General features: G+C 25.2%; 2 protein-coding genes across 4 annotated transcripts; one reads left to right on the top strand and one right to left on the bottom strand.

Moving 5' to 3' along the window:
• Positions 1-12,673: 12,673 nt before the first annotated feature.
• LOC145849635 (protein FAM219A-like) lies at positions 12,674-23,377 on the bottom strand. Of its 3 annotated transcripts, none has more exons than XM_082954627.1 (6): positions 23,261-23,377; positions 18,452-18,508; positions 17,534-17,577; positions 17,016-17,171; positions 14,795-14,878; positions 12,674-14,219 (listed from the first exon to the last, which is right to left on the bottom strand). In XM_082954627.1, exons 2-6 carry the CDS (start codon positions 18,467-18,469, stop codon positions 14,021-14,023), a joined length of 501 nt encoding a protein of 166 aa, XP_082810753.1. In that variant the 5' UTR covers positions 18,470-18,508; positions 23,261-23,377; the 3' UTR covers positions 12,674-14,020. The 3 variants fall into 3 exon arrangements, with proteins under 3 accessions (XP_082810753.1, XP_082810754.1, XP_082810752.1); XM_082954628.1 differs by lacking the exon at positions 23,261-23,377 and having other exon boundaries at positions 12,674-13,542; positions 13,999-14,219; positions 18,452-21,481; XM_082954626.1 differs by lacking the exon at positions 23,261-23,377 and having other exon boundaries at positions 18,452-21,481.
• A 21,334-nt stretch (positions 23,378-44,711) lies between these two features.
• Positions 44,712-48,327, top strand: LOC145829797 (uncharacterized). The gene is made up of 4 exons (XM_082937664.1): positions 44,712-44,827; positions 46,311-46,467; positions 46,657-46,757; positions 47,341-48,327. The coding sequence occupies exons 1-4, from the start codon at positions 44,755-44,757 to the stop codon at positions 47,490-47,492; spliced, it is 483 nt and encodes a 160-aa protein (XP_082793790.1). The 5' UTR covers positions 44,712-44,754; the 3' UTR covers positions 47,493-48,327.
• The last annotated feature ends 16,168 nt before the right edge of the window (positions 48,328-64,495 follow it).

Consider the following 64,495-nt stretch of genomic DNA (forward strand, 5'->3'; position numbering starts at 1 on the left):
ACCTAAAATAATAAAATTACAACGTGCTGTTAGTTGTGAGTAAGCAAGTTTACTAATTTCATGTTTTTATTTGAGTTTTTAGGCTTCCTAATTGGTTGATTTAGTTTTATAACACACATTTCCACAAGTAATTCAGCCAATTGCTTATAAAAGTCTGCCAATTCCTACAAAATTGAACTCTTTCTAATATTAGAAAAAAGTTTTACTTGTCAATAAAAATAGTCATAATTTGCTTACAATCTGATAAATCAAAACACTTTTTAGTAAAATTTGAATGTTAAAGTCTAAGCATAGTTTAATGGGATTTAAATAAAGCTAAGTTTTGAACAACTGTTAATTTAATTTAGATAAATCGTACTATGTTTTTAACTTTTTCAAACTACTGATTACAAGTAAGAGATACTATTTTTTTAAATACATAAAAGAGTATAGACAACTAAAGTTTTTCGTATAGACAAATTATCTATATTCAATTTAACCTCATTGTAAGAACTAATATTTAAAGATTACCAAAAACAAGGTTTATCAGACATTTAAACTCAAACTTTATCTTTGCAAGTTTTTTAGCTTGTATATTGATGTTGTGCCAGCAGCATTTTGTTTAATTTATCCAACAATAGCGAAAACAGGTCACATAAAAGACTTAAAGGTTTAAACATAAATCAATTACCAATAAACTCAAAAATTTTTTTGTTTGAAGAACTAAGTTTTAAACTACGGGTCTATAACTTTATCCGCACAACTTTTTCCGTTGTTTAATTGCCATGAAATTTTTAAATAACAACACAAAAAAAAGTTTATCAGTGTAGCTGCTTTTAATGCAAAATTTAACTAAAAGAATGCTTTTAGTCTAGTTGATAATTAACATTTTTTTTCCATTGAAACATTTTGCCATACTAAACGACAGCAACCATATTAATGTTTTTTAGTATGTTGTTTTTTTATATTACAAATAAAATAAAAACTTGGTTTGTTAACGCTTTTTAGTTAATTAATATTTTGTAAAGGACCTTATTGTTCCATTTTAACTTGAAAACACTCTGTTCTTGGGCCAGCTTTAAAGTAATAAGTAGCATGTTTACAAGTTTTACTACAAAAAATTTGAAATTGTGTAAGGTTAAAGTGTAATGTACAACCACACTAAAAACAATAACTAAATTTAGACTTAAATTAGAACTAAATGATACTTAAAGGTATTCTATCTAAACTACTTATAAAAACTAGGCATGACATTTGTTGGTTACATTTTATGTTAAAGAACATGTAAAACACCAAAAAATAAAGAACATCTTACTTAAGAAAATACTTAAAATTTGGTCAACTCTTTTACACAACAATTAAATCTTGCAGGAATATACTACAAAAATATATAATTAAATAAAGAAATAACTACTTGGAATTAAAGTTAACTATTATTAAATATTACTTAAAACAGAACTTTACAATAAACAACATAATAACAATTAAGTTCAGTTCTGGAACTACATCTGGAAGGTTTTGACTTGAACATCTCCACACACTCTATGTCAGGGGTCGGCAGCATTTATAGGTCACGGGCTAACTTTTCTAAAATAAAACTTGTGGGCCGCTTTTATTTTAAAATAAATTTATTAATCAACATAAGAATATTATTTTAAAGCAAAAGTGTGATAAAATAAGTAATAACAGGGCTCTAGCAATGAGTAGTAATTAAATTCACGGCCAATTGTAAAAGTTTACCAAAAAAACTTTTCTTTTTATTGTTTATAAAGAGTATGTTTTTAGCTGAAAAGTACCTCACTGGCAGCAGATTCTAGCTAGAAGAGCCGCAGTTTGCCGACCCCTGCTCTATGTGGCTTGTGTATCTCGATATATCTTAAAAATAAAAACTTGCTTCAGATCAACTTACTATCTGGTTGCCTGATTTTATAATACTTAATGTCAGTGGCAAGGCGCATTTTTTCACAGAGCAAAAGCTATGTGGAACAGACTACCTCAGGATATAGTATCTTGTGAGAGGGTAGAACAATTTCGTTTAAAGCTAAAAAGATTTGATTTAAATACGATAAATACCAGTAAAATTCACTAATTTTCCACTGTAAACAAAAGAAAAAAAATCGTTTCCCTACGCCTCCCCCTACAAACTATTAGTTTACTTATATATTTTGTAGTTATGAATTTTGTTTTATAAGCCATGATTTTAGACAAACTTCTTTACTGAGTGTACTAAGTAATATATAAGTTTGAATTTTTTGAATTGAATTTTCAATTTAGTTCATTTGTTTATCATATTGTGTTTAACTTTGTGTTTTCATTTAAATTATGTTTGTATATATATATAATTTATCTTAAAGTTTTGAAATAAGTTTATTTTCTTTTTCTCTTTTTGTGTGTCCTGTTTAAGTGGCTCAGGTTTTGATGCCTGAGTCCAACATTGCACAATAAACAATATAATAATAATAATAATGTACTACCAAATGAACAGCATTGAAACTGATACTCCATTACGATTGGTCGCTATAACGACCTGTCATCAGCTATCTTTGTCATTGAGCTTGTTGCTTTTAGTCAAGAGTGTGGGATTTACTTAGTGCAGCTAGTCAGTTGCTATACAGTCAACATACAACCAGAACTCAACTGAATTGAACAGTATGTTGGCTAGTTATCAAACATCAAACGAAACATTCGTAAAAAACAAGTGATTTGACTTACAATAAAATAATCAAAGTTATATGATCTTAAAGGCGCCAAAAATATATATTATATTAAAAAGTATAACTACAGTTTTAAATGCTAACTTTAAATTTTATTAGTAATTTCGGCAAACAATTTAACTTTTTATTAATTCTATGTGAATAAAACATTCAAGTCTATTAAAAGTTGTAAAGAAAAGAATATTTAAAAATTCTCTACAAGCTTGTTTTAAGCTCCAAAAAATAAAATAAAGCTGTATCATTTAAAAACTATACTTTGCATAGATAAAAAAAAATAAAATAAATCCTTACATTTATAGTGAATACAGCATAAAGTATAAGCAAATCAAACCAGTTTTATTTTACTAATCACTAGCTTTTCTCACTAATAAAATTTTAAGCTTCTTACTTAAGCTAAAAGTATGCTTAGTTTAAATTTTTTATAACTGTCACTCAGTCAAATGTACTTCAACTTAATATTTTTCAGTAACATAGTTTAGTTTTTATAAGTTTTAGTAAAAGAATTCTGTTTTATTTTGAATATAAAAATTTATACTTCATAAAAGAATCACTTTACCAGGAAGTAATTCTGTGTAATAACTTTGTTTAATTCATACAAAATATATCTTTAAGCAATTGTTTTAAAGATATTGCTTATGCTTCACTTTGAAAAAGCCTAGATTTATTAAAGATTGCATAAAACAGTTAAAATATTTTAATTTGGTAAAAAAGTACCTCCCGTTACATTAACAACGTTATCTTTTATAAGAGTATTATATTCGGTGTATGAAAAGCAATACAATTTTATACTTTTGGTTTGAAATTAAAAAATACATTTGTCAGATCAATAATCATATATCAAACGGTAACAAATAGATATATTCTTCTACAGTTTAAAGTAAATTTTATTAACGAGCAAAAATTAATACCTATTAAAAGTCTATGATGACACCCCAAAGTTTATAAATATACATAAAAGTGGAAACTATTACTCAAAAAATACTGAAAGTTGTAACATTTGATTTCGTATTTTCTTGATAAAAATTCAATAGTGACGTATTTGACACTAATTTTAATAAATTTTTTTTTTTTTTCCTGGGAATGGTATAGTTCACATACATAATGTCCTACTCAAACCGGCTGAAAGATTTAATTAAACGGCCAGTTTTGTTAGCTGCTGCTACCATTTCAATAAACGAAGGAAGAAGATCTTCAAATACTAAACCTAACTGTGGTGATAAATTGTTTTTATCAAACAATTTTCCAAACGATCTTAAGGTTAGTGTAAATCAAATTTTTATACATGAGACATTTTAAACTGAAAAAATTTACTCTTTATTAAGATGATCAAATTTCTATAACTAAAACTATTAATGATGCTGTTTATAAAAACTAATGTTTGGAAAAGTTAGTTTAATTTTACAAATCTGTAGTTATTGATTTTATAATCTTTTTTATATGTACAAAAAGTTTTGGATGTTATACTCAGTAGAATATTATTTTTTTAATTACGCAAAAAAGAACGATACTTTATTCAAGAAGACTAGTTTAGATTTAATCAAATAATTGTTTTTTTCTTTTAGAGACGACAGAAGTTGCAAAAAGACGTGACAAGCTATTTAAAAGAAGTTTCAGAAAAGGAATTTACTGGTATAACCTGTGCTGTTTCTGTATCTGGAAAGCTTAAATATGTCTATGGTTAGCTTTATTTGATTTACAAAAACTTTAATAAAATTTAATGAATTAAATCGATTAACCAGTTTTAAATAATAAACATTTGATTAAAGCCAAGTGAACTAGCTACTTAAAACTTATAATTTTAATTAATTTTATTTAATTTGTTACCGACACTTACTTTTTCTTAAAACTCTTTTTTTTTGCAGTTTTACATTATGATATTGAAACTTTTTAAGCTCCAGAATTATAAAGAGAGACTAAAATAAAGATCTCACACATAAAAACAAACACTATACTTTTGTACAGTTTTTAGAAGAAACTTTAACAAAATAAAAATTTAGGACTTATTAAAGTTTATTCTCAAAAATAAAATAAAATAAATTATATAGATTGCAATAAAATAAACTTCTAACATATAAGATATTTTATTTAAGAAAGTGGGATACAAGACTTCAATTTGGATACCAAAACAACTTCAGACGCTGTTGCGAACATCTCAAGCATTTCAAAAACCCTTATGGCATTTTTGATACAAAAGTTGAAGGTGTCTCACCCATGCTTGCATGATAACGATCTACTGAGCAAGTACATTCCATGCAATAAAAAATCAGTTGCAAAGAAAGTTTTCTTTGGTGTAAGTTTTACGTTTTTGAAATTTTAACAATTGATTAAGATAATATTATATCATGTATTTGTGTACATATTTTTAGAAAAAATAACTGTTTTAAGAAAAAGTATATAATTAAGTAAAGTATTAATTTAATAGTATGTGAACTTTGTTAACTTGGTAAATTTCAATACATAAGGAGTTATTGAAATAAAATCAAGTTTATCACAAAAATTTTTGTAACAATTCGAGATATTTGTCTCAAGAAATATGTCTATACTATTTAGTATTTAGTAATACTTTTTATTAACACTTGTTTAGATTAGCATAAAGTAATGTTATTTAGTATTTAGTAATATTTTTTAATAACACTTGTTTAGATTAGCATAAAGTGATGTTTTTATAAAGAAGTGTTATTTTTGAAAGATAACTGACTATGTAGGTTTTATCAAACGGTAAGTTTAATATTACTATCTTTTGATCATAGTGTAATTGTTATATAAATGATAAAATTTAATTACTTTATTTAAACATTAGTCCTAAATTACATAGAATTATGAAATTTAATAAAAAAATTTTATGACATTTTAAAACTGTTAAAAATTTAAAAGAAAAAGTACTGTAAAAAAACTAAAAGAAAGAACACTGTTTAAATTTCTTATTATTATATTTTCCAGTGAACTTGTTTCGCTAGGATCTTTATTTGCAAACGCTTAAATTTATACTTTAAATAGAAATTGTAAAACGTTAGTAATCAGTTAAGGAAATTATCATATTAAGCTTTTTTTTTAAGATAGAAATACATCAGAAGTCATTTAGAAATCATCACAAATTTAACCAATTATAAAAATTACTCAAAATAAAACATAACTCTACACTTTTCTTTTAAGTTTAACACTTAATTTAGTACTTAATTTCATAGGAACCAGAATACTACGATGTAAAAACAAAGCGGGAAGATAACGTAAGTTACAAAACTAATAACTTTCGAAATTTTAATTGCTACACTTTTATTTTTTTGCCGTTTAAATATTTCAGTACTACTTAAAAAAATTACAATTTTGTAACTTACCGAGCTAAAATGTATACTATTTTACAGCCAGAACATCCAGTAACTAACGTAAACTACACAGAAACTGATCACAGAGATTTGCCAGTTGATTTTCATGTAAGATGCATTTAGTTTATACATTTACTTCGCTGCCTAATACGTAGCTTTTGTACAAATAAAAACATAAAGAACTAGTTTTAAGCTTTAATTTCGTTTATTCTAAGATTTGTTACAACTTTGAAATATAGTAATAATTTAGATAAAATTTTAATTACTTATTTTCGCAATACATATTAACTTTTGTATATTAATACAACAGGGAATGGAAATGAACAATTCTTATCAAACGGTTTGTATATAGATACTAACTATAGCAATAAGTTTTCATACTTTATTTATATCATAAGTTGTACCATAGTAATACTTAAAGAACTTAAATATTTACTGGCGACGATTAATACCAAGTTGTTCGTGTACTTAACTAGTAGAATATGTTTTTAATATATTCATCACTTAAGTTTAAATATTATTTAGGAGGTTATAAAAAAAACATTGGAGGAAACGAGATATACTCACTCTGACTTAAAGGTTAGCAGCAACTATAACAAAATTATGTTTTTTATCTAAAAATCATTCTCATAAAGCTTGCTCTTATTTAAAAAGTATGAAACAAAATGTTTTGGTTGAAGAATAAAAAGAAAACCATATTTGATACAGTAAAACATTAAAACTGTAGCATTTTTCTTTGATTAGCCACAAAAAGTTTTTTTATAATTATTTTTATGATGTTTAAGAGCATTTACTTAATACATTAATAAAAAATAAAAATATATAAAAAGTATTTAAAAGTTTTGTCAAGAATGATTAGATTTTACTTTCCTACTAAATAATCAAAATAAAAAATAAAACACTTGAGCATTGGCTACAATTAGAAAAATAATTACATTTATATTAAAAGTACTAGTTTTTATACTTTAAAATATCTAAAAAAAAACTTTGCACAAAATTAAACAAATATTTTAGTTTTGTCCGACAATATTGGATTGCCTGAACCAAATGTCAGGATTTAGACCAGCCAGGACTTTCATGGAAAAGTTTCCCCAAAAACCTGAATCGATATCACCTGAATCAATTGTTGAAAAATATGTTTTACCTTACCCACTCGATTCTATTCCAGGTAATCCTTGATTATGACTGTTATCTAACAATTAGTGTTTTAAAAAGTATTAAGTTTGTATTTCTTTATATTTAATAACAAAAATTAAAGATTTTAACAAAATGTAGAATATCATACTCAATTGTATGACGGTAGTTTTTTAAATACTCTACTTTAAAAATTACTATTTTGGTAAACAGCTGTTACATGTTCAAAAAATTTTTTAAGCAATAATCACTTTTGCAATTTTTGTTAATTATAATGTTTTGTGGAATATCTTTATGTAATTTAGTTTTTAAATAGTACTTATATTTAGTTTAGTTTTTTTTAACTTTTATTGAGTAAATATTCTTTTTTTAAATCATAAACTTTTTTACGGTAAGTTAGAAAGTTATATTTATTCTGTGATATAAATTTAAATATGACGGTTATTCACTGATATCTCAGCTTTAAGAAGTGCAGTATTTAAATTTGTATATTATTTAAATGTATAATGGCTGCCAAACACTCAACATATTTGATAATCATAAAATGTTTGAGTAAAATAACTAAAAAAACCACACATAGGATAAGCAAAAATCTTGACTATTAAAAGATTACTTTATTTACTAAAACTAACTTTATTATTTTTTAAATACATAACGTGAAGCAATAATATAAGTTATACTTATAACTAATTAAAAAATATTTAGTTTTAATTAATTTGGTTTACCTACTTAGGATCGGTTTGGAAAGATGAAGATGTTAGTTACGAGTGTCTTGCACTTGTTGTTGAAAAAATAACTGGAAAGCCGTTTGTTGAGTGGATAGAAGAAGAACTCATCAAGTTGGGTCTTAATGACACTTTTGTACAGCGTCGCGATGAACTTTTTCTCAATAAATCGAGGTTATTTGTGTAAAAATATAGTACTTATTATGAAAAACTTAGATCATATGAAAGTGTATTTTAGAAATTGTTTATACAACAAGTTAAAAAAAAAATGTAACTTTATGTTGCATATATATATCTTATTTTTATTTGACTTTTGTTTTAAATTATAACCAAGTCTAATGAAGTGTTATCCTTTAAATCTAACAACTTTGTTGGTTGGGTTATGTTTATATATTTGTTTCATTAAAACCCAGAAATAAATATGAAGCTTTTGATATCATATTTAAAAAAGAATTGATTTTATCATTTAGGCAAAATTTTTATAAAACAGAGGTGCGCAAGTAAAGGAGTGTAAGGATGGCAACTCACAAGTACTAAATGCCACATACTGCAATTACGAAAGGAAAATAGGTTCATCAGCGCTGTGCACTACTGTTAAAGATTTGAACAAAATGTGGAATATTATACTCAATTGTATGACGGTAATTTTTGATTACTTTATTTATCTTGGTAAATACTTGTATAGTCATAAAAAAATAATTAAGCTGTTATGTTTGTATTTAAGTTATTATTAGCGTTTTGTGCAACCTATTTATACAACTTAATCTTTTAAATAAATAAAAAATGTTGCACGTGTTTTGTAATTGCAGTATAGTAATTAGTTATCGTTTATAACATTAACTTTTGACAATAAATTAGAAACTTACATTTAATTTGTAACAGAAATTAAAACTTTTAGTAAATATATTTGGAGTGTTTTAAGTAGGAGCTTTACTTAAAACCTTTTTTTTGTAAGTAATGTCAAAAATTTTTTTTTTATAATAACTTGAATCTTTATAGCTTAATAAAAAAATTGAAACATTTTTCAGGTTGACGATTCGAAATACCCACTGCCGGTACCTTGGAAAAAAGTAAGATAAAATAAAGATATAAAATAAAAAACATTTTTATTTTATACTTTGATATTTAACTAAAATATAGTTTGTGATTGAACTAGTAGTTTTTAAATATAATTTTATTTACTGTAGATATCTCTCAATTTGTTTTAGAATCTAAAAATGCAAAACAAGTAATTTATATTTATAAAAAAAAACTGTAAACAGCTTTATATAACCGAAAGGTTTTTTTGTACACCAGGTTCTGGAACCAAATATTTTGTGCGCTTTTTTTTTCGTTCAATAAACAATATGTTATTTTCATTTCAGCTATTACTTAAAATCAACTACATAAAGAATTGTAATGTTTTAAATTGTTTACTGCACGCTTAAAAAAAGCAAATCCGCATAGCACCGTTACAATGCATTACAAATGTACTAAAATTCGAACACGCCTAAATTACACTTTAGATTTTATTTTCTGTACTACGCTAGCATATTTTGTTTACTTTAAACCTGATATTTAAACAGGCCCAAGAACTGGGTGAACCTGTTGGGGCGGCTTGCGCACCTTTTGGTCTGTCGGGAAACAAACAGTTTCAAGAAATAAAAACTCAGTTGGGAGAAGTGGTGAGAGGAAGAGCAAGAGGAATGTGGATGGAAGACGTCAGATATCTCGAGGTTCGTTGTGACGTCATAGTTCTTTGGACTTTTCATATGTACAATAACGTAAAAAGAATGATATCATAAAAACATTTTTTGTTGTTTATGCTTTATGTTGTTCGCATTGTTTTTCGAAAATAAGTTAATTGAAGTGAAGTTAAGCATGAAAAAGTGTTGTACTAATCTTAAATGATCATATATTTATCAATTAGACTTTTTTACTTATCTTATGTATTTTTCGTTCAAAAACTTTTTTTTTTCTAGCTTTCTAAATAAAGCTTAGCTTTAATAATTTATAGTTTTGATAAGTAAATAGATACATGTATTCTAGAAAAAACACTATCTACTAAATCGATAAAGAAATATGTTTCGATGCTTAATTGGTTGACATCATTGAACCGTGAGACGATTTCTTTATTGTTTAAAAAATTATCATGCCTAGTAAAGTTTTTTTGAAGCAAATACCAACTGTTCTAAGATTGTTTCAAGTATTACATCGAAAATATTTAATTTTCAGGTTTTACCGAACTTTGAAGTCTAAAGATACTTTTTACTACATATTTTGAGCTATAAGATTAATTTGTGATAAAAACAAACTAACTCATCATAAAGCTTCATGTTATATTTGTAATACTAGTAAAAACAATTCAAAATGTTTAGTTTTGGTATAAAAAAATGACTGAAAGGTGTAAAATCAGATTCTTTGACATTAGTTTAAAATGTCTATTTCTTTATATTGTTCTAAAAAGTTATGGTAAATATAACAAGCAGTAAAAAATTGAAATAACAAAATACTTGAATTTTGTTAGATAACATTTTTCCACAATTTCTATGTTTTTTTTATATAAAATAATTAACAAATGCTAGAAAAGCAAACTACAAATCGTTTTAATATTCAAGTAAATTTTATAACTAATCCAATGCTTCATATTCCTGAAAGCTACTAGGTAACAAAATTTCAACAGACGGACTGCGGACCAGTTGTAGCAGTTTGGGAAAGTGGACACTCGATGGAGTCCTCGGTTATATGTCTATCCTTGTGTCGCGTGGACCAGAAAAATGATCGAATCACCACGGCCAAGTTCACTGCCCCAGAGAAAAACAACCAATCTAAAGTGACTGATGATCGGGTCACCACTGGAGATTACGAATTTTTTGATACTGATATGTCTAGTAGGTTGGTCTTTTTAGAGGTACTTAAGGTAATACTAATATTTTTTACTGTGCTGAGTTTTTTTAATCAAAAGTTGTAAAGTCTTAAAAATGTGCTTTAAACTTCATTAAAGCTATCTATAACATTTATTATTTTCAACGTTATGACGATGTAAATGTCTTATTTTTCAACAGAAGCTTTAATGACGATCTGAAAACAGTGACGGTTTCAATACTTTTGCCACAAAGAATGCCAGAGTCGGACTCGGAGAGAGACACCAAGTTGTACGAAATAGCAACACAAGTTGCTAATTTGGTATCTAGAGAGTATGGAATAACTACTTAGTCCGCAACAAGTTTAAAATAAAAACACAGTTTGATGCAATAAATTAAAACTATGAATGCTATTTATTTAAGTTTTGATTTTATTAAACGAAACTTTTCTAATAGATCTGTTTAATTTATTAGATGATTAACACGAACTGATATTTTAAAAATAACAGCCATACTTAAAACATATCTTCTAAGAATAAAAAATAAAGTAAAACTTCGAATGAAAAGGTGAAGCAGCAGCTAGAACATTTTATTTTTAATATTTTGATTATAAGGAATACTACACAGTGCTTACTCCCTTATCTGGCCAAGTTGGGCTAGCTTTTTGTTAATAAGGCCGGATAAGAACAAAATGACGTTTTTCTAATAATCTACCTCATATTGTTATCCATATTGTTCAATGCATGTAATAAAACGTATACTTATTATCTGTTGATTGAATTAACTATCTTTTACGAACTAAAGAAATAAAACAGACAAAAAATTAACGAAACAAAACTTTGTAAAATTTAAAATTAGCTTAACGAAAATAAATTTCGTCGTAAACAGTTTAACTAACATCGGAAGTCTTTCTGAAAAAGAAAGGTTTGTTTGACATAGCTTTCATGTTTCTTAGCATAAAACTGAATCACATAAGTTGTGAAAAACTTTCTGGTGAGCTTTCTGTTTTTTTTTTTGTTTCATCCGGCTTGTTGTGTACTAATGTTAAGGTATGTCCTGGCAACGTTCTTAAATACAACCCGGTTTCATCGCAACTAAAAATTTGATGTTTCGAGTAGCCCCGGTTTGGTATTCTTATACTTGTATAGCGTGAAAATATGAATTATAACGTCAAGTTTATTTTTTTCAAGAACTATCACGTTACTATAAACTACTTGCTTAGTTATTGAATTCAAACTAGAAAAATATTTATAGTAAAGCATTGATTTTAGCTAGACTAAATAAATTTACTTCTAAAATTAAACCAGCGGATAAGCAAGGAACCGTATAAGTGAGTACCGGATACCGGATAAGTGAGGAAGCATAATACTTACTCTATGATCATTATTTTTTTTTTCAAATAAAATGATTGTTATAAGTCTGTACGCATTTTTAAAAAGAGAGTTAATCAAAATATTGAAGTTATATTTTAAACGCTAAATACTTTTCTTAAAGTCCATGAAAATGTTATGGAAAATTTAAAAGTAAATAAAGAATGGATTCTATTATGAAGAAATAGTTTTTTTTTTGTATTTACTTTTAAAATGTTGATCAATATTTTAAACTGATCTTGTTAAAACACTTTAATAATATATTTTCTAAAATCAAATCATTTTTCAACTCGAGTGGAAAAATTTACAAAAAAATTATGACTTGGTTTCTGAAAAAACAGCTCTTAACTGATTTATAAATACAAACACTAACACAAACAACTTAAGTTTTTTAAAATATAGTTTATTTCACGATAAGAAATGTTTATCAATTCTTATGTTGGCAATTAAAACTAGTCCAAAAGAAATTTTTAATACACAAAACGGAAGAAATTAAAATAAAAAAATAACTAGTTTGAACATTTACTTGTAAAAAAAAACTGTATTGCAAATCTATAGTTTTTATATACATTATAATAAGTTCAAAAAGTTAAAAGTACTATAAAAGTAGCAACTAAAATTGACAAACCCTTTTAATAAAAAGTATGAGGTGTGATAAAAAATTGTTAAGTGTATAACGAAAAAAAAAAAGTTTAACAAAGTTTTTACCCATTTGAAAATCGACTTTAGACAGCATTAGCAAATGGCAAGAAAATAAAAATATTTAAAAAAAATATCAACTTTGTTATCAGAGATTTCAATCGGCAATTCCTTAGCCTACTGTTATAAGGGGTAACTATTTTACTAGATTTTAAATTGCATTGAAGAAAATATTACTTTATACTAGGTTGTAGCGGTTACATGAAAATTAAAACCCTGACAATTAAACTTCTTATAAAGTACTTTAGAAGGATATTTCTTAAATAGAACTAAAATTATAAAAAAACAGAGAGTCCATTTTTTAAAGTATTTGATTGTAATGAATAGTTTCAAAATAACTCAGAGTTTTCAAAATTTGAATCATCGTGCACCTAGTTGTAACAACTGGAAAATAACTTTAACTTTACTGCAATAAAACTAGTGAAACTTGAAGAAAGTAAAACGTAGATGTATAATTGATGTGATAGCAAAAAATGTCATGAAAATTACTACAAGCGCTTTTTTTTAAATAGTCGGGATACTTTTAAAAATATTTCATTTTAAGCCTCAATTTTAGCATGCTACATTACAATTTATGAAAGAAATTTGAAGAATAGCACAGAAAAACTTTACACGTCACAGCATTTAAAATGTCATGAAGTTAGTAAGGTATTGCAGATAAAAACCAATTTTGAAATTGCGTTGCCCAAAATTGACAGTACATTGCTCCAAAACGTTGTATATTTTATAGCATACAATTATAGAGCGTTAAATACCTACAATTTTAAAGATTAAAGTGAATTCTTTCAGTGAACACTTAAAATGATAATAATATTATTATGTAGAGGGTTAATCCAAGTCCAAAAACTTTATAATTACATAATAAAAAACTATTAAATAAAATATATCAATATAAATTTACAAGCTTGTATTTTAAAATAAGGTGTTAACAATTAAAAATGTGTTTTTATTGACTATTTTGTAATCTTCTTCTATCGGAAAGATTGTTTCAATATTTTGGCTTCTGAAGCAAAAAATTAAGAAATAGAAAATGTTTTTATGCACGAATTTTACTTGTAGACTTAGTATTCGAACAAAATAGAACATTTTTTTAAAAGTTTAAATTAGTACTGTTTTGTCATCGTTATAATTTACCCTTATAACATTATCAACAGTTTTGGATTTGTAATTATAAGGATTGGCCTTTTCATTAAATAGAACAGCCAATAAACCTAGCTGGACGTGTTTTTGAAGTTACATGATGTTGCATCGGACGTTGTACGCATTGCAACACCAACACGATGGCGTCCTGCTGAAATCCTGGGGCGGGATCAAATCTAAATCCTCGTCGTCCGAAATTTCGTCCAATCGAAAACCGTCTCGCTTCAGTTGTCGCGACAGTTCACCGCGAACTCTTTTCTCTGATTTGTTGAAGTTTTGATTAAAGTAGTCGCTGAAATAAAACAAACAATTATTAAGAATTAAGAAACAATCTTTTTTGAACAAAGATGAAAGATAAATGTAAATATTACACAAAAACCTATTGATGATTGAATTCCAAATGAAAAAAATTGGCTTCTAAAACTCCAAAAACATTGTTAAAAACAGATATTACGAGGTATACAGTATTATTTTTATTAAAGTCATAAATTGAATGATTAGAACTAGACGTTATTAAAAATCCAGGAAACTATATAACTACTTTAGAAAATTAAGGATACTCCTTGATTTTCAAAAATATATTTTTCCTTTTTTTTTAATCTCATAATTTTTAGCCAACCTGTTAATATCAAGGCTTCTACACCACAATATTTTAGTTTTTTAGTAGTGAACTAATAATCAATTAGTCTTTGGTTGTCAAATTAATATTGCAAAAATTAAAACGCTTTTACAAGTTGGAATTTAAGATTAATTTCTTTACAACGAGTCAGCAACAAAGTAAGTATTTTTACAATTTTTATTTTCCTGGATAAATTTAGCTTTTAGAAATCGTTTTAACAGTATTTAGTTTTTGATATATATAATAACCTGTCATCATCAGAAAGATTGAGCTCTACCAAAGCTGAATTTTCTAACTTTTGGTATCCCGACTTCGAATTAGGTATGTGTAATCTGAGTAAAATTATAAAAGGTTTTAAAAGTATTTCAAGATAAACTATAAAAATATTTAATTTCATTGAAGAATAAAGGTCTTAATCTATATAATGCTTTTACTAAACTACATAAGCGTGAATACTCAACTTTTGAAAGTAATGAACTACTAAAAAACGGATCAAGTTGTCATATTACATATCTTCAGAAAAACTGTTTTTTCATATAAATAACTGCCAACTAATTTATTTATATACGTAAACTTGATTATTTTCAAACTATAACTAGGTTTATCTTTGAATTAACAAATTTAAAAAAATTATAAGACAAATATTGCTCTAAATCTATCAAGTAAAAAATTAAAGAAAAAACGCGGTAAAACAATCACATTTAAACATTTAAAAAACTCATTTTTATTGAATTTGTCAGACTAAATTACAAGTTAATAAAATTATAAGATTAAAGAACTTTGATTTAATTTAAAGAAACAACTTTATTTTTAATTCAACAACTTCTTTATTACTAAGAACACTCACTGTGTATTTTAAACATTTTATTAATCAGGTTTGCCACTCTTTAAAGGAAAAAGCCACCTTGAGTTACACAAAACTAGCATGAGTTTATGATAAAAAATATTAGAAGCAACTATTTTTTTATATATTATGTTAACCAATTTTAAATGCCTAAAATTCTAAAATAAAAAGAAAACAAGATGAGATCTAAAAAAGAACGATTTTGAAAAAAAAAAGCTAGCCTTAAATTACGTGAAAAAAAATCAAAAAGTTAAAAACTAGTGTAAGATTTTAGAAATTTCAAACTTACCTTAATTTGTGGCAACCCTGGGTAACTTAAAATTTAAAAAGGTGAAACCAATAACTAACACTTTTAACAAACAAACATAACCTAAATGACAAAATTTAAATGACAAACAAACAAAAAATATTAGTATTTTTTGTTTAATTTTGAAAAAATTATTCTAGTTAACTACAATTCCTATGAGATTTTTTTAAATATTCTTACAATTTTGAAGTATTTATTATCTCAATAAAACGTATAAGAGAATATATGTTTTAAGTAATAGAGTCTATTTTTTATTTTTTAGTTTGCGCCTCCTATATAGAACCTACTGAACTCTCAAACTTCGATCACTTATATGTCAAAAGTAGTTTGAATTTTAACAAACTGTAAAAAGTAACTGATAAGTTAGTTGTCTATGTAAAACGTAAAACTAAAAACAGAAAGTAATTTAACCCCAAACTTGTATGAAAAATTAAAAACTAAATGTATATTATTAACTTAAATTTTATTTTTTTACTAAGCAAAGCTCTACAACTAAACAACTACTACATCTAAAATAGTCTTACCTTATTTTTCAGAATCTTTTTGTTAGATAACTACAACAAAAGAAAAAATAAATTAATGATAAATTTAAAAATGCAAGTAAAAAAAAAATTATACATTTTAAAACTAACACATTTAATATACATAAAATTAAATAATAAAAAAAGGAGGTTGTTTGACCTGGCACACCAATTTACATAACTTTTTACAATGAATCTTTTTAACAACTTTTTTTTTTTACAATTAATTATAAAAATCATAAGAAATACAACAAACTATTATGTAAATTAGTAAAATAAAAAACAAGGGAATTTTTTTTACGAAATGTACAAACTTTTACAAGACTGAAATTTTTCATATGCTATTTTTGTATTTATTACAATTTATAAACAATGGAACAAACTGTAAGAAAATAAAATCTAATCTTTTTATGTTACTATCAAAAAAAAAATTTGATTGATGAAACAATAAATCTCAGAACAAAAAATTGGTTGATAACAACATGTTTTTGTTTAAAAAAATTGCTATCAGATTTTACAAGTATTAAAATTTCTCTACTACTTGAAACTCGACTATAATAGAATATTAAACTTGATATGAAATGTTAATTATTCTCTGTAGTACAAGAAAAACTTTTTTACGTAAATACCAATAGAATATTTGAATAAAGATTTATGTAAATAAAAATTTAGCCGATTTTATGATAAGGTATCAATACACGAAACTACTTTTTCAAAAAATTATCTTATTTTATTATAAACTTCTAATAGTTTATTAAATACTGTTGTTGGTCCAACTTTAAACAAGTAATAATAACCTAGCAGCAGCTAAAAGACTCGTAGTTCTCTTAGGCGGTGTGGAGATAGCTGTTTGGGAAGAGCTGCTTTTTAAGTTGATCTTTTCATGACCTGAAGAACTTCTCATCTTGTCTCGTTGTCTTTTGAGCTTTACCTCCAAACTTGAGGGAGTATATCTACAAAAAAGTTCTTTAAGAAATTTTGAAAACATTATCTTTAAAAAACAATTCAAATAACTTTTTTTTGTAAATGTAAATAATAGTAATCTAAAGTGTGACAACAAAATATCAACTTAAAATCAAATAAAAAAGAATATATACAAATTGATGATTTTAAACAATTTAATATAATATCAAAAATTAAATATAAAATTACAATCTGTAAACATAAAACGATAAACATTAATGTAAACAAACTTTAGTATATATCCTTTAACAACTATTAAACACAGAAAGTTACATTTCTAGATATAAAAGGGACAATATAAAAACTATAGTAGTTAAAAATTTGTTAAAGCTTTTTTTTTTCATAGACCAACCTTGCAGTTAGCGGCTGTTTTTCACCTTTTTCATCGACTTCATTCTAAAAATAAAAGGATCGGAATATTTGTAATTACTTTACTAAATGACAACTATATGATTCTAGTTAATAACTAAACAATTACAGTTCTCAACTTCATAGAAGAATAGTATTTATTTTGAGAATATATTGAAATTAATATACATAAAACATAAAGACTTAATATCTAGAAGAAAAATGATCAATTTTAAGAAAAGGTTCATATAAGCCTAATCCATAAAACTTAAAAAAAAAAAAATTTCTCAAAAGTCAAAGGATTTAAAAAAAATAAGTTTTTACCTCCTGAAAGGCCTGCAATTATTTTAAAACAACTTTTTATTTGAATATTTTTCCACTATTTTGTTGATAAGCATTTTTAAACTCAATGTAGTCACTTTTACAGAAAATATATTCAAATATTTACTTAATAATCTATTGTGTAAAGAATTCTTCAATTACTCATTAACTATGCGCATACTTTTAAGAATTAACATACAGTTCATTTTTATCTTAAACTTCCTTTAATAACAGCTTATTAGTTGATATTAATGTTTTTTTAATAGATTTTATGTTTAGCTTTATAGAACAAAGTTGTACTTCAAGTCTTCTCACTATAGTAAACATCTTTCTGTGTAAAGATTTATATCTCTGAAAACATCTGCTTTTATTCAAATAAAAACTTAGGAAAAATCAAAAAAGACTAAGTTTTTAAAAAATTTAAAAATAGCCAAGCCTGAGTACGTGGCAATTTTATAGTTATCAATTTATAATAACTAAAAAAAAAAAGAGCTCCACTGATATTAATCTGTATTTTTTTAATGATCAACTTATAAGAAAACTGATTAGTTTTAATTAGTAAACTATAAGTTTTGAATTATATATTTTTTTTAAGACACACCTTGAATTTTTCACTCATGTTCACCTGTTTTGTAGTTGTTCACTGGTAGTAATAAATCTGTAATTTTTTTATTGTAACTAATTTAGTCCTAAAATTATCATTTAAAGTAAGATTACTCCTTGTGTTATAAAACGCAATACTACATCAACTTTTAAAATTATTTATGATATGTGAAAAAAAAGTTAATTACAACAAAAATTTTTTGGGATTACTCTAATAGTATCAGTATTCAATAGTATTTATATTTATGATGTTACACTTCTTTTACTTGCTATTTACAGGGTGGTCACTGATTTTTCAGAAATTTCTTCCAGGGTTTTGAAAGTTACATGTTTTTGGGTATATTTTTAGTTTAAAATCAAGTTCAAGGTAAAACATTGTAGTAAACAGTATCACAACATTATAAAGATACTGTAAACAGGGTTGCCAAATGTTTTTGGAAAATTTTCTCCAGGTTTTCAAAATTTCCTTTTAAAGTACACATTTTTGGGTCAATTTTTAGTTCAAAGTTAAGTTTAAGGTAAGAAAATGTGTTAAATAGTATAAAGAATTGAAAAGAAATTGTAAAGCTACTTTAAATGTGTTTTTGATAAAAAAAAATTTGATGATAACAAAAAAAAAATTATTTACATCATAGATTTTTGTGTCAAATTGAAATTTTACTGAACATTTTAAAATTCTTAAAAACTCAAGATTTTTTAAGTGATTTTTGTTCAAAATTCCAAGTTTTTTTCAAAATTTCTCAAATTCCAGGGTTTTAAGCCTAAATTGTCAAATTCAAGGTTTATCCAGGTTTTCACGTTTTTTATCAACCCTGTAGAAAAGCTACTTAATAGTGTTTTTAATTTTTTCAAACTTTAATAAAGACAAAAAAAATTTATCAATATGATATAATTTTAGAATCAAATCAAATATTTCTTACTTTACATATAAAATTGTTTAAAACTCCAGTTATTTTCCGAACTTTTTAAAATTCAGTTTTTTTAGCCTAAATTGTCAAGTTCCAGGTTTTTCCAGGATTCCAGGTTAAGTTGCAACCCTGTATTTAATATTTACTCATTAGTTGATGTAGATAAAATCAACCTAGTTTCAATAAACAAAATAAACACTATTTGTTTAATGTATTTCTAAGGATGTATATACACTAGGGTGCTTATAAAAATGGTGACCTTTGTGTTATCAGCTAGAAAAGTTTTTACATTTGGCAAATACCACAAAAACACCCCGTGTAAAACTAAAGATGATTTGAAGAAATTTTGATGCTAGCATACTTTGATTTTATGAAAACTACCCCAATGTAAATTTTGTGGGACTGTAAAATGCAAACTCGGAGTTTTTAGATGGAATGTTATTTTACAAGTCATAAAAGCACATTGTGCACAATTTAAAGAAAGTTTCATGAAGACACCTCTTGATTCAAAATAATGGAATTCAAGAAAACTTACAAAAAGTGCTACAAAATACATAAAACCAAGAAGTGCCTCCATAAAACTTTCTTTAAATTGTTAAACTCAAAGGTTGCCGCTTTTACAAGCATCCTTATGTACCCACAGCCATTTTAAATGCATATCTTCAAGAAATAAAGTAATAAAATAAAATTAAAGTTGTAAATTTTAGTGTATGCATTAATCTATTTCAATAACTTTAAATATTATATTTATCCTAATATTAACTTTGGAGAAAAAAAAATTAAAATTAAAGAAATTTTTGCAATATAAAATTTGTGCCTGCCTATACACTTTTTGATTATCTTTTAAAAAAGCCCTTGGGCTATTAGATCACAAGCCCTCAATAGACTGAAACCTTTTGGTTTTTTTTAATTTTATAGTTGCATCCGAAGAAGCTTGCAAATTTTATTTACAAACAAGCACACTATATATCTTGCCAAGTAGACAATGTATTAATCATTGCATGGCAGTTAGACATGGCTGACGCCACTGATCATACCAGCAAACTGTAGTTTTCAGTTAACATATTATAAATTGCTTGTAGATTGATGAATAAAAGCTTCTTAGGTTGCAACTGACTAACAAGTTTCAACTAAAACAAAACCTGGGTATCAAACTAACATTGGCTTGTAGTTTGATTATCCAAGTGGTATGTGTTGTTTATGAACAACAAAAAAAGTATTTAAAAAGTATGTCTAATAACCTGGTGTACAAAATAAAATGTTGGTTATCCAGTGGTACACCACAATATGATAAAAACTGCCAGGTTTTTCGGTTGTGACTGACTGATGAGTCCTAATAAGGATGTAACTGGTCTTAGTCTACCAAAGGCTTGTGGTCTGAATATCAAATTGGCATGATCAACCCTTTGTAAAACTTGAGTTTGTATCACAGCAAACAAAAGTCCAGACTTTTGCCGATGTTTTTGTTGACCATTTCTATTGTAGGACTTTCTTTTAAGTAGAAATACTTTTTATTAAAAACTTTTTTTATTATAGTCATAAAATGTTTAAATAAACCACAACTGTGTAAGCAGAAAGAGTTTGACTATAAGGTTTTCTTATTTGTTTTAAAGTTTCTTTAGTTAATTTGTTTAAAATTTTCCTCGGTTATTTTATTTACTTAAGTGTCTTTGTTTGTGTTAAACATTTTGTTTCGTTTTGTAATTTAGAATGTTTGTTTTTTGCGTTAATTACTATTTTACGTTAATTCATTGGTTTTTTACACCAATCTAATTTTTTAAGTAGTTTTCTAAAGTCATTGTTTTTACTTGAAAAGCGTTTGTTCTATTTCAAATATCTTCAGTAAGTTTCTGAAGAGTTTCAGTGAAAATATATTATAACTTTTGTGGTAAAACATTGATTGTTATTTTATTTAGGTAAAAAGTATAGTAGACTTATGTTTTTAATGTTAAAAAAGGTTTATTCTAAGTCAACAGTGCATCTATGTGATAGTTTGCTACATTGTCAATGTAAATTAAACAAGGTTATGCTTTTGAATGAATTTCTGAACTATTTATGTCACTATCTAAATTCTTAAATTCAGTTTTAAAATATTAACAATGCAACCGAAAAACCAAAAAAAAAAGTTTACTTAAGTTAGAAAATCAGCTTTATAGCACTAATAAAACCATTGATAAGTCAATTTAGTAAACACTCAATATAAAACCGCATAGAGAATATTTTTTATAGTGTGTTTTTATTATACTTAAAAACATAAATTGTAATCTTTTTTCTGAGCTTTTAAAGTTTAAAATGTAGTGTTAAGAAATTTTGTGGAGTTTTGATGAAAATTTTGACGTTTTTTTAAACTCCTTTGATTGATGAAACTTAAATTTGTTTTTTCTAAAGGTCTTATCTACGTGTGAAAATAATTCTATGGCCATTGGACTATTTTTGACTTATCCTATACAATGCATTTTTAGTTATACATAAAACTCATGTACTTTAATGTTTAAAAAATTTAAGGCCATTGGGTTTTACATATTTTTTTATATAAAAATTAAGATGGGCATAATATTTGAAAGTTAAAAGTCTATACTAAAAGATGCTTTTTCTATAATAAAAAAAATTATTTAATTTTTGAGATATAACTAGTTCTAACTTGTGAAAAACATCCAATATAACTGTATGGAACAAAAAAATTTAAAGAAAAATTTTCTCAGAATTTTAAAAAGGCATTAGAAATCTATTAACTACTTAAATTTTTCATCTGTAATTTAGTTCAAACTTTTTGGAAATACTATTTTATTATCATAAACAATTTGTGAGAAACAGATTTTAGAGAAAGTAAAACTTAATTAATTTTATGACCAAAAGTGAAAAAAAAAATCTTTATTTTTTAAATTTATCATGCAGGCATAGTTGCAAGAAATCACTGCTGAGATCTAACCGAGCAGGCTAAAGTGCATATGCACTGAAGCAACTGTTTGTGGGTAAATTCCTCAAAATTGAAGTAGTGATTTTGTGCAACTATGCCGGCCTGATGAGTTCTAATAGGACAAAACCAGTCGTAGGTTGTCAGGGATACTATTGTTGATGGTTGTGTGGTAAAGTTAATTGTTAATTATTAGTTATTGATAAGCAATGAAAGATTTATATTGAATACTTTAAAAAGTAGTTATATTTTATTTTAATAAAGTAAAAACATCAGTCTCATACTCTGCTATTTTAAACTTGATTATGACTTAATGTTTTATTTAATAATTAAAAATACATAGTAATACTGTAAGATAGTAATGAAGCATTAAATCTTATAGATCTGAAAAATTGGAGCCCATTAAAAATCAAAATAATTGTTTTTTTTTTTATGAAAAAAAGACTTATAATGTTTTGCTGGTTTGAATACTTCAAACAGAGTCAAACTTTTTTGAATTTTGACTCTGTAGAGCTGTTAAATTTTTTTATTGGTAGTAGCAAAACATTGTTAGTCAGTAAAGTATTTGTGTATAAAACAGTTGTTTTAGTTATTTAATAAACAAATTTGCGTGACCAAGGACTTAAAGAGTTCTACTGATAGCTTTAGAAACTCTTGAACATTACAAGATAAAAATTCAATGCCTCAACACATATACAAACTAAAAGAAAATAATTAAAGCCTAACTTACTTATTGTTACAAATAATATTTAAAAATGTGAATGCTCACAAAAAATAATTATGGTTAGTTGTATTTTAAGTGGACACAATCAGACTGGACAAAGCACTCTAATACAAACATTTTTTTATAAAAACAGTTAAAACTTGGCAGACATGTTGTAATATGTACATTGTATAGTACATTTATGACAAGTTAGTTTTTTATATTATAATTAACTTAGACCAAATGAACTTTACCTTAAAAAACACCTATACAGTAACCTACCCCTTTACAATTTGGCTATTTCTGAAGTAAGCACTGCTGGTTGGGCATGTACTTTTTAGCTGGTAAATGCTATGTTCAAAATGTTTTTTGTTTTACTACTTAGAATTTTAAAATCAAACCTAAAAGTAATAATACAAAAGTATTATATTTGAAATTAATTATACTGAATGAAATCCAAATATATTAAAACTAAAGGAACAAGAAAAAAGTTATGAACCTACAAATTGTATATCAAATCCAATACTAAAAACAAATGTATTACAGAATATTTATTTGACAAAAGTAACAAACAGTGCAATTAATATTTTCATACATTATGATTTAAAAAAAAAACTAATAAACGTAAAAACATCTAATAAAAATTTAGACAATGAATAATGAACAATGCAATTGCCACTTACATGACCCATAATTGAAACATAGTTGTATAAAAAAGCAATATTAAAGAAAATTAAAAAAAAACACTGCAATTGACATTTACGTACTCTATTGAAGCAGCAATGTAAAAAGCCTTTAAAAAAGCAATATTAATAAACTTGAACATGTGGTTTAGTTTAGGTAATCAAAAATCAAAATTTTTAAGGTTGTTCGCTTGGGGGGCCTGGCAGCCCCCACAGAACAGATACTGATTTTAAGTCAATTGCAATCATCTTAATATACTCTTACTTACAATATTAGACAATATTAGAATATAAAATATTAGAATATCAATATATGATGAATATGAATATAAGGAATATGAATACTATTAACGGATGTCAATAATTGAACAAAGAAAAAAAAGCGCTTAAATATTTGGTCCAAGGACCTGGTGTACGAAAAAACCTTTCGGTTATAAAGTCATACACCAGGATACAGTTTAAAGTCATGTCCAGGACAATAACAAATAAATAACAATAACAAATAATAATATGAATATTTAATAGAATCTAATAATTATATATAATTATATATAAATACAGAAAACTTAAACTATCACTAACATATTAATTAAATCACTAATACATTATAAACAACTATGAAATTACTAAATCTTATTATTAAACAAATTAGAAATATAAACTTGCAATTAATGAAAATCAAAAGAGAATAACAGCATTTACAAGTTCATAGCAGTTCATACACCAAGTTCTCTGAAGCCCTATCATATTACTCTCCAGACATATCCTGTCTTCAAAAACAACTAAACTTCTCTATTATTACTTCATATGTTTTTTAAGCTTCTTAGATTCATTAGAACTATTTTGTACTTTTAGGAAAAATAGCCTAACATTACAAGGTACACACTGTTGGTTGGGTACACATTCTTGAGCTGTGTTCAAAGCGCGTACCTAAGCAGCAGGTTACCGCATTTGCTTTTTCCTATTTTTTTCATCAAAGTATAATCCATTATCCAAAGCACTCTAACACAAACAATTCCTTTAAAAACAATACAATTCATTTGAATTTAATACTAAATGTACATTTATAAACCTTTTTTTTGCAGATTCACACAATTGTATCAAAAAATTTACAACTGCCTGAATTAAACCTTAAAAAACACCGGAGATTGTCCAGTGAAAAAACAACTATATAATTACAATTGGTCATTTTTTTTTTTTTTCATTTAATTTAACTTTTTTGTGTTACTATCACTGTTACTCCTAACCCTTACCCTCGGTTAGTATCTTCTTTTTTTCTTTTTTTAATTTGTTATCATTATTTTATTTTTTAAATATTTTTTTTACTCTCACTGTTACCCCTAACCCTTGGTCGGTCGCTTTTGTTTTATTAATTAATTTTTATTTATACTTATATTTTTTTTAGTTAATTAAAAAAAAAATTCATATAAATTTTTATTAGTTATATTTTAATTTAAACACCTAGGATGATGTCGCACCAATATCAAACTGAAACTATATTGTATTCAACGTTTTTTTTATTAAAATTTTGAACTAAAAATTTAAATTTTACAAATATATAAATAAGTTCTAACTTATTCATCATAAACTAATAAAACTTTAACTTTTAATTGCTTAATTTTACACTATAAAGCAATTATAATATTACAACAATTTATATACAGGGTTGCCACTCGTTTTTTCAATTTTTTTTTTGAGGTTTTTCAAATTTATTCCAGGATTTTTTTATTTATATGATAGATTTTGTGAGTCAAATTTAAATTTTACTACTGAACATGTGAAAATTGTTAAAATTCCAAGTTTTTCCAGGTTTTTTTGCCTAAATTTACAAATTCCAGGTTTTTCCAGGATTCCAGGTAAAGTGTCCCTGTAGAAAGATCCGTTGGTGGAAAATTAACGTTTCCTGACACTGAAGTAAAGCAAGTATCAAACCAACTACACACAAAAATGTACAGAAATGCAACAGACACAGGTCTAATAATGCAATACACTAGTATGTGTCCAAAATCTTGGAAACTTGGTTTAATAAACTTTTATCTAATCAGAGCTCTAAATATATGCTCAAATTTTACAGCTTTTAAAGAAGAACTTACAAAAATTAAAAACTTATTGCTTAAGAATCAGTATTCAAAAAACCTTATAGAGTACAAAAACAACAAATTCCTTAAAGTTTATAGAATCAACAACACAATATTTAAACAAAATGAAAATATTAAAACAAAAAATGTAAAGAAAACAGAAATTGAAAACTGCTCTTATTTTACAACAGTTTACGTAGGTAGTTGTTCAATAAGATTCCAAAAACAAATAGCATCCATATTTCAAAAACACAACATTGTTATTAAACTTGACTACACCAGCAAAAAATTTTCTGACTACTTCAGCAACAAAAGTAAATGCTTAAGCTTATTTGACGCACATGTTATTTACAAATACACCTGCTCTGCAGAAGCATCCTACATTGGAGAAACATCACGGCAAATCTTCCGACAAATTACAGACCACTGCAGTACAGATAAAAACAGCGCAATACTTGAACATATTTTTAATTGCACACACTGTCAAAATTCTGACATAGTTTATGACTTTAAAGTTTTAAAGCAATTTAAACAAAGCAAACTCTACAGCCAGGAACAATATTGATTGAGGAAGAGTGTCCTAAGTTAAATGGAAACTCAAAATTACTAACAATTTATTAATTTACATATGTTTACTTTAGTATTACTTGCTAAATCTCTTAAGTTTGTAGTTATTTGAATTTATTCATACATCATAATTTAAACTTATTTTTTAAACTATTTACTTACTAACCAAAATTTTTTCAAATTCATTTAACATTTATCACTTGAAAATGAAACTAGTATAGTTTTGAGAAGCTTTGTGAAATAAAATATAAAATAAAATGTGTAATTTGTCAATAATAATTGCAAATAGTTTATAAAAGCGTTTAAAAACCTTCCTATAATAGAACTTTTATTATGCATTGCATAATATACAGCACTTATATTATTTGGTAATTTCCTAGGATGATGTTGCACCAATATCAAAGTGAAAATATTTTACACTTTCATTTTTACACTTTTTAAAAAAGACAAGTATAAAACTGAAATATATACGATTACTCAAATTTGGATATAAAACTTTTTTTAATATTTTTTATTATTTATTTTTAAATTTTTATTATCACTGTCAACTCTAACCCTTACCCCTGATTGGTAGCTTTTTTTTTGTTTTATAATTAGTTTATCTATTAGTTTTCTTTTTTATTTTTTGTTAGTTTTCTGTTTATTATAAATGCTACCCCTAACACTTATTCTCAATTTATAGTTTTATTTTTATTTTTTATCAATTTACCTTACAGTTTTATTTTTATAAATAATATCAATTAGTAATTTTTTTATCTTTGCTATCAATCACTGTTACCCCTAACCCTTGATCGGTAGCTTTTTTTGATAATCAAAAATTTATTTTATTTACTTTAAGGTCTCTATGTTTAAGGTATAGTTTAGATTTAGAGTTTTTCAACTTCATACTTGTCTTATCAGAGTGTAAAAATGGTAAGTGTCAAATATTTTTGCTTTGATATTGGTGCGACATCATCCTAGGAAATTACTTATTATTTTATAAAAAAAAAAGATTTTTTGTACTAATCAGGAAAAATGATTATCCGGACATGTTTACAGAAATATATTTTTTGTTTTTTATTTTTTTTTTATGGTAAAAAAACATCAGTCTCAAACTCTACCCCTTGCAACGATAAACGTTTTCTGGGGAAAAGTGAGTGTGTTACATCATATGTAATTTTACCTGCCCCATTAATATTTAACTTTAACTATCCAAAAATAAAATAAACAAAAAACTATCTTTTAAACAAATAAAAAGCCCTTGGTGACACGCCATTTGGAGAACACTCACAAGGCTAAAATCTCAACACTAAAAACCACAAAGTGTGGGAAAATCATGAAGCTCAAATCCCCAAGTAAGTGTTCACCGGCGCTACAACAAAAAAATCACACCAACAATCCAATCATGTGATCACCGCCACCAAAGTGAACTCACAATCAGCTGTTGAGCAATTGCATAAAACTAGTATTATAATGAATACATTAGCATTAAATAACTATCTTAAAGCTTGATAATTAACTAATTTACTGAAATGGTACTCAGAAAAAAAATCTAAAAATTAAGCTAAATTAGAAAAAAAATAAAAATAAATAAATAAAAATTAAACAAAAACTATTAAGAAAAATGTAGTTTCTGAAACTTGTATTGGTGGAATTAATTTTAGTCTAATAAAAGTAAGAAAAAAAATATATATATTTATGCAATAATAATTAATATATACAGCTAACAAATAAATATAACAAAAATATAATAAAAACTGGATAGTAGCAAAAAAAAAAAAAAAAAAAAACAATCACGCATAACCATACAATACCCACCAACAGACCAAAACCAGCCAATCATGATCAGAGTAGACACAAACAAAATTGACCGTACATATAATAAGAGAAACAGATAAAAATAACAACCAAAAGCAATTAATCAAAATCTGCATGCAACACAAAATATTCAACCACAGCACTCTAAACCTACTCAGTATACTGGCTCAACAAGAATTTTTTGTAACTATATTTAAACTGATCTTTTTTTAGGTTTTTAAAAATTTCTGGAACACTAGACCACAACTTAGGGCCCAAATACTTGAAGGAGTTTAGGCCAAGTTGTGTTCTAGGTCTTTCAATAACAAAATTATTATTTTTTGAATGTCTTGTATAGTGTGTATGAACCATACTTACTGGAGTAAAACAATTGTGGTCAACCTCAAATCCTCTCAAAGTATTCAGCATCAACTTACAAACTTGCAAATTAAACACCTCATTAAATTTCAGTATACCAGTTTTTAAAAACAATGAATTTGTAGGAGTCAGTGCAGGTACGCGACAAACATATCTTACAATTCTTTTTTGCATACAAACAATTGGTTTCAAATGACAACTAGCAGCACCACCCCAAACAGATATACAATACAGGATATGAGGATAAAACAAACTATAATACACCATTTTCAAAGTACTCGTATCCAAATAATATCTTAATTTTGACATCATAAAACAACTTCTTGAAAGCTTAGACTTAAGGTACTTTAAATGTGCCTTCCAATTTAAATTATCGTCTAATACCACACCTAAGTATTTAATATTTTCACTCTGCTCAATCACAAAACCATTTACCTTAACACTGAATTCATTCTTTTTTGCAGTTCTATTAAACAGCAAAAACTTAGTCTTTGAATAATTAATAAACAATCTATTTTTACACAGCCATTCATCAATTTTCTTCAACTCCATATTTATAACAACATTAACATGGTCAATATCACAATGTTGATAACTCAGACAAGCATCGTCTGCAAACAATCTCAATTTAATATTTGTAGCTGAAAATATGTCATTATGTATACAAGAAACAACAATGGACCAAAACAAGAACCCTGAGGTATCCCAACATTCAAAATTTCACGCTCAGAAACAACATTATTTACAACAGTAGACAGACTTCTATCTTTTAAATAACTTTCAATAAGATTTAACATTGAGCATTTTATATTATAACATTTAAGTTTTGATATTAGAATTTTATGGTTAACAGTGTTAAAAGCTTTAGCAAGATCCAAAAAAACAGAACAATTTACCTTTTTTTTTTCACCAGCCTCAATTAGTTCCTCAACAATCTGATTTACTGCTAACTCAGTCGTACTATTTTTTCTAAACCCATATTGTTTGCAGTGCAGTAAATTATTTGACAGAAAATAACCACTCAGTCTCTCACACACCAATGACTCAAAAATTTTAGAAAATGGAGACAAAAGAGAAATAGGTCTATAATTATTTACATTGTTTTTTTTACCATTTTTATAAATCGGCACTACCTCAGCATGTTTAAGAGAATTAGGAAACACACCATACTCAACACAACTATTATACAACATAGAAAGATAGAGAGAAATTATTTTTGCACTAAGCTTCACAAAACGAATACTAGGGACATCAGAACGCACACTCTTGTTAGGGTTCATTGTTTTAATATAATTTTCAATTTCGCTCGCTGATATATTCTTAAAAACAAAACCATTTTTTACAGAACCTATTGAAAACTTATCATAATCACAAGCAACATGTGTTCTTTTTTTTATTAAATCATCAGCAATTGACACAAAATTTTTATTCATAACATTACCAATTTTTTTTGGTTCAACAACAACATTACCATGCACATCAAGCACACCATTGATTTTTGAATGAGAGATAGGTTTAGTAGCAACAATATTGTTAATTATTTTCCACAACTTTTTACTGTTTGTTTTGTTTTTGTTTACAACCTGTTTAAAGTAAAGTATTTTAGATCTTTCAATAACTCGATTCAGAATATTTCTATATTTTTTGAATGTAATTGAAAATTTTTTTGTTTTATCTTTGATGGCAGACTTAAACATTAGATTTTTCTTTTTAATTGAAACAATAATCCCCTTTGAAATCCAAGGTTTAGCTTTTAGTTTTTGATCTTTTTTATTTAAAATTTTAATTGGTGCATGATAAAACACTGTGCTACCAAACACACTCTCAAACTCATTCCAACACTCATTTATATCCTCACCTTTTGTAATACTCATTTTCAATTTACCCAAGTTCCTTCTAAGATCATTTAAAAAAACTCCAACATCAAACTTACTGAAATCTTGAACTGATTTTTGATAACACAATTCATTTTTATTCATTAAACATTTAATTTCACAAACAACAGGCATATGGTCAGATATATCATAATCTACAACATTAACATTTAGCTTCTCACGCCCAAAACTAGAATAAACATGGTCAATCAAAGAACTAGAGGAGCAATCAGAAGAAAGTCTAGTTGGGGAATCAACAAATTGTTTAGCACCAGCACTAGAAACACAATTCAAATAGTCACAAGTACGCTGATCTCTACTAAATAAGTTTATATTTACATCACCACCAATTATAAAATCTCTTTTCTTTTCATTTAATATATCTAAAACTTTAACAAAATTTTCTTTAAAAGTATTAAATGTAGAGCTTGGGTGTCTGTACACATTACCAAGTATAAGATGTTTATTGTTTCCAAGTTTAATAGAGATCCACAAATCATCTACATCACACTGTTTAAATGATATACCTTCTACAACCTCATAAGAGTGACAAGCTCTTACAAAAAATGCAACACCACCAGATTGATTACTATTAGACAGTTTATTTACAAAATCATACCCATGCAGTTTACCCATAAAAGGTCCCAGACTAGTCAACCAAGTTTCACAAACACAGATTATATCAGGTAGATTTTTCACTAAATTCAAAAATTCCTCAATTTTATGTAGATTTGCATTTATGCTTCTAATATTCATGTATACAACACTAATTGTATTTTCTTTTCCAAAATTCACACAATTTAAGTCTAAATATTGGTCATCTTTTCTACTAATATTCATCTTAATAGGTTTATAAAAGCAATCATAGTCAAGATCATCAACATTCTGAAATGGAAAAACAGATTTTTCACATAGATCACAATAAAATCTAAAACTATTGCTTTTAAATTGGTACAGAACATTTTTACTAGTTGTACATTTAAAATGACATTTTCTATTACATAAAAAACAAGTTAAACAATTTTCTGAGTCTTTACAAGCTAAACTACATCTATAACAAACAGACATGTTCAAATCACAATCTTTACAAAAAAAAGGTAAATCATTTTTACATATCTTATTAAGACTCTTGTTTGGTATACTGACACATTTGCAATGCATCCATTTAAAACAACCTTCACAATACACACATTTATCTTTAGAAGAAAATCTTTTAATACAATTTTTACAAAAGTCTTCACTCCCAACAATGTCAAACTTAAAATTATTTGTACAATTTTTACAATAAAATAAATCACTGTTATAAGAATAGAAGTTAAAATTAAGCTTAGATAGCCCAGAACAATTTAAATGTATCCATCTTCTACACCCATCACAATATATGGATTCAAAATTTGGAGGTTTAAAATCATTTTTACAAACTTTACAAATCTCAACAAAAGCAGTTTTAACTAATTTTGTCTTATATGAGCTCATTTAAAGTACTAAGTAAAATCTCAACAAAAACTTTAAAAAAAAATAATAAATAAATAAATACCTAAATATATTAATATTTAGAATTAAGTGATAATTAACAATCACTTTTAGAATATTTTTTTAACTCTTCTACACAATGAACTACCAGAGCCTTGCTTGTTTCCTTCTCTCTCATCAAAACCACCCCACCAGACGACCAAGAGAACTTCCAGCCATTAGCCTTTTGGAACCTTCTTGTATGGTAAAGAAGGTCCCGACTAAATTGTGATAAGTTCTCGTTGATGTAAATCTTCTCAATATTTTTACATATTGAGTTAAGATTAGCATTTGCCAACTTTTTCTTCTCTTTCATGATCTTGACCTTCTGCTCATAAAATCTAAACTTAACTAAAATTGGATTAAATGCTTTCTTCTTCTAAATATTGCCTAACATGTCCAGATAAGTGAATAAGCACTGTACATACATACACAATTGTACAAAATATATCAAAGTAAATTAATAGTCTGTTTGGGGAAAGTAGGAAATAAATCTAGTTAATATTACAAGTAGAAAAATGGAGAAATCAGTAGTGAATTTAGATGAAATATATAAAACTTTTATTTATTTATTTTTATCTCTTGTTTTTGTGGAAAGTTTCTGAATTTTACTGATGTTTAGACTATTCAAATTAAATCTTTTTAGTCTTAAGCAAAAATGTTCCACCCTCTCACACAATACCACATTCTGTGGTAACTTGTTCCACATAGTCTTTGCTCTGTGAAATATTAACCTTGCCACTGACTGTTGTTAAAATTGAGTTAACATTTTATTTTTCTATTATTTCATCTTAATTGATATATTATGAGAAAAACTGAATAGTTCAACTTTTTTTTTTATTATATAAAAAAACATCAGTCTCAAACTCTACCCCTTGCAGATAAAGTTTTCTGGGGGATTCTTTTTTTGATAAAATCAAGAAGCCCCTCAATGAAACTTTCTTTATACTTAAATTTCACACAATAAGTTCTTGGGGTAATTGATACAGAAAGAACTATTTCTAACTAAAAAGTTTAAGGTCAAATTCTTAGGGTCTTATCTAGTTTACATTAGGTATGTTTACAGAAAAATCAATGATTGGTATCTATGTTTCTACAAATCATCTACAAAAAATCAAAGTGTTTTTGTGAAATTTCCCAAAAATAAAACTATTTCCAGTTAATTAAATTTTTTATACAAAAACTTAAAGCAAACGTTTTTTTACCATTGTTTTAAGATTAAAAAAAATTGATAGAATCTTTACCTTAGTAGCAGGTAGTTAGATACAATATTTATCATGTCATAAACAATAAAAATTTGATTTTTTTTAGCTTAAAATGTCATGCTCGAGGAGTTATGTGGCGATTTTATAGCCTTACCTGGAAACTATGATATTTATGGTTAAAAACTAAACAAGAAAATAAGTTACAAAATTGCACTAAAAACAAAACGGAGTAAACTAGTTATGAAAAAAAAAACGTTATACATTTAACTAAAGATATAAATTAATAATTAAATCTAATAAAAAACAAAAACAACAATTAAAAACAAATTCTGGCATACATATACAACTGAAACAAAAGATATAGACTATTTTATTTCAAATCTAAAAACTAGCAGTTTAAAAGACTCCCCAAATAAATTTAATTTTGAAATATTAAAAAACATTCACACACGACTTGATGCAGAAATTTACATAATTATAAAAAACTTAAAATAGATCCAACTAAAAAATATTCAAATCTTGTTTACTATATAATTAGCTTAAAATTAATTAAACAAATTTAAACCTAACTAAACTATAAAAAAATAACACTTTAAGTTCTGTTCTGAAGTTACCTGCAAAAAACGTAGCAAATAACCAAAACAATCTTGAGCAGAAGATAGTCAGTTATCAATTATCATTGATCAGGTATTGAGGTGCTTTTAAGTTTAAAATGCTTTTAAGTTATGCGCTGAGTTTACATTTAATAACATCTGGCTTAATTTAAGTACTTCAATTGAAATATAATAAAATCAAATTAATATAATAAAATCAAATGAAAAGATAAATGTACTTTATCATTAAAACATAAACGAGACAGTTGTTAAGATTATAAAAGATTTACAAAATAAGTCCTACATCAGTAAAAATATTTATCATAAATGGGTTATCAAATTTAATAAAACTCAACAAACTTGTTTTTTTAAATGTTATTATGTTTATTTGTTAACTTATACTTGCCCTTATGTTACTAATTATTAAAACTGTTGAGATTAATAATTTCACTTTTTATATCACATTATATTTTCACTCGTTCAACTTTTATGTCTTTATTTTTATTTTTTTTAGTATTTGTTGTAATTATTTCAATTAATCCCAATCTTATTAAATACAAATATATTATTACTAAGATATATAAATACACGGCTAAGTTCTAAGCCAGGGATCGGCAAGCTGCGGCCTGCGGGCCAAATGCAGCCCTCAAAGTCAAAATCTGCGGCCCGTGAACTCTTATTCGTTCACAAATATTTTTTTAAAACAATAAAAATTAAAGATTTGTGATAAAAACTTTCAGTTAGGCTCTTAATTTTATAAATACTCTTTATTAGTGCTCTAATATTGCTTAAATTATCATACTTTTGATCTAAAATAATATTTTTATACTGATTACTAGAACTTTTTTTAAATAAATACGGTCTTCAAAGGTTTTATTCTAATTAGTGCGGCCCGCGAGTTTTCTAGGAAAGTTGGCCCGCGAGTTACATAAAGCTGCCGTGCCGACCCCTATTTTAAGCTTTAATATTGTAACCAAAAAACTTTAAACTTAAAATAAATATACCTAAACAAAAAATAAAACAAAATTCTGGAAAACAAAAAATCTAATTATATAAAAAAAAAGATTGTTTATTCATCAAATTTCAAGTTCAACTAATTTAAAATATGTTTAGTTGCAAATTCTTGCGAATAAATAAAAAAGTATGTTGATCTGTGAAAACTTTTATTTTGTAAATTTTAAACATATCTTAAACAGGTTCATAAAACTTTGTAGATACTTTTAAAACTTATAACAGTCAAAACATATGTTCTTGGAGATTTCAATCTGCCAAACATAAATTGGAAAATTCCTAGTACAAACTTTAAAAAATCTCATGAATTTTTTCTTGATTTCTGCACAGATAATTTTTTAACTCAAGTAGTTGAAAAACCAACTCAATAAAATGTCAACATACTCGATCTATTAATTTGCAACCATTTTGATTCAGATAAAATAACATATTTATTAGCTAATTTCTCATTAACAACCACGTGTGACCACAACTAGATCTAATTTAACATTAAAACTGAAAATAAATAAAAATACCTAATTCTTAATTAGTTTCATATATTTTTTTAAAGGCTGATTTTAAAAATATTTAAAAATGCCAAGTTCTAACCATCAATAAAAATAAACCCTTCTCTATTAACCTTTTATTTAATATAACTAAAATACCAGCAGTAAAATTATTTAAAGACTTAGGAATATATATATCTGAAAATCTAAATTGGAACGAACATGTAAATTATTTATATAAAATTTCTCAAAATTCATCTTATCAAATACTTAAAAGTTTTGAGACCAGTTCTGCTAGTATTCTTATCAAATTATTCAAAATCTACGTTCGCCCTAACTTGAATACAATACCCTAATATGGTCCCCTTATTTTAACAAAGACATTATTAAAATTGAGTCTGTGCAGAGATGTTTTACCCGTTTTGTTTGTAATAGATGCGACATTTAAAATACCAAATTCAAAGATAGATTGGTAAAGCTCGGATTGGAGTCTCTAGAATATAGAAGATGGCAGTTTGATTTGAAAACACTTTTTAAGATTATTAATGGTAAATATAAAGAATTTTTCAATCAGTTTTTTGTTTTTTCTCAGACCAATTATAACTTGAGAGGAAATGATAAAAAAATAAAATGCAAATATAATTTTAGTAACAGTCAGTGGCAAAATTCATTTTGCTGCAGAACAATAAATATGTGGAATAAATTACCGTAGGGTGTGGTTTCGTGTGGGAGGGTGCAACACTTTCGATTAATACTAAAAAAAAAATAATATAAACATCAGTAAAATACAGTGATTATCGATTAAAAATTCATTAAAAAGTTGGTTTGAAGTAATTTTTTTTTACTTATTGTAAAGTATTAGTATCACTAAGAATAATTTTTCTTCCCTACGCCTTCCTCCTACAGATTATAAATTGTTATATGTAATTTTAGTAAGTGTGTAATCTTTTATAGTCAATACATAAGTTTATATATAAAAATTTACTTTGTTTTGTTTTTTGTGCATACTAAGTTATATTTGATCAACAGGACTATTTGTTTGTAATTTTTTACTATGTTATTTATAGTTTTTAATTTTCATTAAATGTAATTTGTTTGTTTCTTTTTTCGTGTATACTGTTTAAGCGGCTCAAGTTTCGTTCCGAGTCTATCTTCGCACAATAAACTCCGATAATAGTAAAAATAATGAAAAAATAAAAAGTATACTGTATTCTGGGAACGGGTCAAAATTGCACGAAGACAAATTTGCACGAGGATACAAAATTGCCCGAAGACAACTTTGCACAGAGGCTTGTTTTTGCACCAGAGTATAAAAAACCAAAACAAAAATATATAACTAAAAAAACAAAAAAATCAAATAAAATATAGATTAATAAAAAAACTAAATGAAAAAAAAGTTACCAACCCTTTAGGGGTAACAGTGAAAGTAAAATAAAAATGAAAAATAACTAATAAAAATTATGATTTAGAGAAAAAAATATTTTATTTAAGTTTTGTATTTTTGGACTAACTTTTCAATTTTTAATTTGATATTCATTGGTTTTTTATTTTACCAAGTCCAAATATTGACTCTAAATTATACGCGGTTAGAGCAAAAATTTTTCAAAAAAGAGTTCGATAACATTATAACTTTTCAAGACAAGTTAACTGCTGACAATAAAAGCAATACAATTTTTTTTATTTCATCTGGAATTCAACTTACAAAATTTATACCATATTTTAAACTTAGTTTAAATTCAAATTTTTAAGATTACTCCTTGCTAAAGTAGTTTAAAAAAAGAATAAAAATTAGTATAATTAGTTTTAGCCTATCATTTTAAATATTTTATTTTAGTTTGTTCAAGTATGAATAGTTTAAAAGTTACATCGATTTTCATTAAAAAAAACGCTCACTAGAACAAGAATCAGTACATACATCTTACAACAAATAACTTCTAAGTTGTACGGTAGATTGAGCTTGTAAGACATAAATTTGTTATAATAAAAATGTATAACAGTATTTACACACGAATCTTGGTAAAAATTATGTAACTAATTAGTAGTTTATTTTATTTATTGCTTAAAACTGTATTTACACACGATACGGGTAAAACAATTATACTTTAAACTATTTTTAGACTTAAATTTAATTTTTTGTTAAAATACGAACATGCACTAAAAGTGTTAGATAAAGTCATACAAGTTTAAGCATACAAGTTTAAGCAAATTTTTAAGCCGTTAACTAATACATTAAAAAAATTCAAGAGTACCAAAATTACTATACTGTTAAACTAGCTAAAAATAAGTAAAACTATCAAACTGTTGCTTTACTTTACCAAAATAAAAAAATTCAATAAGAAAAGTTTTTTAAAGACTCTACATATTTGTAAAATTAAACTTCAATGTCAAAAATCCTAGTTCGTGCCTGTTTTTGTGCATTTGTGTATTTTAAATACACATGTATTTTGACTTTAAACCAAGTCAAAGTCATCTTTAAATTGATTTAAATATAAATAAATAAAAAATAAAATTTTTATGTTTTTTTTAATTTTTGAAATATTTTACTTATAAATATATTTCAATTAGCATTAAACATTTTTCAAATTTGGTTTTAGGATAAGTTTGTTTTGATTTTTAAACATTTTATACTAAATTTAAGTTTTTGTATATTAAATTGAACTAGGTTTTAGGTTTTTTTTAAGGTTTAAGAAATTTAAAATAAATTTAGTTAAACTTATTTTAGATATAGTTTTATGGAACGGGTCAAATATGCACGAAGACACTTTTGCACAGAGGGTCCAAAAAACACAAAGAGACACTTTTAAACGAAGTCACTTTTGCACGAAGGGTCACATTTTCACGAGGAGTCACTTTTGCACTGTAATTTTGCATAAAAGGTCATTTAAGCACGATAGTAAAATAAAAATAAAATATATTTAAAATTAAGGAAAAAACAAATTACCGACTGTGGGTAAGCGTTAGGGGTAACGGGATAGGGTCAAATATGCACGAAGACATTTTTGCACGAAGACTTTTTTACACGAAGGGAAATTTTTGCACAAAGAGTAACTTTTGCACGGAGGGGCACTTTTGTATGAAGATTCATTTTTGCACGAGAGTAAAAAAATAATATTAAAAGTAAAAAACAAACATGAAAAACAAAAAAAAGATAAACTATTTCAAAAAAGAAAAAAAGTTTTACCGACCGAGGGTAAGGGTTAGGGATAACAGTGATAGTAAAATAAATAAATAGATAAGAAAAAATAAGAAATAATTAAAAAAAGTAGAACAATAAACTATCATGAAAAAAAAAACTAATAAAAAAAAAGAAAAAAAAAAGCTTACCGACCGAGGGTAAGGGTTAGGGGTAACAATGATAAAAAAAAAACAAAAAAGAAAACCTAATAAAAAATGTTAATAAAAAAAAATTGAAAAAATTATAAAAATAAGTTACAAAAAGACAAAAGTAAAAAAAGCACTTTGGGTAAGGGTTAGGGGTAATAGTGACAGTAATAAAAACAATTAATTAAATTTAAAAAATAGTATTTTTTTTTAACTGTGCAAATTTGATCCTTAGTGCAAAAATATCTTTGTGCAAAAGTGATCTTCGTATAAAAATGTCCCTTCGTGCAAAAGTGTCCCTTCGTGCATATTAGACTCCTAACAGTGGTAGTAAAAATAAAATAGATAGAATATAAATTTAATAAAAATAAAATAAAATTTCAACTCGTGCAAAATTGTCTTCGTGCAAATGTATCCTTTCGTGCAAAAGTGTCTCTTCGTGCATATTCGACACCTACCCATAGTTTTATATTTATAAAGTTTTAAACTGTTCAAAAAAATCATATGTATAAAAGTGACGACTTGTCCAAAAGTGACGTCATGCGAAAGTGAATACCAGTTCAAAAGTGACACTTTGTGCAAAATTGAAACCCGTATAAAAATAACGGCGTGCAAAAACAAAAAAGATTCTCGTAAAAATAACGAACAACTTGGGTGGGAATTAATCGAGTGGGAACTAATCGGGTGGGAACTGATCGGATGGAATTTGATTCAGGTGGGAATCGATTCGGGTAAGATTTGATCGTGTAGGATTTGATTCGGGTGGGAATCGTAACAGGTGGAAATTGATCGAGTGGGAAATGATTTGGGTTGGAATTGATTGGGTGGGAATCGAGCGGGTGGGAATTGTGCGCGAGTCAGAAATGTTAGTAAACCCATTTTTTGTTATAAAAAAAGTTTATTAATTTAAGGGTTGTATTTTTGTTTTTGTTTTTTAAATTGAATTATACTTTATCTTTGAAGTTAAAACGTATTTGATATTAAAAATAATTTTATCAAAATAAGAATAATTAAGTTAAATAGGTGAATAAGTGCTGTATAGAACAACAATCGACAAATATTTTTTTTACATAACTCGTCGTTTTTTTGCGTGTCTAGTAAACCTAATATAACCTTAAAAAGCTAAATTTTAAATATTTACTTGAAAAAAATCTAAAACAAATTTATTTATTTAAAAATGAGAAATACAATTAATAATAACCCTGTAACAAAAAGTTGTTGTTTAAAATAATATACATTTAAAATAAAACGTAATAATAAATTCAAAATCTATTAAATAAAACTTAACCATAACTTCTTTGCTAAAATAATTAATAAATTTAAATTGTCCAATACTGTAAACTTTATTAGCAGAATATTTATCGATATTTATAAAACTTGAAAACTTTTAAGTTATTTAAAACTACATTTATTATTCAACATTTAAGTATCTTAATATAGAAGTATCTTAATTTTTACATAATGTTTATCGACCCTTATAACATTTAAAAAAATTTAAGTTATCTAAAATAACTTTTATTATATAACATTTTTAGTAAGATGTAGAAATATTTTAACTTTTACATAATATTTTTTCAAGCTTGAGAAAACAGAAATGTTAGTTTTGTAATTGAAATATATAGAATACAGTAAAGAAATCGAAGCTCAAAATTATGTAAATGCGCCTGAATAACATAACTATATAACTCAGTAAGATTAGTAGCTTTACATTATTTTTAGGAAGAAATATTTAGTTTTTTTACAGTAATTTTTTGTTAGTGTTTATCTTGTAAAAAAGTTCTATTTGCTTGCTTTTTAATATGAAGCTCGAAAACTTATCTTTCTTAAAAGCGTAAGCTATAAATAAAACATAGAAATTATCAATTTTAATGAATATTCGTATATTTCTAGATATATAGTTTTTTAGTTTAAAACTATATTAACAAAATCTATGCATTTATGGAACTATAAACAGTCAGTGAAGAGTCTTATTGGAAATAATAGAATTTAATCTTATAGTCAAATTAAGTGTTCACATGCAGAATACAATATGAGTTTTTTACTTCTTTATATACCGTTATTCAATCAAACTATTTTTGATTATGTTATAATTATAGCTTTGCTAGTGCATGTACTGTATTTCGTTTATTTGTATGCTGTTATTAATTTGGTTTATTCTCTTTAATAAAAACTTTTTGAAAAAAGTTTTATAGAAGTATAAATCACTAGTTAAGTAACTTTTGTAAAATATTTTTATTGCAAACTAACAAAGTGCTTATAGTAACAAAAACAAAAGAGTAAAGCTCAATTTTAAATTTTTGTCTACGTAAATCATTTTTTATAAACTTTACCTAGATAATTAGCATACATGAAATTTAATAAGTAAAAATTTAAACTATTTATTTGAGTTATTAAAAACAATATAGTTATTATAAAAAGCAAAATGTATAGCATGAAAAGAATTTAGGATGATTTTAGCTGAATTCTCAGAGTTTTTAAATTTAAGAAATTTGTTAAATATAAAAACTAGTTATATTTTTCATGTATTGGATATAATTTATTAAGTGAAAGAAAAAGGGCCAACATATTTATCTTCCAAAAATGTTACACTACGATGAGTTTCCAATACTGATGTTTAGAAACAAAAAAATCACGTTACATAAGATTTAAAAGCTACACGCTTATTACTTCTGTATTTAGTTATTTTTAGTAGTTCAGAGAAAGAAGTTGTACAAAAAAGTAAATGGTATTGAATTAATTAAAGTAAAGACTATGTAAACGAAATTGATTTATTTGAAAGTTATTTACATAGCATAACTTATTTATATTATACCAACTTATTATAAAATAGCTAAAGCACAGTTACTACCATTTTACTTAAAAAAAATTGTAAACATAATTAAGACTTAATTAAAAATAAAGAAAGTAAACTTTTAAATTTTAGAAAAAAACTTTAGCAATTATTTAATTTGACAGAAATTCACAGTTTAAATGTTCACTTTTATTTTGTTCTATTATTACCGATTTTGTAATTCGCTCATAAGTTTTAATGTTTGAAATGTAATTTAATAACTACAAAAAGTTGGCTTTTTTTATAGAGATATTTCAATGCATTTTTAGTATTATAAATTTTATTTTTGTTGAAGATAATTTTTTTTGGTGTACTTTTAAATGAAAGTTTAATTAATATTTTTATATGTTGAAAATTTTATGTAAATCTAAATGATAATAATTAAGTACAGTTTATTACACTAGATTTTATTAAAGTTCAGTTTTTCATTTACAAGATAACTTACGAATAAAAAAACTAAACAAAAAACCAAGGTACAAAACAATTTATACTAGTTTAATTTTCGTGTAAAATAATGTTATCATCGTGATTAATCTAAGTTGAATAATACTTATCTATTTATATGTATAAATATATAAGTGTTTAGATTTCATAAAAGTTTACTTTAGAATAAGATATTTTCAAGAACATAATCACTTAAAATGTTAAAAATAGTACTTAATTTTCTTTTTATAAAATAGAACATATATATAAACAACAAACACGATAAGAATATGATGTTACATAATAATATAATAATTTTATTTTCCTTAATAATTAGTTTTTAAATTATAAGAAAAAGTAATTTTTTTTTATTTTGATATGTTTACCAACAGTATGATATACTAGTTAATTTGTTGAAAACAAATATCTGTTAAAAATATTAAAATAAAACAAATATTTTAGGTTTCATTCTACTTATCTGCTAGAAAATGATAATTTATTACATTTTAAAGAAAAATATTAACTTTTCATACTTTTAGACCGGTCATTTTTATATTTATTAAATACGGTTAGACAAAATGATCTAGTCTAGAATAATATAATTGCATTGGAATCTATAAATGAAATATTTTTTTGTAATTTTATTCTTAACCAGACTTCAGTCTACTATTAAAATATCAATTTTAAGTATAAAAAGTTATTATTAACGAAAGGGTTGTGTTTAATTTTTTTGTTTGTTTTGATTCAACGATATTTATTCTTTAAAGATGAAATATGTCTGATGTAAAAAAAAAAAACCTAAAAATAATTTGTTTAAATAGGTGACTAAGTGATATATAACACGACGACCGGTAATTTTATATCATTTGACCACAACTATATACGTCGGTTTATTTTTAGTGTCCAATATAACTAGTGGAACTAATAGAACAATTAAATTTGTTTGTTAGAACAAATTACAAACACAAAATTGTTCATTGTATAAGTTTAAACTACACAAATAATAACCAAGAAACAAGAAGTTTATACTAACTTTAATATACTTTTGAATAAAATATCAAAAGATATTCAAAAACTAAAACAATAATAATGATAACTCTTTTGCTATAATAATAAATGTTTTTAGTTTATAGAAAACAGTAAATGTTTTTTAAGCAAAATATAAATTAACCCTTTTAAAAATTCAAGACGTTTAAGTTATCTAAAGTCATTTTTGTTACGTAATATTAAAACTAGGTAAAACGTATACTTTCAATTTTATGTAACATTGTTTCAAGCTTGAGGGAAACGTAAAACTTTTGCTTCGTTATTATAGTAAACACAGTAAAGAAGTTGACGCTCAAACATATGGTAAACTACTTGCGTGATTAACGCATATAAGGAAAATTTTAAATTTAATAAATTAATATCTATAAATTATTTTTAGGAATAAATATGCAGTTTTATTAGACTCATTTCTATTAGTTTTTTTTTGTGAAAAACTTCTATTTGCAAGTTTTTAAACAAAAACTTAAAAACAATTTTTTTCTATTAGCGTTAGCTATAGAATATTGTAAAAAATATTAATTCAAATTAAGGGTTTATACTTCGATAAAGAAGGGCTACATACCAGCATGCTTTTTTTTATTGTTAAAAATAGTAGTTGTACTTTAGTGTCAAAACTTTTCAAACTTTAAGGTGATTTTACTAAGGACTTGTAGAAATTTTATATGAATAAAAAGAATCATATAAAGGCTAATATTAGTGTTTAAAGAACTGTGAACAAAGTACATGTTTACTACCGAAAATGTTTTTTTGATTGTTTTTGGCTTAAAAAATGAACTAAATTCTAATTGATATATTGCAGTTAAGACTTTTTCTGAGAAGTTTTAATAACTAGATTAGTAATTCGACCACAGTTTATTATTAATCTACAATATGTTTAGATTATTTAACTCAAACAAGTTATATAAAACAAATTTAAATTTATAGACTTTAATATTTTAATTAAAAGAAAGACTAAACTAATCAAAAAAGTTGTACACTAAAGTTAAAAATACAAAAAAGTGACAATAAGAGCTATAAATGTTAATTACTTTCACTGATTTATTTTTAGTTATAACTTAATATAATAAAAATTGAACCAAAGTTAAAGTAATAATAAATAAAACTCCTTCAACTGCAAAAATATCTCAAAAATGTTTTCGATTAATATAATATTTTTGTGAGTAAAGTTATGTTCTTTTCTTTTTTGCTTCTGTCAATAAATACATTGAATTTAACCAATTTTTAGATATAGTCTTAAAATGAGAAAATATTTTTTTACACGTGATGCTCATAGGTTTTAAACTTAGTATAGTTTCACATTTAAATACTTTTGGTTTAAATTAACATCTATTTTCTTTAAAACGAGTTTTAGCTTTAAAAAACTTGATTATTTTAATATAAACTACAAACCTTTTAGTTTGGTATTTTTAGTTTTTATGTTTATTGAAAATTCAAGTTTGTAAATTGCTTTTATAAAACAGTACTTTATAATTCTTAAAAAAAATCATTTTAGCTGCTTTTTAATTTGATTTTAAAATAAGATTCAGTTTACCAATAAAATAAGTTTAGAAAAATTGTTTAAATAAATAAAGGATAACAGAAGCAAAACATTTTTTAATATAAATAACGAGACTTGTTTATAAAAATAAAATAAAAACTTCGTGTATTTTGAAGTTTTTTACTAGGATAATTTTGAATAAATTTAAACTTACACGAAATAAAAACAAGTTAAGCTACTTTTTAAAAACTAATTGTGATTTTTCATAGTTAAGCAAATATGCATAGTATTTTACGTTTTTAAGTATTTTTAACTTGTTTTACTGTGCTAACTTAAGTTGAGTTTTAAAAAGGGATAAATAAGAATAGTTGATTTAAGTAGATATAGCTGTACATTATATAAAAAGTTGTTTGAAAATTTTAATTAGGAAACAAAAGATAAGACATACTTTACAAACTACTGATTGCAGGAAACCACTTAATATTCATAATTATTATAAACTGTTTAAGAACAACGATGAATATGAACTCAGTTGTACCATTTCTGTTGTTAATTTCAACTTTTTGCTCGAATAAATTTTGTTTTGCAGGTAAGTTATGTTAAACAAACTTTGTTTTTTATCTCTAATGCAAACTACTAGCTTTTTTGTGGAAGATATTTATACGTCATCTAAAAAATATATTATATAAATCTGTATCCGATTTCTATAAAAAAAATTAAAAAATTTAAAACATAAAAATTTAGTAAAAGTAGTTATAAAAAACAAATCATTGTAACTTTTTGTAGATAGATAAAACTACGTGATATAGTTCTGCTGAGCAATTTATTTTATTCTAAGAAAAATTTCGCAAAAAAAACACCTTATTTGAAACTTTAAAGTAAGCGTCAATTTTTTTGTTTAATAAAGTTTAGTTTAATATTAACACGAAACAAATAGAAATATGTTTAATTCAAAAACGGAACTAAATTATAGTTTGCTGGTCAAGACAACTATTCACACTAATTATCTATTAAAATTAGTTCACTGCTGTTTGAAAGGTTATAGATAAACTTTGATAGTGTATAAAATATAAAATGAAACAATAAAAGTCTAACTTCTAAAAAACAAACTTAAAAAATCCAATTAAAATTTAGTAAGAATATAAAAACTATCTAATTACTTTTTTGACTCCCAGTTGTTAAACTTTACCCTAGTCTTAGATTTTTTGAATAATAAAGTTCCAAAGCTAGTCAAGCAAACCAGTTGCAGTTTTATGTTCGCTAAAAAGATGTTTTTGGCATTAATTTGAGCAGTTATAAATACTATATTTTTCATTTTTAGCTCATTATAATTTTGATTAAGTTTGGGTATGCAACTTGATGACCTAGAGGTCTTTTTGCGTATCTAGGTCATTGAACCAAAAAAATTTTGCGCTATTTTTTTTTTGTTCAATAAACTAACTAACTAACTATATCAATAAAAATTATTCGATGAATTTAAAATTCAATTTACTTTCTTTAGATCTTAGTTTAAACCCATGTTATATAATTCTCTATCAACTGCTAAAAATTAGTTTTTAAGTTTATAATTGTAAATCAATTTTGTATTATGTATATTCTGTATTAAATAAATCAATTTAAATTGCCTACTAACGAAAAAAAAACAGATAAGATTTCAAATAAATAAAAATCCACAAAACTAATTAAACTTTGTTTTAATTTAACAAAATTTAAATCACTACTTTAAACTGTTTTGGACAAGACATTAAACTGTATCCGTGGAGTATGACTCGATAACCGATAATTTTTTTATACACCAGGTTCTTGAACCAGACTTTTTGAGCGCTTTTTTTTCGTTTAATAAACAATAATTTCAAACAGTAATAATTAGTGTTTAACTTTTTGTACTGGACAAGACGTATCCAAGTGGTGTACGACACAAGTTAACCAAAAGGTTCTTTGTACTTCAGGATCTTTGTAAACTATTTTGAGCGCTTTTTATGTAAGACGATTAGTTCATTGTGCAAGTACGAACTTAGATAACTTTCAACAATAGAAAGCCTTAAAACTAATGTTTATACCTTATTTTAAAGCAAACTCGGAAGTGCACAACACAAAACAAGCAAATATAACAAAGAATACACTTTTTTGTGGTTCAAAATTGTGCGAAAAATCCTCAGAAGTCTGTTGTGAATCGAGTTATGGCAGCAATTCGCCCTCTTACTGCTGTGATGCTAGCGGACACTACATGTTAGTTTTATCTGTAAAATAAATAGTACCTTAAATGGAACATTTTATTTTACTTTTATTTTACAAAACTAAAGCTTATATTAATAGAAGTAGAAGCTAATCTACTTCGTTTTCACTTCAAACAATAAATATATACTTTTTTTAATTATAGCTATTAACTATGAAAACAAATTTTATTTTTAATCACAGAGTTGTGAAAGTAGTTGGTGCAGCGGTCGGTGCATTTTTCTTAGTTATGATTGGTGCAGCAGTAGTAAAATGGTTAGATGAAGCTTGTAACACAAGCACGAGTTAGTTTTGTTAGCTTGAAACATTTTACCAGTATTAAGTCTTTTGTTTTCAATTATCAAAAAAATTCTTATATACGGAAAAAAGTCATGGTCGTGAATAATTAAACGTTTGAGTTAGCTAAATATAACAAAAATTATTCTTTTTATATGTTTGTACGCACAAATTCAAAACATCAAAAAAAAGTATTTGTAGTAAATGTAAATATGTTTGTTTTTTAAGATGCATACAGATTTAAGAATTTTTATTGCTTTTAGAAAAAGATAACTAAAGTTGTACTTTTAAGGTTATCAAACCATAAATTAATTTTACACCCTTGATAGCTTTCTTAATGTTTACTTCTTAATAGTCAAGTTTAGAACGATAACTGATTGAAAAATAAAATGTCCCATAAAAACATATGCAAGACAATGTAATTATCACGCTAATACAAGTAAAAAAATATTACTTGTGGAGTACACATGTTTTAGAAAACGTTTCAAAAAAGTCATTAACAAAAACATTTTTGATTAGTTTCAAATCATCAAATGTTTTATTTGTTACCTTGACATTTGTCCTTTTCATACTGTACAGTTTTAATAACAGGAGAAGATCAAGTCAAAGACGAACCTCCGCCGTTTCACATTGCACTGACGATGAAATTAAAAAGCGAACCGGTGCCTCCTCCGAATTATTATGACGTCACAGATTTACAAAAGATTGAAGAAAAATCTCCTCCACAACTTCAAGAAGTTTAGAGTTGCCTCGTTAAACCAGAGTTGTTGAATAAAAGAAAAACGTAGCTCTTTATACCTGAAAAAGATTGTAAACAAGAATTTTATCAGGAAGCACTGATAAATGATCTAATTTGTCTAGGTAAACAAATTTGGTTTGTACAAGAAAAAAGATAATTTTTACAAAAAAATTTGAAAGAAGTTTTTTAGAATACTAAAACTTAAACACAGTTCGATTGAATTTTTAGTTTATAACTATGTTCAAATTAATCTTTTTATTTAATGCAGCTTTTAATTTTTTTTAAACTGAAAATTGAATTAACTTTTTGCATTTATACATCTTAATTTTACTTCCGAAGTTTTCAGTTTCACAAACTCTATAAGAAGTTATAAGTTTTCTAAACTAGCGATTTTTTAAACGGAAATGTGCTTATATTTCATTTTGTTAAGAAAGAATTTGCTATATAATAGTTTAAAAAAAAGAGTTACCCCTAAATATTTTGAGTACAAAATGTACAGTAATTTAGTGACTATGCACACTGCAACAAAAAAATGTAAAGCTTATAGTTGTATAGCGGGGATTTGTGAACTCAGGTTAACGATCAAAAAATTATGATAATAAAAAAATACTTTACACTGGTTTAAATCACGGTTTTTTTTTTCATTTAGATTTATTACCACTTTAAATAAAATTTTTAAACATTACTAAATATAAATAATTTTTTTAAATAACCAGAATAATATTTTGTTTTGTGTCCTAAACAATATATTCTAGTTACATTAAAGTTCAACTTCTTTAAAAATGTTAAAAACACAGAGCTAAAAAATTGATATTTATTTCAAAAAAATGAAAATTAAATCTGTAGGTCTAATTAATATCTACAAGCCATTTTTTTTGTCTCTGTAAAAAATATTTGTTAAAATACAATTTTTAAAGTTACTAAAAGTTTATGTATTCAAAAACTTATTTTTGGTATATCTCAAAAATTATTTAAAAATTTTGAAAAAAAGAAAAAATGATATGTAGGTATTAATAAAAGCTATAAATGAATTTTTTATGCTTGTAAATTATATATAACTTTTTGAGTAGTGGCCCTTTAAGATTTTTTTTACATATAATTGTCGGAAACTGGATAATCGTGCACCCATATTTTCTAGATTGTATTAGTTTTTTTGATAGTTTTATTTTAAATTTTGGTAGTCGTAACATTAGTTCTACATAATCAAAAAAAGATAAGTATTTAGAACTTACGAAATTTTACAATATATATATTGAGTTTCAATGTTTGCTATAAGTTAGTAATACAACAGTTGATTTTTCAGAATATTTGCACTGTATATTTTCGTTTAATTTTTTATATTTTCTCGTTTTTTTCATTTTATTGATTGTTTTGTTTGTTGAAGTTAAAAAAAAAATTAGCTTGTAATAAACTGTAAAAGTACCTCGTATACGACTCTAAAACAAAAGATTTTTTCGTACACTGGTCTTTAGACCAAACTTTTTGGGCGCTCAATATGTATTATGATTTAGTTAAGTATTTTCAAAAATTGTTTATCTACAAGTTTACTAGCTAATTAGTCGTAAGTATGCTTGTTAAATTTTTCTGATCTTTATATGAAATTTTAATAAATCGCCTACTAGTTTTCTTCAGTTAGTTTTTATACCTAATTACCAGTTTTATTTCAAGTTTAGCTTTATGTCTTCTTCTATGTTGACCTTAATTTTGACAGATTTTATCAATTAACTGAAATTTTTATTTAATGTTTAAACGAGTAAAACATTATTTTAGTAACAAAATTAAAAAGTTTTATGTTATAAATAGTTACTTCAATTTTTATTTTAAACAAGTTTGTCTAGTGTAGGTGTTTAAAATAAGAAATATTGTTTTGAAAAAAGTTATATTTAGTATATATAGTTCTAAAGAGATTTATGTAGTTAATTTCCTATTCTCTATATTCCAAAGACTTTAGGGCAAGTTTAGTCAGACCACAAGCCTTCGGTAGACTGAAACTTGGGTTTCGTTCTTATAAAAACTCGTCCGTCAGCCGCAAACGAAAAACTTGCGGTCGTCAATCTAGAAACTTGCGGTCTGATGATCGAAGTAGTCTGATTAAACCTTTATGTTAACCTGAGCTTGTCTAACGGCATACAAAAGTTCAAGCTTAGGCTCAGTAGACTTTCGCCGATGTTTTCTTTGAAAACTGTGTTAGTTGCAGTGGCGTCGCGTGGTATTTTTTTTAGGTGGTGCAGAATTTAAAAAAAAAATCCCCTTCTTTAAAACTCTTTTTTAATCTTAAATAAAGAACTTTTTCTACAACAATTACATTAAATTGCTAATGTAACTTGGGAAATTTTGTTTAAAAATAAAACATTTATTTAACAAAAAAAAAATTTAAGAAAATAACTTTTCACAGATTTTAAAAATTCAATATATTTTTTTAGATATAGCTGGTCAAAGTCAAAGGCAATAAAAGGTTCCTTATGGGAGGCACAAACTAAAACAGCGCTTAAAAAAATGTTTTACCCCCCCCCCCCCCTTTTATGCCCTTAAAATCTACTTTAGAATTATTTGACTAAAATTATTTTATAAAGTTTTAATTTAACTACAACTCATCTTTTATCAATATAAAAAATTCATGTTAACTTTTGAGATATGGTAACTCACATTCAGAGGTACAAAGGAATCCTTATTAATATAATATAAACTCAAACAAGAAATAAATCAAATCACTAAAATCATATCTTTTTTTTTTATAAGTTGGCCTCAAAATCTTTAGATGTTTCTTTTATAAAAAAAACAAATTGCTGAAATAGATATTTGAAACACTAAGAAAAAAAAAGTTATAACAAAAGTTTTTTTTTGTATATATAAAAATATATATTGATACTTAAAAATTTAAAATTTCTCTTCAACAAAAGTAAACAAATTTTATAAAACTTAGGATAAAAAAGTTTGATAAAAATTGCTTTAAGAATGATGGAGAATATAGGTTTTCAGTAAAATTGTATTCTTTTGCTGTTTTGATTTGCTCCTTATATAATAAATCATTGTACTCTCTGGCTTTGACCGGTTGTAACTAAAAGTTTAATTGGAAATTTCAAGTTTATTAAAGAGTAACTATTAGCTTTTTGAAAAAGTTAAAATAAGAACAACATGTAAAAAAGTGCCTATAAACCTTCCCCCCCCCTTACCCCTCACTTATTTTGCACTTATTACAAACATTAAGATTTTTATTAACTTTTTTTCTAATTTTAATGTTTTTTTTTTGGAGGTTTAAAATTCAATAGTTTATAAGGGTATCTTTTCTTTATTTAATTTTAATATGTTTTTCATTTCGATGACAGTATTTTTCTCAGGAGCTCAATTTTTTTAAGTTTAGTTGGTGAGGCTGTTGAACTTTTAAAGAATTTTAAAGATAATTTATAAATAAGTAACCCTTATAGCAGTAAAAAATTGGTTAGTTAGTTTTCATGTGGCCATAGGGGTAAAACACTTATTTTTTAATTTTAGATAAGCTTGTTATTTTCAGAGTAAAAAACTAAAACTGCTTTAGTCAGCCTGAATATTTTTATAACTTGGTCTGTTTTAATTTATCTTGGGTCATCTTGAGTTTTTAACATTTCTAAGTTATCCTGATTATGAGGCAAGGCAACCATGTTTCAACAATTTTATCTAAAACTTTTGCTTTGTTTATGAAAAAATTAAACCAAATATCATACAAAGTAGACTAAATTTTCCTAAAATGTTAAACTACTTTAAGTAATCAAAGTTTCTAAGTTAGGGCTATTTACTTTATTTAAATATGTGACTGTTTCAATAATACTAGTTTTCATTTAATATAAGTCTAAATTATTTTTCTAGTGAACTAGAAGTTAATAATAAACTTCTTATTTTTTTTTTTCAGAACTTAAACTTTACATTTAAATATAATTTAATTAAATATTTTATTAATTTTATGATAACAATAATCAATTATAATTAAGTTTATGTATGCAGATTAAAATAAAAAATCAAAATTTCTAGACTTAAGTGATTTAAGGTTCTTATCTTTTTTTTTCAAAATATTTAATTCATGACAAGTTTTGTTCTTTTATTGTCCAGTTTTAATAGAAGTGATCTGTTAAATTTAAAAAACCATGTGGGTATATAAACTCAAGTTTAATCCTTTGCAGTAACTTAGCTTTGTTTTTATTTTATGTTTACAATAGCTTGTAGATGACACTTAAGCATGTCCTGTTTTAGGGAATTTTCAACTTAGTTTACTTACCGCAAGATATTGATTTTGCGGTAATTCTTGAAGAAATTTTGCTTTTTTGAGTTCATTTGCGGCAGTCAGCTAAGAGTTTGCGGCAGTGAAGTGGGCAAAATGGTCGTTTTCAAAATTGGAGTTTTAAAAGAGATTTCGTTCTAAAAAATAACGAAAACGCTTTTTTTTTACTTACAAAATTTCAAGGTGGTGCAGTTGCGGCAGTGCAACACCCCACGCGACGCCCCTGGTTAGTTGTCAAACTTTTTGGTACGTGAAAAGATGAAACTGATGCAACTTATTATACATAACTAATGTGATCGTTTTATTCTAAATTTTCAGATATATAGATTACTATGTTTCTTAATAACCTAACTATGGATAGTTTAGTTTTAAACCAGTGCTAATATGATAACTTTTTTAAATAGTGCGGTTTTTACGTTTACTAGGATTTAGTTTTAGTTTTCTTTTTTTTGCTATTGGTAAATCATACCTAAAGCATTTTTTACAAATATTTTCCCATAACCTGCAAATGAATATGCCACTGTAAATATCTAACTCTGTAACTATTTTAATGACACACACATATATATATATATATATATAATTTATTGAAATGGCGATTTTAAAAATTCTGGAACATATGTTTCATAAAGCTTTAATTTTTCATAAAGCTTTAATCATCATCATTGATTTTAGTTGTTTGATTAGTTAGAAGGTAGATCGATTTTTGTACTGAATATTTGTAATGTACAATATTACGTCATACTGTTTTTTGTTTTTTTGCATAACTTTTGTATCTTTGTTTAGTACAGTGCTTTTTATTTTGAATTTAACTGGCTGATGATTAAAGCTTTATGAAAAATTAAAGCTTTATGAAACATATGTTCCAGAATTTTTAAAATCGCCATTTCAATAAATTATTTAAAAGCCCTTCAAGTGGGCTCAGTTGAAAGTGTTTAAGTTTAAACATTAACCTTATTTTATATATATATATATATATATAGAATTAAGTTATTTAACTTGATAAATTAAATTTTTCACACTGAGCCCACCTTAAGGGCTTTATTAATATAAAGGTTTATTTAAAGATGTAAAACTCAAAGGACTCGAGTTTCGTGCCTATTCACTCATCAGCTTCAAAAAAAGTTTAAAATAAAGCACAAAACACAAATGAAAGTTGAAAAATTATACATAAATAGATTATGACGTAAATTTGGAACTATTAAAAATCATGCAAAACGTTTATGAATTTTGCCAGTTTATTGTCGATTGGTAAATTAATACTATATATATATATATATATATATATATAAATGTAACACAGATGTTTTTGTGTCAAAACTTTATTCCGATTAACGGCGTTTCACTGCTCTCAAATAAATTTAAGAACATATCTACGGAGTGTATAAAATATTAACACACATTAGAAAAAAAGCATGTATAATTATGTATAGTGTTTATGTGAGTAGTAACTATAAACGAACTTTATGGTTAAAAACAAAGTTTGGAATAAAAACATAAAAATATAAAACTATCTACAAAAAATACAAATTTAATAAAAGCACACACTAACCTCAAATAAGCTCTAAGATTAGGCAAGTTTTTAAAAATGAAAATTAAATTAAGTTGTGTTTTTAAACCATAAAGTTCGTTTATAGTTGCTACTCACATAAACACTATACATAATTATACATGCTTTTTTTCTAATGTGTGTTAATATTTTATACACTCCGTAGATCTGTTCTTAAATTCATTTGAGAGCAGTGAAACGCCGTTAGTCGGAATAAAGTTTTGACACAAAAACATCTGTGGTATATACTCCAATAAGCTTAGCTTATCAGGATCTCCAGGATTTAACGCCTTTTAACGTTACATCTTATATATATATATATGTAATATATATTATTTACTAAGCTGTTATTCAATCCATATTAAGTTTAAGATTTTATTAATATTCGACGTGAAACTTAGTAAAATGCTTTTTCTGTAGCAATGCTATATAATTTAACCGCTGTCTGATAATCGTTTAGTTTTTGTTTGTGTGTAAAATAAAATGACCTACTAGACTTAAGTTTTTTGTATAGATTTAAGTTTTTTTTTAATTATTTTTGATATAGAACGATTATTTTTAACTTTTTCTGCTATTATTATATAAACAAATAAAAACCAACGAATGCTTACAAAATTTAAGCCTGAACTTTCGTATGCTGTGAGACAAGCTCATGTTAACATAAATATTTGAACATAGTACTTCGATATTCAGACCACAAGCTTTCGATTGACTGAGATATTGGTTTCGTTTCGAAAAACTCGGGTTTCAGTCTTTGGAAATTGGAACTTGTGGTCCGATGATTGAAATGATATGTTCAAGCTTTTGTGGTAATTTAAGTACTGTATAAAAGAATTAAAAGTTGGTTTTTGTTTCAAATTGAACATGTCATATAAATTTTGTAGAATTTTCTTTTGTTAAAAATGTGTTTAAGTACAACTCTGACCAGTGTTTTTTTTATATTTAAATTTCTATTTTCAAAGAGTTATATGAACATGTTTAACTATTATAATATTTAATTTTTATAATTTAATTATTATACTTTTCAAATTTAAGTGTTTCATCAAATTTTTTACTATCACATGTGTTTGTCAAAACGAAATAACTGAATAATAAATGTCTATTTCAAAACTAAGATGGTGACAGACTAAAGTGTCAAGTATGTATACTTTCGATTATTTTTCTTTTTGGCTATACATGTTCAATAATCTGAGTTTAAAAATTATCCTCTGTTGGATATATTGTAAGTTGTGCTAGAAATTTTTCAATCTAAATGTCGTGTTTTAAAGTCTCTAAGAATATTAAAAGAATCATTTTTGGAAGGAAAGTTGTGATTATTTTAATCACGATTATTGTTGTTGATGTAGATCTTGCAGTTCTGAGAGGAAGTAGATACTGAAAATTCTTAGAATAATCATTTAAATTTACACTAACAAACATGGAAATTCTCTTTTTTTTCAAATATTTTTTTAAATTGGGATAACTTTTAACAAAAATTTAAAGGGACAGCAAAATTCCTAAGCCTACACAATTGGTCCTTTCGGATGATTATGTAAACAGAAGGACAAATTTTTGCATCATTGCTTTAGTAGTCAGCCAGGATCAAGTTGAAAAGATAAATTAATTATCTTTTATTGTGATAAAAATTCTAAAATTCAATTTTTGTTTAAAATATATCTGATGGTACTATTTTCATTTTAAAACGACTTTTAACATTATCATTAGAAACTTTTAAAAGTTTGATTATTATGGTTATTATTATAGAAATAGTTTTAAAAAACAAAAAATCTAAGTAGACTTACAAGTTCAATTAAAAAAAACTATACTTTTTAACTTAAATTTAAACTGTTATAGAAAAGTATCTTCAATTTAATTAGTACTAAGATGTAAACAAGATAATTTGCTTGTGGAATTTTGAGTTAAATTAATATTGTTTTAATAGTTGACTTACAAAAATTAGACCCAGAAATCTTGGGTGCTGAATCAAATTGGCTTTTTTGTGCTTTTGAAAATTTATATTATATAAACATTTGTATTACTTTTTTCTAATTTGCTTCTGTTTGTTTTCGTTAGTTTTAATTCAAACTTCCGAAAGTCTCAAATTCAGGTTTAGTCCTGTCAGCATTCCGAAAATTATTAATTTCTTTATCATTTTTTTGTTTTAAGGCTTAGGAGACGCTTTATACTTAATTGATTTTGTAGTTTAAGAACAAATATATATATCACTTTTGTATGAGGCAACACGTGCTTTGAGTTTGTTCTCATGTAGCTTGTTTTGTTCTATAAGTTCAGAATTTTCAAAGTTATGTTTTTGACATTTTTAATGAAATAAATTGATGTAATATTTATGCATTCTAGAACATTAAACATTTTAGCATTTAAAACTTTTTATTTTTTTAATTTTTTACTCATGTTCAGTGTTTGTTTTCTCATTTACTATGGACATTTGCTATTGATGTTAGTTATAAAATCTAGCTGTTTTTTAACTCATCGATTTTTACATCTGATAAATTTCCCTGCAGTTATTTTTTGTGAATTTCTTCATTGTTTTGTGTGCTAAAACAATACTTTTTTTTTAAACTCTAAAGTTTTTCTTTTGTAATCAGTTTTAAATAAGAAATTTAAGTTACTAACTTTGAAATTTTTTATTTTTTTTACCAAATTCCAATAGAATTTAATTACCTACTTTACTAACTTTGGTAGATTTAAGGATTGCTTTTATTTCTAGTTTTTTATGTTATTGTAAACTTTAAAATAAGCCATTAAAAAATATAAAAGAAATGCTTTGTTAAGTAAAAAAACACTCCAATGAATGACTTTTTCGAAATTTTTAGTACTTTGACAAGTTTATCAAATTTTGTATATAGTAACGTATTTTTTAATATGCCGATCATTAAGGTATAACATTAAAGAATATATGTACAAGTATAGTAAAACAAACATTTTGTTGCATACTTTTTTTATACACTATACTTATAACACTCAGTTCGCACAAACTTAAATTGTGATTTAAGTTTTTAAGATGCTAATATTAGAAAAAAAAATCATTATTTGAAGAACTAATGTTATTATAACAAGTTATTCCAGATATAATAGGTATTTGTGAAACAAAACCAAAGAAAAATGCTAACGGAGTGGGTATATATGTAAAAAGTAAAATTACTTATCGAATTAGACAGGACTTTTATTCCGCACGATTAGACTATGAATACACTTGGTTAGAATAAAAAGTTGAAATTAATAACACAACATTTTTTGTTGGATTAATCTATCGGCATCCTAGAGCCTCTACCATTTAGTATGAAATTTACAGTTTTTTTCTTAGAAAATATAAATAACTATAAGGATATTTGTGTATTTGGTGATATTAATATAAACTCTATTAATTTTTAAAGGTTTTGAATGTATTAACTTTTTGTTTATTTTGGTTAGTAGTACTATGTTTACGTTTTATATAAAGTTTAAAATTGTCAGATATATCATATAAAAGCACATTAGCATTAATGACTTTCTTCGACTTGAACAATAGAAGTGGTGAGTCTATGTTACATCTAAGATACTACCTCTAGCTTGAAAACTAAAGTAAGTTGTGGGATCTAGCCCATTAACTTGATTTAAGTAGTAATTATTCTTTTTATTAACAGAGTTTATATTAATATAACCAAATACACAAATATCCTTATAGTTATTTATATTTTCTAAGAAAAAATCTGTAAGTTTCATACTAAATGGTAGAGGCTCTAGGATGCCGATAGATGAATCCAACAAAAAATGTTGTGTTATTAATTTCAACTTTTTATTCTAACCAAGTGTATTCATAGTCTGATCGTGCGAAATTTCAAATTCTAACTGATGCTGCACAAATTCTCAATAACAAGGAAACTGATAAATGTATTAAATCTAAAAATAACATTGATTATAAGTTTGACTATATAATAAAAATAACAAAGAGATAAAACACAAAAGCGTACTAAATAAAAAAATATCTAAAACTAAACTAAAATTAAGTCTAAACGTTGGATAACTAAAAGCTTATTAATATCAGTGAAACAAAAAAAAGTATACAAAAACATTTGCAAAAGTAATTTTGAAAATTTAGTTAAAAGAATAGAATACTAGGTATAAAAGTACAATGAATACAGAAAAAAACAAACAAAAATCGATATTATATCTAAAAACATACTTTAAAAAAAGCCTTGAAAATTCTATTAAATTTACTTAAAAAATTTAGAAGGTAATTAACGACATCACTAACAAAAAAAAATTACATCTCACATAAACTGGAAATAAATAAAAAACATTTTTCAAAACCAACTGATATACTTACTTAACTTTATACACATTTCACTAAAATTGGAATGAAGGAAATGTCCAAAAAAAGTAGCATTCTAAAATTACCTTATAATTAAAAAAACGAGCAAATATGTATTCTAGTCGGAACTATATTATAAAAGACTTGTACTCAAACAAAGTCAGTGGTGAAATAGTTGTCAATCAAAACTCTTAAAAAGTCGAGCAATATTGTTCCTCCGTTAATTAATGAACTAATTAATCAGGCTTTTTATGAAGGTTTGTATCCGAATAGCTTAAAGTTAACAAAAGTACCACTGTTTTTAAACTCAGGGCCAAAAAGGTACCAGGAACTACAGACCAATATCAATATTTAAAAAGAAATTAAAGAAATATATAAATGCTTGTATAAATTTTTACTAAATATAATATCCTAACTAAACAATCCTTAAACTAGTTTTAGAGAAGTCCATTTTATCTCTTTAACTTTGTCTGAATTTGTTGAAGGAGTTCTACCTTCATTTAATAAGGATGAAGCCGTATGGGCAGTTATAGTAGATCTAAGTAAAGCCTTTGTTAGTATAAATAGAAAAATTTTGTTAAACAAACTAGAATGTTATGGTAGAAGGGAAATGTTTGTTGTTATAATTATATTTAAGTGAAAGAAATCAGTTTGTGAGTTTTAGAGGATTTGTTTCAACTTGTGGAAACGTTGATGTTGGTGTGCCACAAGGCTCAGTTTTAGGACCTCTGTTGTTTCTAACACATGTACTTGACTTACAGAAAAACAATAGTTTAGGAAATCTAAATTTTGCAAACGACACATTATTATTAAACAAAACACTTAAATAAAAGACAGTACTAACCTTAATTTTGAACTTAACACAACTTTAGGCTGACTTATTGTAAACAAGCTTAAATAAAGAGTGTGGAAAACAAGATGCGTGTTTTTGCAATAAGAAAAAAAAAACTTAATATCAATATCAAAATAGGTAAAAGAAGTATAAAAAAAAAATAGTTATAAACATTTAGGTGTTTTAATTGATGTTAATGTAGTTTCACAGAAAAACTAAAAACATATAAAACTTAGTTATCAAAAAAAAAATGGTGTTCTATATAAAACGAGATAATTTTTAAATGAAAAATATCTACGTATTTAATATTAAACTCACTCTTTATGAGTCAAGGTGGATTGGATACGGTCTTTTATGCTGGGGCAGAGAAAATAGAACTATATTCAATAAAATCAATGTATTATGTAAGCTATTAGGTGTATTCATTACAGAGGATATAACTAAAGTTTAAAAAGCTAAAAATAGAAAAAATGATATCAAGTATTGAAAACCGTTTAAATTGGCGCTAGGTGTCTCTATGTATAATTTTGTGCATGTCTTTTTACTATTTAATCTTAAGTGTTATTTCCAAAATGTAGAAAATTTCACTTTCATACGACAAGGTTTTCGCAAAAAAAATTCTACTAAGGTGTAATAGACATGGGTATTTGGTATAAATCGCTAGCATATAGGGTAGTAAACGGTGAAATAATACGATTAATGACTTTAAAAATCAAACTCATTTTGTAAGATACCAGGTCGTTGTGAGAGGCTGTTTACTCAAAGAACAATTGAGTTGTTTCAAGTATAGATAGGTTACTAAGGGATAGTAGAGTCCTATGTTTTAGAATTATACCGATAATTACTTCACCTAGAAATAATCCCCGCTAAGTATTCTGGTTGGGTTCTAATGACATTGATCCAGTTTAGACAGTAGCAAGTACTATTAAATTTTAATTATATTTAGACTGGTACTAAAATTTCTTTAGATAAATTAGTTTTTCTTTTGAATAGGTACATCTACATAGTCTTTGATATTATTAGTTTAAAAAATTTTATAGTTGAGTTACTAACTGAAATACTGTTAGAATAAAAATTAGAAGTACCTTCAGTTGCTTTGTAATTACTTTCTTCTTAAAAGGATGTTTTTGTAGTAAAAAAAAATAGTTAATTTATTTTAATGTTTGCTTACGTAGTTTATCCTGTTATAGTTAAATCTATAGGTATATGTATATATTTACAGTTAAAAACATTATAAAACAAGCCAATAGGCCTAATTATTGTTTTAGGCAAAATTTGTTCTACAACTTAAATATCAATTATATACTTTACAAAAGTTTGAGACACAACTTATTCAAAAAAATTTTATTGGGCAAACACAAGTAAGATATACTTTAGCCAACCCTTATCAATTACTACTGTTAGCGACTAACTTTAAAAGTAAACAGTTTTAGGTTTCATCAGAAAATACACAATTAATAAGCTAAGCAAAATTAATTGAAGATAGATTAACAACTTATTATTACATAATTGTAAATTGGTTTGTAATTTGACTAAGATAAGCATACGTACCAAAATAAAGATAAAATAAAAAACAATAAGTAACATAAGATGAGCGACAAAGTAGACAAAACATTTATGAAAACTTATAACGGTTATATTTATTAACGTACTGTTGCTTGCATTATTTAGGTCTAAACATTTTTATAAAAAAAACTTTTAAAATGCTTAGATAATATTCTTTAAGTGCTTTACTTAAAAAAAAAAAAAATGACTATCATTACAATTCTTTGCACAATCATAATTGTTTATAAGTGTTCAGAAATTGCCGATGACTTATTAGATGGTTTATTCAAACCCTTTCAATCAAACTTGAAAGGGTTTTGTTATATGTTGGTCTCTTCTTATATGAAATCTTAAGGAAGTTCTGGCGACATACACTTTTTCACACTGGTATTTTAATTTACAAATGACTTCACTTTCTTTCTAGATCGGCGATGACATCCTTATAAGATCCATTCGAAGGATTAATAATAAAATGGCTTATTCTTAGCTGTATAAATTTAAAAATAGAGTTGACAATGTTTTTGACGTTCTTTTCAAGGACTATTGCTTTTTTAACTAAATATGACAGTCTTACATATATATGGCACTTGCTTGGTATTTTTTAATAGGTTCTTCCAGTTTAGAGATTGTATTGTTAATTGTTTTACTGATGATATGTAGCGGATAACCAAGAGATCCAAAAATACTTTTAATTTTATCTAATTTTTCCTTAAACAATTTCTTTGAACAAATCTTGAGCGCTCAGAATACCAAACAAGAAGTTTAGCCAAACTTATTTATATATTTATTCTGTTTTTATACTTCATCATAATTTATTTAAATTAAAATATCATACTGTGTCTTGTTTCTCTTTGATCTTCTTTTTATTTATTTTTATTTGTAAAATAAGAAACTTTTAATATTGAATAACAGTTTTTTTTGTTTGTTTTATAGCTTAAATAGATAAAGTAAATAATAAGTGTTTATATCGATGACCAAAATGTCTTACTTTACACCTTTTGACCTTTTCCTATAACCAATATGTTTGATCTTTTATTTTTAATCGCGTTTAACTCATTTAACTTAAAAAAAATCAAGTCATAATTACCTGTGTTTAAATTTTAACTTACAAAAACAAATTGATTATGAACTGAAAAATAGTTATTAGTTAACAAAAGTTTAGTTTTATTTTGTTTTTTAATATGATTTTTTTTTAATATACAACTCATTTTTGTATAAATAAATCAGTTATAAATTATAATACAAACAAATTTATTTTAACATATTCTATAAAGAATAGATTATCACTTTATAATTATTTTATTTTTTCTTATCGGCGTAAGCTAGTCTGAATGTTAATTTTTAAACTCCAGTTAGTGTTGCAATTTTAAACTCTAGACGAAACAATTTTTTAAAGGTTTTAGATATACTATTAATAACAAATTTTAAATTATTTAAAATTGTTTATTGGAGATTTTCAATTTAAGTATCAAGTATATCAGAACTGAATATCAATTAAAGCTTAAATTGTTTTATTATTTTAAAAGTAGTTGAAATATTCAGCAGCAAGGGTGTGTTTTGACTGATTTCCTGTTTCTTGTGAGACCTTTGAAAAAAAACTGGAGTAAACGTGATAAAAAAGCGATTGAATATTTTTATTTTGAATAGTTCATAAAGATTAATATCTATCTAATATTATTTTGCTATCAAGGTAAATTTAACTTATTTTTCTTCCAAAAGTGATAGAGTATTATAAGTTCATATCGATTAGAGTTTAAACAATTTTATGTACCTGAGAAAACTTTAGACAGTTATGTAGTAGACACTTATGTAATTTCTAAAGTATATCGTTGAAAGCTTTCACAGAAAATACTCTATTAATAAACTAAAAGTTGTGCTACCTCACTGAAAAAAATCTAGACACGCCTGTGTTGAGTAGTAAATATAAAGTGTTTCTATTACTAAATGCATTTAATTAGTTTGTTTTTACAAAACCAAAAGTTTAAAATAAAATAGTATAAAATGTATCAAAAGTATAAATAGTAATTTTAGAAACATTAAAATATATTGCTTTACCACTAAACATCACTTTAATACATCCATTTGCTACACTCCAAGACTTTTCAAAATTTTAAATTTTATTAACAAAACAATGTTTCACTTACTTGAACGAAATCAAACGAGATCATCAGTTGAAGAAAATTTTATTCAAATTGAATATATAAATAAAACATTTCTGTTTGAATAAGATTTTATTCAACTGACGATCTCGTTTGATTTGGTTCAAGCAAGTGAAACATTGTTTTGTTATTAGAATTCAAAATTTTGAATTGATCATTTTCCTTATCATGAAGTCAAGAACTTTTATTGTTATCTATAAAGTAAAAAGTACACACTCCAAGACTACCTAAAATCGATTAAATTTTTTATCTGTGTTACAAATAAGTCTAAGTGTGCATTTAGAAAAAAGTTTTGAATCTAACATATTGTTATGTTCTGGGCAAGACTTTAATCTGTATTTTTGTAGTATGACTCGATAATTAAAAAGTTATTTCGTTCTCCTGGTCCTGAGATTAAACTTTTTGAGAGCTTTTGTTTTTGTCATTCAATAAAAGATCATTAAAATTGTGCAAAATAGTAATTTGTACTAAACAAATCAAAGACAGTATCACCTTCTAGTTTTCTACTCGATTTTAACATTTTGATGTTACTTATTTTGAGTTTTATTTATTGAAATAAAATATTGTATAACTTTCAGTGGACTATTTCAGTCTATTTAAACTAAATTAAAAGAATGTATAATGCAAAAATAAAAATTGAAACTAAATTTAGTATAAAGTTACAACTATTTATTGTAGTTGATTTAGAATTTTCATTAATAGTAAAACATTTTATCACTTATCCTAATTAAATTCAATCTTAACAAAATTTCAATATCTATTTTAAGTGTACCGATCAAATTTAAAAACTGATAAATTTTGTGACTATAACTTGTGTAGGCTGGAGGAATCCACCATATTTTTATAAGTTTAAAATGGTTATTAAAAACTTAGCTACAAATTATGTTTGATGAAAATGATCAACAGAAAAAATTACAAATACAGATTTCTGTGAGATTATTTTAGTTTACTCTTATTTCAAACTAAATTAAAACATAAAAATAACTTACAAGATAGGATAAGTTTGAAAAATACTAGTATATTAAGCGTACCAAACATACTTGAAATTTTTAGTAGATTTAAACTTTTTATATTAACCAAGTATAAAGCAAGTATAATAATATATAATGTTATTATTTATAATATAACAACTAAAAAATGATTATTTTAGAGATTGAATCTTAAGAAAAATACATTTGAAGGTAAAAACAATACCTCGCTGTAAATATTTTTACTTTGTTATTTTAATAGTTTGAATCAATGTTAAGTTATCTTTTTTATTTGTCTGTGCGTTGGAATAAAAAGTAATCACTTGTTTTTACTTATATGTTTTGCGTACATAGTAAATAAAACAAACGACAAATTTATTTTAAAAGTACATTGGGTGTTTAAAAAATATATACATGTTAAAAAATGTTATACTAGTTTACTTAACCTAACAAAAGCTTATAACAAAAATATAAGACACTTAATGCTCTTTATAAAATAGCTGTAAATCTTGGGTCGGCAAACTGCGGCCCGCGGGCTTAATGTGGCTCTCAAAGCTAAAACCTGCGGCCTGCGAGGTACTTTTTACCTATAAATTTTTTTACAGACATAAAAAAAGGTTTTGCTTTAAAAACTTATAACTTGGCTCTTAATTTATTAGTTACTCTTAATATGTGCTATTCTACTGCTTATTCTGTAATATTTTAGTTTAAAATTATATTTTCTACTAACTACCATGTTTATTTTTAAATAATTGCGGCCCGCGAGCAATTTTTTCTGGAAAAATTGGCCTGCGAGTTACAAAAGGCTGCCGACCCCTGCTGTAAACGTTTAAAAAATGACACCAAAAGTTTGGAAGATTTTAAAACTCCAACCTGGTCATAATTTTTATATGTTTCATAATATCTTTAAAAAACTTTAAATTTATTTTTTATGCATGAAGTCTTTTAAAATATAAAATAAATAAACTTTGCAAAAACTTTGTTATATAGAAAGGCACCCCTTAGTCGCTCACTCAAAAACAGTTTTGCAGCACCATAGAGAACGTTTTGTTTATACTTAAAGGAATAATTTGGGAAGCTTTATAGTTTAAATTTTATTGTTTCAAAACAATAACTGTCAAGGAGCTTGGAAAATCTTATGAAGAATTCGATCAAAGAAGTAAATAGACTTAAACAATATATAATTTTTTATAAATTTTACAAAAAAGTTTATCAGTTTATCCAAATACAAAAACACTCGTTGCAAAGCCTGATTTAATGTTCAGAATATTTTTCAAAGTATAATTTTAAAATTATTTCCGATGAGTAATAAACAACTGTCAAGGTAAAAAAGTAATAATAAGTATATAACAAAATCTTTATTTAATTAAAAAGTATTTTTATTTGAAAAAATTTAAAACTACTTATTTAA

Source organism: Thalia democratica, chromosome 2, assembly GCF_965202585.1.
Source record: "Thalia democratica chromosome 2, ktThaDemo2.hap1.1, whole genome shotgun sequence".
NCBI lineage: Eukaryota > Metazoa > Chordata > Thaliacea > Salpida > Salpidae > Thalia > Thalia democratica.

What these genes read in the sequence shown, in the direction of transcription:
- LOC145829797 (XM_082937664.1), top strand. Translation starts at nt 44,755, where the DNA reads ATGAATATGAACTCAGTTGTACCATTTCTGTTGTTAATTTCAACTTTT. An exon ending in GAATAAATTTTGTTTTGCAG is followed by an intron (nt 44,828 to 46,310) that starts GTAAGTTATGTT and finishes CTTATTTTAAAG; the next exon opens with CAAACTCGGAAGTGCACAAC. An exon ending in GATGCTAGCGGACACTACAT is followed by an intron (nt 46,468 to 46,656) that starts GTTAGTTTTATC and finishes TTTTAATCACAG; the next exon opens with AGTTGTGAAAGTAGTTGGTG.
- LOC145849635 (XM_082954627.1), bottom strand. An exon ending in AAACAGCCGCTAACTGCAAG is followed by an intron (nt 17,172 to 17,533) that starts GTTGGTCTATGA and finishes ACTTTTTTGTAG; the next exon opens with ATATACTCCCTCAAGTTTGG. An exon ending in AATCTTTCTGATGATGACAG is followed by an intron (nt 14,220 to 14,794) that starts GTTATTATATAT and finishes GTTTTATTTCAG; the next exon opens with CGACTACTTTAATCAAAACT.